The 71,817-nt window shown below is 45.4% G+C and overlaps 4 protein-coding genes across 9 annotated transcripts; all 4 read right to left on the bottom strand.

Annotated features, from left to right (window-relative positions):
- Nucleotides 1–9,853: 9,853 nt before the first annotated feature.
- On the bottom strand, nt 9,854–22,191 carry fbxl4 (F-box and leucine-rich repeat protein 4). 2 transcript variants are annotated; one of them, XM_084472253.1, is made up of 10 exons: nt 22,103–22,191; nt 20,938–21,237; nt 20,526–20,887; nt 19,049–19,400; nt 17,859–18,103; nt 16,979–17,192; nt 14,763–14,834; nt 14,357–14,481; nt 12,771–12,958; nt 9,854–12,289 (listed from the first exon to the last, which is right to left on the bottom strand). In XM_084472253.1, the coding sequence occupies exons 2-10, from the start codon at nt 21,070–21,072 to the stop codon at nt 12,126–12,128; spliced, it is 1,857 nt and encodes a 618-aa protein (XP_084328379.1). In that variant the 5' UTR covers nt 21,073–21,237; nt 22,103–22,191; the 3' UTR covers nt 9,854–12,125. The 2 variants fall into 2 exon arrangements, with proteins under 2 accessions (XP_084328379.1, XP_084328378.1); XM_084472252.1 differs by having other exon boundaries at nt 21,884–22,179.
- Nucleotides 22,192–39,422: 17,231 nt separating this feature from the next.
- On the bottom strand, nt 39,423–49,105 carry faxcb (failed axon connections homolog, metaxin like GST domain containing b; the record flags this gene model as incomplete). The annotated part of the gene is made up of 6 exons (XM_084472146.1): nt 39,423–39,760; nt 40,372–40,488; nt 41,448–41,665; nt 44,881–45,077; nt 45,774–45,909; nt 48,840–49,105. The coding sequence occupies 6 exons, from the start codon at nt 49,103–49,105 to the stop codon at nt 39,423–39,425; spliced, it is 1,272 nt and encodes a 423-aa protein (XP_084328272.1).
- A 795-nt stretch (nt 49,106–49,900) lies between these two features.
- coq3 (coenzyme Q3 methyltransferase) lies at nt 49,901–54,936 on the bottom strand. The gene is made up of 6 exons (XM_084472387.1): nt 54,699–54,936; nt 54,350–54,487; nt 53,426–53,525; nt 52,159–52,413; nt 51,254–51,413; nt 49,901–50,719 (listed from the first exon to the last, which is right to left on the bottom strand). Exons 1-6 carry the CDS (start codon nt 54,881–54,883, stop codon nt 50,562–50,564), a joined length of 996 nt encoding a protein of 331 aa, XP_084328513.1. The 5' UTR covers nt 54,884–54,936; the 3' UTR covers nt 49,901–50,561.
- A 307-nt stretch (nt 54,937–55,243) lies between these two features.
- On the bottom strand, nt 55,244–63,060 carry pnisr (PNN-interacting serine/arginine-rich protein). Of its 5 annotated transcripts, none has more exons than XM_084471717.1 (12): nt 62,944–63,060; nt 62,333–62,444; nt 62,011–62,196; nt 61,160–61,455; nt 60,587–60,749; nt 60,285–60,475; nt 59,873–60,022; nt 58,561–58,660; nt 57,864–57,917; nt 57,349–57,540; nt 56,137–57,220; nt 55,244–55,649 (listed from the first exon to the last, which is right to left on the bottom strand). In XM_084471717.1, the coding sequence occupies exons 2-12, from the start codon at nt 62,418–62,420 to the stop codon at nt 55,616–55,618; spliced, it is 2,538 nt and encodes an 845-aa protein (XP_084327843.1). In that variant the 5' UTR covers nt 62,421–62,444; nt 62,944–63,060; the 3' UTR covers nt 55,244–55,615. The 5 variants fall into 5 exon arrangements, with proteins under 5 accessions (XP_084327843.1, XP_084327844.1, XP_084327846.1 ...); XM_084471718.1 differs by having other exon boundaries at nt 60,285–60,472; XM_084471720.1 differs by having other exon boundaries at nt 61,160–61,398.
- Nucleotides 63,061–71,817: the final 8,757 nt, after the last annotated feature.

Below are 71,817 nucleotides of genomic sequence, written 5' to 3'. Positions count from 1 at the left end.
CGCAGTTTCAAGGTGTAGCCCTTTTGTGTGAAATTATACTTGACAAAAGGGGGGATCCTGGTTTAAAAAAAACTAGTATTGAGATTCTTAGCTGAATGGTTTACATTCACGACTTTTATAGTGTATAGCAGTACAGTGCATTTCCCTGAGTCACTATTGACATCATATGCCATTTCGTGTGTAGCTGTGAGGTGTGTGTATGGCCGTCAGAAGAGTCAAAAGAGCTGCATTGGACTAAAGTTACCAGCAGCAGCAGCAGTAGTAGGCCTATAGGCTGCGTCCCAAACAAGCAGCTGAGGTTGAGCATCGCCTGAGCAACGTGAGGGGGGTCGATTCCATCTGTCAGTTCACATCGAAATTCACTCATGCTTTGGCAGGTTATTTTTTGACAGTTAAGTTTGGGTTACACTTTTATTTTGTATGCAAAGAGGTTCACGATTTAGTTCAATAAAATAACTGTATTATTATTATTATTATTATTATTATTATTATTATTATTATTATTATTATTATTATTATTAGGCCATTTCAATGCAGATCCTTGCGTTCAACACGTTCGGTAAAAGGAGAACGGTCGGTGTTTTGTGTTTTGTTGGATATTTTTGGACACCCCACCACTGCGGCTCTGAACACAAAAGGCTGCCAGCGCTCAGCTCCACGCAGCAGTGAGCTGGCTCCCAGAAAAGGCTCCCTGGCTATGGATTATCTGGCACTTTTCTCCTGTACGGGATTTGCTACACAAGTCACCGAGGCTCACAGCAAATTTTTGATCCACTTTTGTAAATATTGTATAACTTTAATAGTCATGACTTCATCCCTTTTTTTTGTTTTTATTCTTCCACTGGGGCACTTTTTTGATGTTTTCCAAACAGAACGGGCTATAGGTTTTGTTTTTATTTGCCTTACTACCTTTACATTCCCTATTCTTAATTGCAGTGGTGTCATTTATCTTCGAATGTAAGGCATTGCAGTGATATAAATTCAAAATATTTTGTTTTTAATTGTTTGGACCCTAATGTTTTGTCTATTGGTTGTTTCTGATTGTCCGTATAATCCCACGGTTTTGTTTAGATCCAAATATAGCCCGTATATTAAGGATTAAATGATAAGTAACTGTTTCTTGTGTTCAGACAATTGTCCATAAAATAATGATTTTAAAGGAGATAGCCTATTTACAATCTCGGTAGAACAAACTCTTTATAATGTTCCCAAACACAAATCCGCTTTCCAAACAACAACATCCAAATTTGTATTATTATTATAATAATAATTATTATTTGTATTATTATATAAGCACATCATTGTTTTGTTTTTGCTTTTAATTGTTTTATTGTTTCTGACCACCATCTTGCATTACAATTCTAGCTATTTTGTTCATATTGGTGTATTTTGCTATTTTGGGTGAGAAAAATGTTCAAAGCTTATTAATTTTATTTTATTTTTTGTTATTGAGATTGTAATTTATTCTATGATGACTTTTATAGATGACACAAAATACGATATATAAATGACACCAAGAAGGCTTATTAAGCGGGGATGACTTATTTTTTATTTCAGGCTCTTTCCACAGCCTACACCGTCACAGCTAAATGTGTATATACATTTTTTTTCTGATAACCAGCTTGTTCTTAGTAGCTTTCTTTTGTGTTATGCAAACAGATACCCAGGGACGCAAAACTATCTTTTTGGTTTGGAGTCAGCCTTCTTATGGTTTAAAATAAAAGAACAAGAGAAGCAGGCCTCAACGTAATCACGAGCAAGACAATATCCCATCAGTAGCTTTAATGAATCATCCAACTTATTAATTTAAGTTATGGGCTACACCTGTAGCAATTCGATGCAGATTAGTTTTTTTTCCTTATTTCTGTTTCTCCAGTGTGGTTTGGGGTCATATTATCAGACTTGGGGGTATAGGCCTAGATGAAGCGCGCAAAAGTGATATTATAAATATGTTTAGGTATTTTATCGCTTTCCACATGAACGAATGACTTGCACATTTTTAAATAACGGGGGTTAATATTAAAATGCTTTTTTCCAATGTCAAGACTAACTGTATTTTTATTTAGCAAGTAGCCTATAGCAATGCTAAATATGTTTTGGTCTATGTTATATGCCTATTTTGGTTCGGCAATTTAATGAAAATAATGTTAAAATCGCCACGTTGAGTGCACTGAAATACTAACATCTGTTTTAAGGACACACATTTATGCCACATCACTGTTTTATTTGTGTTGTCAGGTGGTAGCTTATATTTGGGAGCATTTGTTGAGACTACAGCTTAACGGCGCACACACCGTCCAACAACAACCACAACAACCACATCTCGCTGTGTTTTATTATTACTGCGCGTCGTTTCCCGGGTCACAAAGTCCCCGGGATGGCGCGAAAAACTCTGCTCTGGTCACGTTCCGCTGGAGGTCAATAAATCCATGCGGGCTGGAGTATTTATCTACCGTCTGTAATACTATGGCTGCACTGGCCACGTCCGTGGTTCCAGGGAGTGAAATATGGGGTTGGGGGTGGTTCATTCTTGGACAGCAGATTTCTGACTTTTATTATACTATTGATCAAAAATAATCCACAAAATCCCATGCATTTCACGCTGCGGTGTTGGTGTTGGTTTTGTACGCTCACGCGCGCCCACCATGTTCGACTAATACGACGGCTTTTGACGAACTGCCTATAATATCCGATCCAGCTGAACCGTTGTAGTAGCCTACTTAGCAATGTGTCGAAGTAATCTGGCATTTGTGATGAGTTTCATGGTCAGGTTAGGCCTATGTGGTGTTCGCATGTTCTTTGCCATGGGGGTTTAGGCTATAGGGGTTTAGGCCACTGTCGTCCCAGCTTGACTAACAGACCCCATGTGTTTGAAGCCCATGGTCACTGTTTGAGGATCTAAGTTTTCGAATTAGGGTTGTGGGTTTTAAAAACGATATTGACGAGCTGCTGCTCCATTGGATACGACCCTACTGCAACAAACCATATCTAGGGAACTCTGTCCTCGCGGTATTGGAATTCACCCCGTCCGGGGAGGGGGGGAGGGAGGGCTGCTGATCGCTTATTGATTGTATTTCAAGTCGTTCAAGCCTGCTGATGAATCGGGTCAAAACTGATAAAACACTTGCCAAAGGCTTCGAAAAACAAGAACGCCATTCAATTAATCCCCATATCACAATGCCAAGCCCGCCATTGAAAAAATATATATATTTTACAAGCATGGTTTCCAAACAACAGCAGGTCTACCATGGCCTATGCCACATAGATCCACAGGCCTGCTGTTGGGCACTATGGTTATTTTGGGCTCGCTGACGGACCTCGGATCACTGGCGGCCCACTGAGTGTTCCTCTCTGTATCGTTTGACACTGCCATTTTGATGCCTGGCGTCCCCAAAACGCCCACCTCTGATCTCTGAAGAAGGCTCTGTGGAGAGCGGCGGGACCCCATCATCCAGAGCGGGTCCCCGCGCCTTTCATCCGCTCACGCGCAGACGCAATTAATACCGCGTCACGTTAATTACACCTGGCTTTTTATTTAGGAGACTTGAAATTTCCCATTAGGATCTTGCGCGAAAAATATTGTCATGCTGGCCTGGAGTTGAGTTGGCGGATAACTGGTACTCTAGTGCCATCTAGCGAGACCGTGATGATTCATGCGTGTCTTCGACGGATCTCTGTTGGCCAACAACAATCATTTGGGATTTATTTGATTCCCCCCGAATTAGACAATATGACTATGAAAGTGGCATGGCGATGGGTAGACTTTCCATTTCAATATAATTTCAATACTCTGCGTATCATTCACAAAAGTTCACATTACACAGACCTCATTACATGATCTCGCTACAGGCTATTATTAATTAAAGTCTATTCATTTAACATTAATGAATATAACGGGGTTGCCTTGCCGAGTCATTCTCTAAGGAATGCACCATGAGAGCTTCGGCCGGGACACGCACTAACTTATGGGGTTGTTGTTCTCTCCCAGACAATCCCTTTAGTTTGAACGCTCTCCTTTATATGACTCCCGAAACATCAGCTATCCAGACAAGACATGACGGAGAAGGTGCTGGTGCTTGTGAAGTCGGAGGCATAAAAGAGGGCCTCTCCGTCTCTACTCCCCGAACGGTCCGCGGGAGGAGGACCTACATCACAGAGCAGTCGCACGATCTGGGTGTCAGCGGCAGCTGTTTGAAGTGTCTTTTACAGACTGATCTCTATCAGGTGAGCTCACCATCAGATTATTGTGGATTACTGCCTCCCCTCCATGTCCCTATACCCGGTCTGCATTAAGAATGAGGAGGGTCTATATGCTCTTAAGACACTCTTTTTTTCTTCATGGAAGAAACACATGAACAATTACTTTTTTAAATTGTTTGTTTTTGTTTTGTTTTCTACAATATAGATATAAATCGGTCCCAGAAATAAAATAACATGGGTTTAAAAGTATCATTACACATCACGTTGGAAATCATTTCCTTCCTAAGGCAATGCCACAAAATGTAAACTATTTAGTTTAACCTTGTAGTTACATCTACATTTTTAACAACATAGATAAATGAAGTTGAAACCATTTTAGTAACATGCATTCCAGAGGGAAAGAAAAAGTAAAACTGTCATTTGAAGTGATTGATTTAGCAGGAAATTGATTGCAACAGGTTCAAATTAATTAGGGTAATTAATGCTTCTATAACTAAATCAATCACAACGGACCCTTTCTCGACGTTCGCAGTGAATTCCCCCACTAATCGTTAGAAATGGCTTTTCTAGAGTAACCTCTTTTCTAACGACGGGAAAGTCACTCACTCACCTATCCACGTCCTTGTTTGCCCACACACCAACCCAGCCACAGAGGTACAAACACCCCCGCCCCACCCACACCCCCTCCTCCACCCTCTAATTTGCAGGCGGCTAACAGTGATGTCGACTCAGGCTGAAAACGCAATTCCACCGTTTGACATTGTTGTTCTTCAGCCTCCGTCAGAAACATCACAGCTAATTAGCCTATGCACACTTAAGTACACAAATGCGCGTGTGCATTCATTTGTAAACGAGTTATTGTTTAATTATAACTTTGCGTGAACTTTGCTGATCAGCGGGGCGAATCGTGTCTCCCCTTCAGTGCATAATTATTTAAGCTAATTGCTCAGCCTGTTTGTGAAACATGCCTTTGCCTCTGCAGGGCCATCTTTACCATGGGCCTCTGAACAGCTCACTGCGATCTTATAGACTCTATAATATAGAGGATGGAACGTTTTGGATGCACAACCAATGTTGCAGCTCACACAGTGAGACCATGGCATGGTAAAATAGGAACAGGATGTCCTTCTCTGATTTGATTTAACTTTATGTGATTGGTTGGTTTATCATCCTTAATGATCTTCTTCAGTACAAACACAACAGGCCTCACTTATTCCAGAAGGCAGACTTGTAGGCTGCATCCCAGTGCATTGAGGTGCAGATGACCCCTAAGGTCAATTTGGTCATCTAGTAGCGTTTCAAGACAACAACAATGTAACATAAACAATCATTAGACTGATTTAAATGATTTCCTACTACTAGATTACCATTTTTGGTCAAAGCCAAAGGAAACCTCTTTTGTGTTTTGTGTTTTGTGTGTGTGTATGTATGTGTGTGTGTGTGTGTGTGTGTGTGTGTGTGTGTGTGTGTGTCTGTGCGTGTGTGTGTAGAATCATACTTGCGTCTGTGTGTGTGTGTGTGTGTGTGTGTGTGTGTGTGTGAGTGTAAGGGATGAGAGGTGAGCTATATCTTTGCCATGGCGTTCTCCAATAACACACCACAAAAATGGTGTGGAATGAGCAGCGAAAACACATAAAAGTCAACAAGGGTGTCTCCGTACGCTGGAGCGGGTGTGCCAGGGAAACCGGAGAAGATGCACCTCGCCGCCACATAATGACGGGTGTCATGGCGGTGAGGCCTGCCCCCGGGCCGGGCTGAGGGCTGTCTTGTGCCCGTCTGGGCTAGGACGAGATCTTGGCAACAGACGGGGGGGGGCCGTGTCCCGTCACGTTCCTCAGCCACAGTGGAATCCTGCTGATCCTGGAGGAGCTGAAGGGCCTCACGCACCGCAGCCTCTTCAAGACGAGCACAGGGCCCCCCCCCTCCCCCGCTCTCTAACAGGGAGGGACGCTGTGTGTGTGTGTTTGTGTGTGTATGTGTGTTAGATGTTGAGGTGTGACTGGCCCCTAAGAATGTGTGTGTGTGTGCGTGTGTGTGTGTGTGTGTGTGTGTGTGTGTGTGTGTGTGTGTGTGTGTGTGTGTGTGTGCGTGCGTGCGTGTGTGTGCGTGTGCGTGTGTGTGTGTGTGTGCGTGTGTGTGTGTGTGTGTGTGTGTGTGTGTGTTCTCTATAAGAATGTGATGTGTAGGTTAGGTGCTAGCTCCTAGGAATCCACCAGCTCCCTCGGGAAGCCTTCCTGGTGTGTCTGTAGAGGATGAAGACAAGCTGGACCACGATGCCAAACTAGTCTCCTCGCCATACTCATCATATAATGTTGACATCATTGGTTTGGGTCGCACGACATGCAGATGGATAGTGTGAGACTTCAGTTCTAGGGTTTCTGTGGGTGGGGTTTGGGCTTTGGTTTTCAGTGCTAGTGTTGGTGGTAGGGTTAGGTTTCTTGTGGGTTGGGCTTTAGGGTTTGGTTTAGGTTCTAGGGTTAGGGTTAAGGGTTCTCGTCTGGGTTTGGGGGGTTGGTTTCTCGGCTCTAGGGTTGGGGTCAGAGTTTTCTATTGTTGGGAATAGAGGTTTTTGTTTTCAGTTCTAAGATTGAGGTTAGGTTTTTGTTTCATAGTGAGGATTAGGGTTTGGTTTCAGGGTTAGGTAAAGGGTTTGGTTTCAGGGTTAGGGTTGGAATTCAGATAGGTTTAGGTTTAGTTTTATTTTTGATTTGTTTTTTTGCCTTAATATTAGGGTATTTTTTCACCCACTCTTTTATCTTTTTGTTCTTGTTCCTGCCATCTTTTTTCTCAAACTCTTATTTCTTGATTTTCCATTAATGTCTGTATATTTTGTCCTCTCCATCTTATTTCTTTCGCCCTTTGGTCTCGATTTTCTCGATAACTCATCTCTCCATCTTTTTTCTAATTTTTTCGTTTTCTCTCACTCTTTTTTCATAGATTTTATTAATTTCTCATTCTCTCAATCTTTTTTCACTCACCCATTTTCCTTTTTTATTTTCTTCTCTCCATAATTTGTCTCTTGTTTTCTTCTTTACTCTCCATAAATTTCACCCCACAATTCTTCTTTTATTTTTTCCTTCACCATTTTTTTGCTCTCACTATTCTTTCTTGATTCTTCGTACTGTCCATTTTGCAAGATTTTCTTGATTTCTCATTCTCTCCATTATTTTTCTCATACATCAAAGCTTTTTGCTCCCTCTTTATTTGGTATATTTTCTCCTCCATATTTTGTTTTGATTTCTCTCTCCCTTTTTTTATTTGGTTGCCTCCATAAATAGTTAGATGTTGTAGATTTTATCCATTATGTTGCCCTCTCTGACTTCTAGATGTCTTGTTTTCTGTTTTATTTATCTCCCTCTTTTTTATATTTTTTATCCTGTCCATCTTTTCTTTCTCTCTTTTATTTTCAAAATGTTCTCTTATAGATTTCTTCATTATGTTCTTCATACATTTTCTGTCACTGTTTGATATACATTTTATAGATTTCCCATCCTCCAATTTCTTTCTCTCACATTACATTTGTACTCTCCACAATTTTGCCTCACTCTCCCCTCGTTATCTCCATCTTTTTTCTCCCACTCTTTGTCTCGGTTTTCTCTATTTTTTCTACATTTATCGTTCTTTCCATCTTCTTCTCTCGCATTTTTCAAGATTTCTTGTCCTCCATAATCTTTCTCACTGTTTTTATTCGCAATTTCTTGCTCTCACAATTCACTATTTTTTCATGAATTTGTCTCTAATTCTTTCTTACTTTTGTTTATTTTCTCAACTTTCTTATTCTCTCTGTCTGGAACCAAATGCTAAGATTGAAACCAATCCTAACACTATCCCTGAAACCGAAAAACCAAATCCTGTAACCTGACCCATAGAAACCACTAACCCTAACTCTTTAACAGAAAATGAACCATAAAACCAAAGTGATAGAACCCTAACACCAAACCCTAGAACCAAAATCCAAACACTCAGAGGAATCCCTAACACCAAACCAAAGAACCAAACACAAAACCTGAAGAGCAAACCCTAACCCTAACACCAAACCCTAGAACCAAAACAAAACCGTAAGAGTAAACCCGTACCCTAATACAAAACCTGAGTACCAAAAACACAACCTTACGAAGAAACCCTAACCCTAATACGAACCCTAGAACCGATAGACAAACTCATACCTCACCCGTAGAAAACCCAACCCTGAAACTTAATCAAAAGAGGAAATCCAAACCCTACAACCAAAAACCAAGCCTCACCCAAATAGGTAAGCCTAACTCTAAAACCAAACCTTACTACCAGAAACCATACCTTGATCGAGCCTTAAGGGTTCCTATGGGTTTCATTTAAGGATTTTGTTCTCAGTCATAAGGGTTTGTATCAGGGATACGGTTTCCTATGGGTTGTGTTTTCAATTCCAGGATTTTTAAGGGGATTGGAGTTTGGTTTTAGGTGTTGTTTTTATGGTTAGGTTATATACTGTCCCCAGACGATGAAACCCAATCCCCAGGACACCCTGAGGTTCCCAGGGTACTGAAGAACAACCGGGGGACGAATTGCCTGGTCGGCGACAGTAGATCGGCTCTTGCTCCTTCCACAGTGTGACTCCTCTACGTCTCAGAGGGAGTGTGGGTATTCCATACAGCTCTCTGGCTCGTGGTTCTCCATCTTCATTCTAAACACCCGTCTTCATCATGCTAATCAGCACTGTGTGTCATCACAATAAGGAGCTGGGATTGGTCTCTTCTAAACAGATCAGTTCCAAAATCAGTTATAGGGCTTATTTTAAGGTAGCGCAATCCCCACACACACACATACAAAAAAACCCCGACATAGTAGAAATAAAGAAATAAAGAAAACAAACCATGTATAATCTGGTTGATTAATGGGTCAGAGACAACATTTCCATCTGTAGCCTACCGTACACATTCCAACACATTCATCACACCCTGTAAGGTCCTGAAATAATACTAATAATACAAAATAAAAACTAATTGCAGTTGTGCTCCCTCCTGGTGGATATATATGGGCTTCATACATAAGGATGATGGGTGGGAAAGCCAGCGCCTGTGCAGAGCCAGGGAAAGCCTCCATGAATCACGTTGTTCGAAGGCCCCGGTTGTACCACCGCAGCCCGCCTTGGTGGCAGAGAGAAGCAATCATCAGGGAGCAAGTCCAAATGAATACTTCAGCCGAGGCTGCCTCGTTCTCCGTCATTAGGGCACATTACAGGGCCACAATATACATCATTAAACCAGGCATAAACAATTAATTAAAACGCCGTTAAGGAAGACAAGCCAACGCCACGTCTCCCTGCGGTATTAATAGGCAGTAAAACGGCGGAGGGTTAAAGCAAAAGGGATAATTCCGCTACACGCTCCTTCTAGTTACTCATGCGGACCATAAAGGCTTCCCTGCATTGGTCTGGGGTCTGGAGACGGTTCACTCTGTGGAGCATAATCACATGAGCTCTGGCTAAATACACCGAGCCTATTAACAAGCTACTTGTGTGTGATATGCACTTAACCTTTAGGACAATGTTTTGAGGAACATCAGCATGCAAATCAATTAAATCAATGCATTTGTTAAGTAAGAGTCCTTGTAATCAAGTCCAGTGGAATCATTTGGCATGAGAGTAGAGAATTAGACACAGACAAAAGAAGCAGAATCAGTCTTCGGCCTTGCATTTATTTAAAATCTGGCAACATTGAAGCACCCATAATTCTTCAGAACTGTGGCACAACCTTTGTACTTCAGAAGCCATCTTCTCAGTTCAAGCATTTCAAGCTAAAACAATACAGCATTGACATTGCAGTAAGGCTCATAACTAGGTATCCTGCAGATGGCCCACCCCTAATCCCACAACAGAATTATAACAAACCATATTCATGGCAATCAAAATAAATGGCAACGTGAAATTAAATATTTTTTAACACATATATTGCCCGGCCAGAACAGAATTATTTTTAATAGGGTCTATGTTACCAAATAAAGCAATATTAGTGGTTGACACTCAACCAAATCAAACTCCTTCAGCAATATTCTTTAGAAAACCTAATTGGAAAAAAAAATTGTCCAAACTGAAGACATTCCACCTAAAATTCAAGAAACATACAATACCATTTACATGGCCATGTTTTCTTTTTTTAAATCGATAACATAAAAAATGCCAAAGGTGGACTCCTACACAGCCACAACTTTAAAGGACAAAGTATTAAAAGAGAGGGGTACAAAGATATGTTGCATATTAATTACGATGGCCATGAGCAAGGCCTATAAATATAGCTGTGGTGCTTAGGCCAAGGTTTATCTGATTACTTTGGTTGAACGGCATGAAAGCAAAGCACCTCACCTTACAACAATCAATAACACACAGACATTCCACCACATTCACCCTGAAACATAAGGCACAAGTACAATTCCCATTCTACCTAGCAGGTGCTCAAAAGCAAAATTCAAGTATTCAAAGTATTTGCAAAAGTTTTTTTCCTCTAGCACTTTCGCACTGCAAATGCGGCATAATATTATTACAAGATCAATAAATAACCATGGACAACATTTTTTTGTTTTGTTTTGTTTTTTTACGATGGTACAATTACTGTAGTTTACACCAACAGTTAGTGACGTCACTCTTCATCTTTCAGCTACATCAGCGCTAACAACAGATAGAACTAAGAATTGATCCATGGAGGATTTTGTTGAGCTAAATCAACAGCAGTTCTACTGAATCTGATAGCCACCACGACGTGACTCCGGATATCAGCCTCTGCTCTGCTGGTTCCCGGGAGAAAACTAAATGTAGGCTGTGTAAAAAATAAATACAAATGAAACACTAACCCTGAGAATCAGGACAATTATAAAGATTTAATATTTACACTTAAGTGTGAAGCTCACAGTCTGCTGCTTAACACATTTTTGCAGTCACCAGTTGGCCATTTCCACATAGGAGGGCAGCCTGTGAGTACAACAACAAGCAAGCTTGGATGGTCCACTGCTGATGGCATGGGGCCAAACCTGCAGAGTTAGAACCCAGGCTTGTGAAGACTCCAGTCGTGTTCTCCTGCACTGCTCTTCAGGCGGACAGGTGTAATAGATTTCAACCAAGCACAACCAAATGTTGAATGAGGCAAATGCAGGTATCCCAGTTTGTTCAATCCAATATAGTGACTGGAATGTGTTTGATAGGACACTGGTCACTACAGTTGATCAATCGTTTTCCAAGAGATGCCACTGATGCGTGGAGAAGAGACTGATGTGCCAGACATACATTTCAAAATAAAAGGTATGCTAGACTTCTAAAATCCTTGCATAGAACTGAACTCGCAAACAATTTAAGAGGTTATGTGTAGCAACAAGCCCCGATTACGTAATGTATGCACAAATAATTGCCAACGTTCTCACATTAATCACTCGTCGTCATCATTATAATCATGGTCACATCATTGATCAACCTTCTTATCAAAGGCCCACAGAGTCTGGCCCGTGTTTCCACAGGAGGCTTCCAATAAAATTAAACAGAACATTTACTTAAAACCTGACTTGGGGTTAACAAGGCATTGCTTCAAGCCATGTGCAGTTTGGCAAAAAAAAGAGCTGACAATTCAAGTGAAATCAAGCAGATTTGCAGCCTTCCCCCCTGATTTAAAACGCAAATCTGTCCAATCCAATAGTTCTATGACTCTGAAAGGGTGGAGGGGAGGGGCGGGGTCTGACAGCCGGTTCAGTTCAGCTGCCTCCTCCACTCTTAACCCGCTGATCACGGATAACGTCTCAAACCCCTGCCAGGAGTGAACCTCTCCTCCAATATCTAACACAACCTGTGACGTCTTGATGAAATCCTTTGTTCGCTATCTGGCTAGCCAGCAGTCACCGCCCCCGGCCTCCGTCTCTGCGTGGCCAGTGTGCAGAGCGAGAGAGGGAGGGAGGGAGGGAGCCAGGGGTTATTGTGTGAAGCTCTTCTTGATGGCGACTTTAGGGAAGAGGGCGGAGAGCTCCTGGACAATGCGGTTGTCCAGCTGGGAGCAGAAGGACACGTCCAGCAGCAGCAGTCTGGGACATGACTGCAGCAGCTTCTTCAGGGCCTGTGGACTCACCATCCTGGTGCCTGGACCAGCCACACAGGATTATGAAGAGAGAGAGAGAGACAGAGATGGAGAGACAGAGACGGACCGAGACAGAAACAGAGACAGAGAGGTAAAGAGGGATAGAGACAGACAGACATACAGAGACAGACAAGAGAGAAAGACAGAGGGAGATAGAGATAGATACATACAGAGAGACAGACAGAAACGGAGAGAGAGACAGAGACAGACAGTCCGACAGGGAGTGACAGAGACAGACACAGAGACAGCGAGAGGGACAGACAGACAGACATACAGAGAGAGAGAGACAGACAGACCAACAGAGAGAGAGAGAGAGAGAGAGAGAGAGAGAGAGAGAGAGACAGAGACCATGAAGCTAACGATAATGCCCACGGTGGTCCTGTGTCGCTCCCTTGGCTGGAGCGCATCATTAAAACCGTTCACAACGTATACACCCATTGGTTACTGGAGGCGTGGAGTACACAGCACATGTCTACAGCCTACCCAGGATGTCGAGGTGCTGCAGCGAGGGACAGTTGGCGGCCAGCTCCTCCAGGTCTGCGTCACACACAGTGCGGTTGGCAGTGAGGAAGAGCTTGCGCAGGCGGGGCAGTTTGCGCGCCAGGTGCTGGAAGCATCCGGAGCTGCTCTGAAGCGTGGGGCACCAGCCCAGGTCCAGCTCCTCCAGCGTCCTGACGGCAGATGGGGGAAAGCCTCTAGTTTTACAGATAATTAAGGCTGAAAAAATAGTGGCTTGGGTGGTCCGACTCTTGGGTGTTCCGAATCCCCATTTTTACTGACCAAAACACATAAAGAATAATAATAGTACTATTTATAACAACAACACTAATAATAATAATAATAATAATAAAAGCAACTGTTCTGCCATAAATGGTTATTTTATCTGATGTCACCCTGGGGTGTTAACCTGGGTCTGTGGGCCCCAGTCCTGGGGGGGGGTCTTTTGGGGTATTTTAGGCCCTACATTACAGGCTCTGTGCCAAGCCGTGGTGAGCCGTGGTGCTCTGAGGAGTATTCCATCAAAGTCGCTAACGAAAGCGGCACTTAGATGATTAAGCCCGGTTAGAACTAGAGCCAACTTCCACTTGAGGCTTAAGCCGTTCCATCAACGCAGTTCAGGTTCAGCTCAGGTTAGTTCAAGCCAGGCTAACGTTATCGAGATATGTAACCAGCCCATAACCGTGAAGGTCGAATCATGGATCAAATGTCCTAAAAGGACCGAGCAGGATCTTTTCCAGCAGCGAACAGAAGCTGCTTGTGGAGGTCTATGAGGAGTACAAGCATAATAACTCAAAAAGGGAACACCGTAACCATTAATAGAAACAGGGAGGCTGCCTGGCAAAAAAATCGGCGATCTGTTGAATGCATAAGTAGTATTAAGCGTAACATATTTTTATTGAATATTGACCATGGCTTTGAAAGCAGGGAGATAGTCTCGAGTTAACGTGTCAGACTTGCACCCGGTCGTCCGGGGTTCTATCCCCACGCAATTAATAATATAGGAAGGATTACTAGAGAAATCAAAGAACTTTTCATGCCATTTATTTTCCATTTCTTTGAATATTCTTAATTAGGGAATTAATAAAATTAATAAAGGGAATTACAAAATGAAGCCAACACCAAGAATACTATGACATACTCTGGACGCAAACTCGGGTTGTCCGTATCACAGGGCAAGTGCTGGACAATTCACCCAGCCGCTGATTCCTGATTATGCGATAATACATAGATTTGTGTAAAAATGTGTTGAAAAAATAGCCACAGTAACAATAGATAGCAATTCATTGAATTATTTCATTTGCATCATTTAATCTTAGACCCTTAGTGAAAATATATATATATATATACACATATAACATGCTCCCGACCAGGTTAATTTGGTCGGATAAATGACCATGGTTACTTAGCGGGGATTCCCTTAAGTCACGTTTATGGAACACAACTCTAGCTGAAAGAAGCCTGGCTAAGCGAAATAAGCCCGGCTTTACACTTGGTTGATGGAATACCCCTCTGGTTTTGAGTGAGTGAGTGACAGACAGAGCCCAGAGAGACCGGTGAATAAGCCCCACCTGCAGCCGGAGACCAGCTCGGCCAGGCCGCGGTCCGTCAGGTTCCGGCAGCGCCACAGGTCCACAGAGCGCAGGGAGTAGCAGCGGGTGCTCAGCATGCTGGCCACCACGTCGTAGTCCTCGATCTGGGGGTTCCCACAGCGTGCGCGCACGCGCACACACACACACACATTAACATGGGCGGTGGTGGGGGCCATGGGAAGATAGGAAAGATACAGTATACAGGTCTATGTAGATTTACACATGGTATGCTTTAGAAGCAAGCTGTCGATGAAATGGAGCTCTGCTTTCTAAAGCTTTGCAATTTTGTACAGGCGAAAGAGGGGGGAGAGGGAGCGAGCGAGAGAGAGAGAAATAAATACAATGAACTTAAAAAATTTGTGTGTGTGCGTTTGTGTGAACCCACCCTTACACAGCTGCCCAGGTTGAGGTGTCTCAGCTCCGTACAGAAGGTCAGAATGTTCAGTATGGCAGTTTGCTGCAGTATACAAACAAAGCAAGAAGACAAGAAAGGGAAAAACAGGGAAGTTTGGTTGGAGAGTGTTGATCGAAGCAAGCATTTCAATCCCTGGTGTATTGGGATAAATGTCAAATTTTTTTTATATATAGAATTGAAAAAAGGCTTATCCATGGAGACATGTTTATGTATGTATGTAAAGTTAAATCAGGAAGACGACATTCCCCTTCTAGTTATCATCGCTCTATGTTGAGTTCTTAATTCCCATGCAGTCATCAGATTCCCCTCACTCTCATCCCTCAAACAATCAGGACCTCATGCATTAACAGGAGCGCAATTACACGCAAATGGCCAGTGTTTATATCTCTCAATCATGCGTGACGCTTCTCTGTTGTTTCATTGAGTCTCGTTGCAGCCCTCCTCCAGCCCCTTCACGTCCGAGACTGAGCTCCACCTGTCTATGGAGAAAGAGATGGTGTCCTCCACAACCAAGGACCTCCATCCATAGTCACACCACCACCAGCGTCTGGACACCATCATTCATCTCCTAGCATACTTCATGGATCCTGGACCCTGAAGAATAATTTGATGGTGTCCAATGTCTAAATGTTTTGTCAATGGATGTTGTTGTTTGTTTTAAATACTAGTCTCTCATGATTGAAATACAAATATGAGGAATGTAGCTAATAATTGAGCATGGAGCAATTATTTTGCCATTGATAATTTCAAGCATGAAATGGTCAAGCGACCAGGAGAAAGTATTTCCTTCATGAACCACGTTGGGCATTTCTAATTAATCAAAATCATAATCATTCATTTTCATTCAATCTGCTAATCGATTTATCGTTGCAACACTTATAAACACACACATTCCCTGCATCCAAACGTCAATGTCAACAAACTAAATTGCATGGAAAAGCTCCGGGTCTCCCCATCAGTTTACATTGAATAACGAGCCAACAACCTATTCCTTCTCCCACAAGCCTTTCTACCCAGAGGACTGTTGCTATTGTTCTCCTCCTGCTCACACACTCAGCAGAGCCAGGGACCTCTTCACCGGCTGTGTGATAAGAAGAAAGAGGGATTCAGCACGCAACTGCAGACACATGCGCCTCTAATGCAGGCGCAAGGTGTCAGGCCTGACGCTCCTCAGTGAAAGCTGCCTGTTGTGCGTGTGTGTGTGCGCGCGTGTGTGTGTGGGCAAGTGGCACACGCACCTGTGTTTGGGGTCTGTGTCTGGCATCTCGCAAAGAGCTGCACTGCTGCACGCAAGCTATTTAATTAGAGGGGTGACAGGCTAACGACAGCTGAGGTGTCAGGGCATCCGTACATGCACGTGTACACACACACAGAAATAAACACATACTAATTCACAAAGACAGAAAAATACGCATTTATACACACATATACTTGTGTGTATACCCACACACACACACACACAGAATAAAACACACACGCGCACACACACACATAAATAAACCCACTTTCATGCACACATACACAGAAATAAATACACTTACTGTACACACACACACACACACACACACACACACACACACACACACACACACACACACACACACACACACACACACACACACACACACACACACACACACACACACACACACACACACGCGCGCGCCTAGCTGTCGGTCTCAGAAAACAACAACTCCGAGCACGCTCCTTCAGCTCCAGTGCAGAAACCCTACACTACCCCTCCTCTCCTCCTCCACCCCACAACCCAAAACACGACGAACACACTGCTGAGAAATGCTGAGGTGGTGAAGATGAAAAACTTAAAAGGGACGGCTGTTTTCAGTCGTTTTTTTTTCTGTACGGGCATGACTGGACGTGAAGATGGTAACGCTGGCTCCCCGGAACAACAGGTTACCATGGCTTTGTTACAAATAACATCATAGGCTTCGCAGCCCAGTGTGTGCTCCTACAGTGTTAGCCACGACGGCTACCTCCATCTCAGTGTGAGCTCCTACAGTGCTAGCCACAGCGGCTAGTTCCATCTCAGTGTGAGCTATAATAAGGTGCGCCGCGTGGGTTACTTCTATCTCAGCGTGTGCTCCTACAGTGTTAGCCACGGCTACCGCCATCTCAGTGTGTGTTAGCCATGACGGCTACCTCCATCTATTACAAGGCGAGCGTGTTACCTCTATCTTGGTGCGATATAGCACCAGGCGACGTAGGCGTGTCAGCTTGGAGATGTGGGTGAAGGCCTGGGGGTGGAGCCGGTCGCACGAAGAGAGGTTGAGCTCCTGCAGCCCCGGACAGGTCTGGGAGATGACCTCCAGGCAGGCCTCCGTCAGGAAGTGGCAGCAGGACAGCTCCAGAGACACCAGGCTGGGGCCACACGCCTTCATGAAGCTGTAGGGCGGAGGTAGGGTAGAGAGAGAGAGAGAGTGAGAGTCTTCCACTGATAGAGGGTAGGTGTTGTCAATGCAATCACGTGAAAGTGATTTAAGCCTTTGCTTTTGGGGTTTGGGACAAAGGCTTAGTGGACTGTTAGGGGTTGAGGGAAAATATTGACTTACGTAAGAATCACGATTTTTATCTATCATTAACTAACATCTAACATTACTGCAATCAGTTGATGTAACCTTTTCAAACATTTCAACATAATCTTAGACATACTTTACTCTGCTTTCAAGCCATCATCTGCCACACTGCCACTACAATTACCTTAGTTTACACCATAAGTAAACATGAACACCATTAGTAAATAATAACAAGAACATTAGTTCTTAATTGACTGTTAGCTATTGCTTATTACTGCATAAACAAATGTTCATTCATGGTTAATTCAAGGATAATTACTATTTCCTGTACCCTTATTGTAAAGTGTTAACAAAACATTTTAAATAAAAGAATACAGTGTGCGAGTGTGACTGTGTGTCTCTCAGTGTGACTGTGTGTTTACATCCCCCTTCCAAAAGACAACATTTAGGGACATATCCCCCCCCGCCCACCCACCCACTCCAAGGTGACACCCCTTCACGGTGTGCATCACTATGACAACGCCCTGTCTCTGACCTGGTGAAGCCAGATGGGGTGAGGGCCCCGCGGTTCCCCGTCCAGGAGAGGTTGAGGCGCTGGAGGAGGGAGCAGCGGCTCTGCAGGTGGCCCAGCGAGGCGTCACTCAGACGGGCCCAGTAGGGCTGCAGGCTCAGCTGGGTGTACTGGAGCGGGTCGCAGCAGTGCTGGTGCAGCAGCTTACAGCTCTGGGCCAGACGGCAGAGGTCCCGTAGGGTCAGGTGGCTCAGTATCAGCTGGATCAGCTAGGGGGCCGCGTGTGTGTGTGCGTATGTGTGTGTGTTTGTGTGGGAGGGCGAGGAAAAGGTAGAAAAGAAAATGGAACAAAAAAATTTAAACGGGTAAGTGACATACAAGGACAATGCAGGGGAACCACACAAGAACATGTAAGGGCATCACAAGCACTGATGAAAGTGTGATTAACAAGACTACTTAATTCTGCAGTCATTTTAAGTGCTTGGAGCAGGCTGAACACTGGGCCAAACTCTGCTAGACACAGAGTGCTGAAATATAGACAAACCATGAGTATCTGCCAGTGAATCACAAAATCTTTTTCCCCCAAGAAGTCTACTATTGGGGTTTATTCAATTTAAAAGTAAGCGTGTCGACACTACATGTTAAGGAACGACGTCTTTGAACCTTTTTTAACAAAAACAATAAGACGGCAAAGAGGTGCGTGTGTGTGTATGAGTGGTACTGTAGCAGATAAACAACATGTGTTGCTCAACTCCATATCCGCTGACAGATAATAGCTGTATTGGGTTTCGAAACCAACACAGCCGTGACAAATAGTGCTAATGTCAGTGGTTTGAAGAGGAGACAATATGGATAATATCAAGAGACCTGCTAAGGAGGGGTGTGTGTTTGAGTGTGGGAAAAGGGTGTGTGGGTGAGGGGTTTGTGTGTGCGTGTGTACGTGTGCACGTGTGTGTGTGTGTGCGGGTTGTGGGTTCCGACAACCCCAGGTTGTCTTCAAGGCAGAATAATGACTCTCTGCTCGCTCAAACGATCAAATGTCAAGAGCTGGCACAAGCCTGCGTGTCTGTGTGCGCGCATCAACACCTGGATGTGTGTGTGTGTGTGTGTGTGTGTGTGTGTGTGTGTGTGTGTGTGTGTGTGTGTGTGTGTGTGTGTGTGACGGTCTGAAAACCCTCTCAACGAGGCTCATCTGGCAGCTTGTCTGCGATCACCTCGTACGGGAGTCGGTCGAAGTGGCCGTTGCCCGCGTTGTGCGGTTTCCCGTCGTCGTCTCCGTCACCGCCGCCCTGCCCGAAGGCGGCCGCCATGTCGGCCAGCTCCTCGTCGCTGTCGCTGAGGTCGCCCACGCCGATGACGGGCATCTTGTAGAGAGGCAGGATGGGCCGCTCCCGCAGGCCTCGCAGGATGACGGCGTCCAGCTCCGTGTAGTACTGCTGCAGGGAGCTGTTGATCTCCAGCCGCAGCAGGTTGGTGGGGAAGCTGATCTGCTTGATGGCCGGCGAGAACTGGCGCGCCTGCGGGGTCAGAACCTTGGTGGGCTCCGCCGACCACAGCACCTCCCACCTGGGGCGGCCGGCCGGGGGGGAAGGGGTAGAGAGAGCGAGAGGCGCTGGTCAAGCAAGACGGGGCTTTGTGGATGGGGCGTGGGCGGCGTGGTCATGGGTGATACGTGTTGTAATGAACGCTTGGTAAGTCACGGTTGGTGTACAATGAGGTCGGGAGTGCTTTGGCCCGGGGCCCTCAAACGCCTTCCATGTCTTTTGATTCCCTTGGTATCATCGATACTATAATACATTTTCTGTATGGTCTACAAAACAGTTAGTGTCTTGTTATAAAACAATAACAAACTAGGAGAAAAACAAATATTCCAACCCCTCTAAAGACAACTACTGCCCTGAAAGCATTGCAAGCCACGAGTGATTATGTTAACCATGACACATCCATCCCAATCAATAGACTGTTAGCACACAGTTCAGTTTCTTTGAGGTATGTCGATTAAACCAGTTATTGTGTACAGCATGATGCATAGCATCTCCAAAGACCCATTTTTGCACCAAAATGCCTGTGCTCTTTCATTGGCTTGTATAACCTTGGTACCTATCTAGGAATGTTCCTTAATAGCAAATGAAAAAAGGAAAAAAAGATGCATAAATTGAAACACCCTAATGAAAGCAGCTTCATGTGACTTTTCAAATATGTGCATGTGTGGTTGCCATAGTAATGGAAAATCTAATTCTGTCCATTTTTATTTTTCAGATTTTCAGATTTTTTTACTGGCATAATCAGATCCCTATTGCAGATTTTAAATGGAAAACAAATTCAGAAGACTGTCTACAGTAACTTACATGTTGGATTATATAGTTTGGATGAAAAAACAGAATGGTTATTTCAAGCCAAACCCACTAGGTTGAATTAGTAGCTTTCTTCTGTGTAGCACAGCACGTCGCTCTTAAATTAGGCATTTGCAGGGGTGGTGGTGATGACAGTAGGAAAAATAAAAAACAAAATGCAGACATGGAAAATAGGATCGTTAGCCAGCCTTAGAAACGAATTCCAAAGCCTTCTGAGCCGTCTCCATGGCAACGATACAGCCAGATCTTAAAGCCGAATCTCATTCTAACTGGATGGAGATGCGCTGCATAAAAACGTAAGCCTACGATCCTACATGCGCGCTTCCCCCGTCGTTACCTGACATCGGCAGGAGTGTTCTGGGAGAAAGGGTTCAGGTTGCAGGCCTGGATCTGCACGATGGCGCCCGGGTAGTAGGTCTCCAGCACCTCCACGGCCATGGGGTACACAGGCTCCTCAAAGGCCAGCTCGATGTAGTCCTGGCTGTGGAAGCCCCGGGGCGTGCGTCGGTAGCGCGGCGGCGCGCTGGCACACTGCTCCCACCAGGTCCCATAGGCCCGGAACACGGCCGTCTGGGTGAAGTCCCCCGAGCTGGGGTACACGTTGGGTACCCCGGCCAGGTTCCACATGGTGTACGACATGCTGTTCTCGCTGCCGTAGTGCGAGCTGAAGTCCAGCACCTCCTTGGCGTACTGCTCCACCTCCAGGCTGACGGGCTGAAGTCCAGCACCTCCTTGGCGTACTGCTCCACCTCCAGGCTGACGGGCAGTGCGGTACGCTGGCCCGACTCCACCGCCCGCCGGCTGTTGAGCGCCTCTCCCCGCGTACCGCTCCTGGAGCGCCGCCGCAGACATATATAGTAGAACATGCTCAGCAGGGTTAGCATAGGGAACACCGGGCCTGGGTGGCAGTGTCTGGGATGAGGTGGAGGGGGGGGAAACACGAGGCTAGCAGGGGAAGGAGGCAGACACCTTCCCCCTACGGGAAGCAGGCTGGCTCAAATTGTCAGTGCCTACGAGGCGCGGGCTACAGGCCCGACGGCATGCATGACCTGTTGGTTAGACAGAGACGGACACCTACATTAGTAAGAAGGGTAAGATGGCAATGCCTCGGTTTTCCTCAAAAGACAAAGAGTTACAGAAGAAGAAGTTCCTCCTATTATTCCCAACACCTTCAGACAACTCATGAAATGGTTTCCATCAAGGCAACATTAAACCAGATCAACCAAGGTTAAAAAAGATAGAGAAATGACGATGATGCAATGATGATGAAAGTAGGAAGGTTTGGCTGTAACTTGTGGACCAAAAAATATGCAATTCAGTGCTATGAAGATGATTAATTTCAAACCTGTCCAGATTATACCACCATGAAGGAGGCCTGAGTGACCAAACAACTCGGAATTTGGAATGTGTGTCTTATGTTTGGTTGTTAAAGCGGTATGCCAACATATTTGCAATAGGAAGGCTGGGTTTGCAGCACTTCCTGTATGCCTACAACACCTGTAGGGGCAGTTCAGTCTACTAAGGTGACATAGGGAATTGAATCAACCTAGAAACACAAATAATTCCAAACTGGACTTTACACTTGCAAACAACAATCAGCACAACACGCTACTGGGCTGTCACCAGGTGGTGGAACCTGTTCCTCTCACAACAGCGTATTCTTATAAGGATTGTCAGATTATGAAGGGCACTTACATCAGTACAGTACAAACAGGTGCTAGTTGACACGCACTACACTAGACCTTTGTGAGAAAATCTGTGGTGTCACATCAACACTAACAGGACCCCCGCTGAGCTGTCATAACACACGACCACAACCTGAGCAGTTAGCATAGCTACGGAAAGCTAGCACTAGCAATACTCCACCACACGAAATATATGAAGAACATTTATGGTAAACAGAGATCAACGTGCCCAATCACAGAAAGAATCTCTTTTTTTCGTTCGTCGAATATTTTAACCATGGAAACTTAGTCTGGTTGTTCGGCCGGGTTCCACCGTTCTGTTCTCCGACACAGCAAAACATCAACATCCGGTGCAAGCGCAAAGGCTTGTGGGATTGGTAGTTCATATTGTTACTTCACCATCCTAACCTTTTCTACTTCATTTGTTAACTGGTGGATCGCAAACCGACGCTTCCCTTTTCTGAAGTGCCATTTGAGGATCAAGCTTGTACTTTTATTACTGGAAGAGTGAAGGGCTTTTGTTTTCGAAAGCATCCTTTTGGGTTAGTAAATAATTAATTGAATTAGCACCTTAAAAGCAATGACACACACACACACACACACACACACACACACACACACACACACACACACACACACACACACACACACACACACACACACACACACACATTGTGGATGACATGATAAAGATAATTAGAACCTTCTAGAATGTCTCTCCTCTCAAACATGGGTCCTTGTGACCATGAGCTACTGTTATTTTATGCTTTGTAAAGCATTTTGGTTGCAATACTATCATACCCGAGAGAGAATTAAATATGGATTGATTAAAAAAGATAAATATTTTTTCCTTGATCCAGGTTTAGAGATTTGTGGCTGAGGTAAGCCAGTAAAAATAAAGAATCTCACATTATAAGAATCCCAAACATACACACACACTCTAACACACACACAAACACCGACATACCAGTCACACACACACGCTCGCGCGCGCAAGCACGCAAGCACGCACACACACACACACACAAACACACACACACACACACACACACAGACACACACCCTGACACACACACCCACGCACTCACACACCGACACACAGACACACACACACCCTTACACACATACTCACACTTTGACACACCCTGACACACACACACACACACACATACACTCATACACTGACAAACACACACACACACACACACACACACACACGCGCGCGCACACACACACACACACACACACGTGTATGAAAAACAACTTGGCGAGATCCAGAGTTAACGAGACAGAATGATGTAAATTCGGTGGGCCAGTGGGCATGCACGGTGATTGACAGCCCAAGCCACTACAGTCAGCTACTGCAGGCATCAGTGAGCCGCGCTCCTGCCTACTGTCAGAGTTCTGTTCCGGTCCACTGTGCCACACACAGATATGCACATGGAGGAGCACACTCAAATGCAAATGTGAACGGACACACACACAATTCATGCACACAGTCATGTATTCGCTCCGAAATCACTCGCTCACCCGCTCACTCACTCACTCACTCCAGCTTTCAAAAGACAGTAAAATAATATATGTGCTTAGTCTCTCTGCCTAGGAGGATAGTTGAGGAGAGGGTAGCTGGAGAGAGAATGTTTTCTGTTCAACAAACTGTCCACAAACTCCCCAGTGTGTTGCTCTTCCTGTACACACAGCAGCAACAGCACATTCAAATCACACAGGGGGGAGCGTTGCCTTGGAGGCTTTGCAAAAAAAAATACCCAGGGGTACCTGCCTATATAGTTTTCCTTTACATTAAAGATGCGACAGTGCAGCTTGCGTCTTTCGCTGCCGTCCAATTTCGGTGGATAGGAGGACAACCAGAAACACTTAACACTGTGTGTTGTCACTGTTATGGGGGTGTATTTACTCTGCTCCAAGGAGCAGCTCTTCGTAGAGGTCATGGAGTCACCGGGAGGAGCCAGGGCTTTTAAATGGATCCCCATATGTCCGGGCACAGTATAATTTACCGCAACAAGGCATGTCGCTGTAACTCACCGTAAAGCCAAGCCGTGGTCAAAGTGACACTGCGACATGGTTAAGTGGCTCCGCTGTTATAAGCGTGACTTCCAGGTGGTGGGAAAAATTATTATTCCTGATGCGACTGCACGCTTCTGACAGTCTTAACAAATGTGCACATGTCACCCTGCTAGGATGAACAGGGGAAGTATTGGAGAGAGATCATAAAGGGGTGAACATGGGAGAGACTTTAGAAAGTGGTGGTGTGTGTGCGCTACTGAAAAATAAAGTGTATATAAATAAAGAGACAAATAAAACCACAGCCACTACCTTCAAGTGGATCAGTGCTAACATCATGATAATTAATATTGTTAATACAATCTAAGCTTAAAAGATGCTTCTGCAGCCTGCATTTAGTTTACTGAGATTTTATTTATTTGGATTACAAATAAATGGAACAACTCAATATAAAGACGACATTGTGGAAGCACCCATGGTGAACAATATTAATAATAAATGGAATGACATTAACCTATACACTCCATCAAAGTCATTGTGGTGATTGCCTTTCACCTCAAGGGCCAGTATCCCAGTTCATCATCGTCTCTCGTCTCCAGAACTCCAATCAATATCCTCAATGTTTCTCTAGTATTTTATTTCACCTATCCAACATGTGTCGCATGGCATTTGGAATGGGTTGAATGCACCACGACAAACTTTTTCTGGCTTATTAGTCAAACGACAGAATCTGCAAATATAATTAGTGGTGCGAGGAAACACGGAGCAGGAGAGAGAAATAGTGGGGAGAGAGAGGCTGTCGACTCCTTCTGCCATTGTTTTTCTGCTCCGCGTCCTCCAACTGAACTTCACTCGTCCGCCGTTTAATTGGTTGCAGGAAATCGTCGGTGATGAGGAGTCATGACCTTGATCTCTCCACTGATAAATGTTTTTTTTTTTTATCAGCAACATGCAAATATGTTGCATTGGAACCAGTGTGGAAAGTGTGCGTGTGTGTGTGTGTGTGTGTGTGTGTGTGTGTGTGTGTGTGTGTGTGTGTGTGTGTGTGTGTGGATAAGGGGAGTGGGGCTGGTGTAAGTAAACAGATACAGATTGTCTCATTTTTATTGTGTGTTTAGTGGCTGATTAGGGCTGTAATTAAATACAGTGTTGGTGAGTTCAGAGGCGCACAGAGGAGACGTTGACCCTGTGACTTCTACTGTAAGCCTGAGATCATTGGAACAAAGAGTGGAGATACACGCCCTCACTGATAAAGAGAGCGCACACCCACAGGCGGTGAACCACCTTTATCGCTGCAGGCCCTGTCCTTAATCCAGCCTTCACCTTGAAGTGAAATATGACCAGAGTTATGAGTAGGAACTAAGAACTAAGCCAAAAAATTAATATTAGCTCAGTGTCATAATGGCTAAAAGCTGCAGGGGCAGAGAAAGAAGAAACAAAACTAAGAAAATCATAGCATTAATTAAACCATGCAATAGTCTTTGCATGTCTTATATAGGCAGATATATCACATACCCAAGCACAGTGGGATCTACGTTCAAAACATATACCAGTAGTAAACATGAGTGGTATCAAACTACCTTCAAAACCACTGGAACACTCACACCATTTTTAGATCAACTTTCTTTTTAAATCAAAGGCACTTCATTTAGAAGAGCACCCCCCCTCCCCCTGCTCCCCCCCCCCCCCCCCCCCCCCCCCCCACCCACCCACTTCCCCATCTCCCTCGACCAATCGAATCATTACCACGTCTTTGTAGAGTCGACTTTGTAGAGTTTCCTCCCGGTGGAACGTGGTGGATAATCCCCTGCCTCTAAAGTAAATCCCGAAAAAAAGTAAAAGAAAAAAAAGTAAGCCGAGCTGTGAGGCAGCACCTGGGAGTACGTTCTGGTGAGATCTTGCAGATCTGACGCGTCTGAGGAGGGGGGAGGGGGCGGGTGGGGGGGGGGGGGGGGGGGGGGGGGGGACACTTTCAGCGGCCAAGGTCCCTGTGATGTCCCCGACCCATGCGGAGATGTCGCAGTGGGCGCCGTTGACAGTCTCTGACTCAAAGGGCATGCAGTGAAGCCCTGGCACGCACGCACACACACACACACACACACACACACACACACACACACACACACACACAAACGCACAGCAGGCTCGTCCCAAAGAGCTGTACTCAATATAAAGTTCAATAACTTCTGAGCACCGCAGAGTGGGGCCGTGGGGGGTCCGTGTATCGCCTCGGAGCGCGGGGCCGCCGCCGGGGCGAGACCGACGGTTTAAAGTGGCTAATGACTGTTTTGGAGGAAATAACGATGCATAAAAATTGGTTGGTGTGGAAGTGACACGTACCCCTCCACACCGCGTGACGAGACAATGGGGAGGATGATACGGCCGAACCCCGGGTTCATGCGCTTCAGAGTCGTTTCCATACGTATCATCATGCCTCGTTGAGAGCGGCGTGTGTTTAGCACGAGAAGGGAGGGGGGGGAATCACAACAGCGACCAAACAACGGAATCCCATTTAGCTCATGCTTCTACCGAGGCCTCTGAGGGATATTTTACATGCAAACTCCCTACGCCTACTGACCCCCCCCCCCACACACACACACATACACACACACACACACACACACACACCACACACACACACACACACACACACATACACCACACACACACACACACACACACACACACACACACACACACACACACACACACACACACACCCTTTATTCCCCTACCCTCTTATCCTCTCTCCAGCCCATTGCCGCCAACAATACCCTTCTTGCCCGACCGCCACCCCCGCCGGCGGCACACACGCACATGCACACACACACACACACACACATTACCCCCAACCCGCTCTCTCAACAGGCTTCTGTGGAATTTATTCAAATATTTTGACATTTCGCCTCCCCTCACTTCCCGAGCAGAAATGATTTGTGACAGCTGGAGATGGGCTCGGTCGAAGCTTCCTCAACAACCTGGTCCCCCCCTCGCCCCCCTCTCTCCCCCCCCCCAACCCCTCCTCCCCCCCGTCTTTGTGTCCTTTCTTTTACAAAGGCTGATTTTCTCTCTTTTTGAATTTTGACCCCCCCCCTCCCCCCCCCCCTTTCTCTCTCTCTCTCTCACACACACACACACACACACACACACACAGACACACATCTACCTACTCACACACATAAACACGTACACACACACTCTGTGTTCATTCACCACTGCTCCTCCTGTCAGTTGCTTCAAGCCATTTCTCCATCGCTTTTTTTCAACACGTCTATGCAGTGTGACGGACACAAACACACACACACACGGTATGACAGACAGACAGACAGAAACGCACACACACACACACACACACACACACACACACACACACACACACACAGTGTGATGGACAAAGTAGGTGCCAGGCGTTCAGTTTGTTGACATTCTGTGTTTGCTGCCTCACTCCCCCTGAGACAGTGAACACAGTGGAGTTATCCTTGTATTTATGTGTATTTGTTTTGAAGACAAAATATAACGTTTCGATCAAATCATATTGAATATGACATGAACTTGTGGTGGATATCACGGTGTACAGTATATACGCGTGAATGAATATGAACGATAAGGAGCAAAAGCCTCAAATCGAACAGCATAATCCTTGCAGCCCCGTGTGGAAATTCCAGTCAAACTGTCAAACCAAGCATCAGAATGGTGTAAAAAGTGGAGTGGAGCGTCTGGCCGCCTTGAAGGAGAGCAGGAGCCGTGTGGAAAGTACCCAGGCTGTGTACTGACAACAAAGCCTCCATTTGAATAATGCTGCTCATTAGTTGGGGGACAGGGCCTGTTCAGGTTGGCGCCTGTCCCTGGTCAATTTGCACCGCCATGATAGACAAACACACACGTACTCAACGGCAAGGTTGCCATCCATCACGTTGCTGAGAGAGAGGGAGAGGTGTGGAGCTCCAAGACAAATGCTTCTTTCCCTTTTTTCTATTGCTATTTTTTTTCACTCTGCAATGATTGGACTATTTTTTTTCTCCACAGTGCCACTGCAGCATCCAAAAAAGAGCAAAACCGGTGCCAGCACTAGCAAAGTTTACAAGCTGCTTCGGGGCAAGGACAAGTATTTCCTATTCAATAGGATCTTTCCTCCTACTCTGGCAAGCTGAGCAGCCCACACTGGAGGATTTCACAGTGCATGAGGCTGACTCTGTTCAATTACAAGCGAGACCTTGGAGGTGCCAGGCACCAGCATGACCCGCTGTGCCACGGGTGCATGTGTGTGTGTGTGTGTGTGTGTGTGTGTGTGTGTGTGTGTGTGTGTATGTGTGCCTATGTGCATGCATGCACGCGTTTGTGTGTGTGTGTGTGTGTGTGTGTGTGTGTGTGTGTGTATGTGTGTGTGTGTGTGTGTGTGTGTGTGTGTGTGTGTGTGATCTGTGTCTATGTGCGTGCATGCACGCGTTTGTGTGCATGTGAGTTTGTGTGTGTGTGTGTGTGTGTGTGTGTGTGTGTGTGTGTGTGTGACAGAGGCATGAGAGAGAAGCAGACAGCAAATGAACAGAGCAAACTGTGGAATCTAAGTCTCATATGTGCTTCAATAAATGTGAAAGAATGCAAATGTTAACAATTAACTGAAAACAATGGATGGGTTACATAAAGTAAAGTTTGGATTCTTGCTCTTTTTCTCATAGCAGAAAATATTATAGTAATATCAAAAAATAACCAACAAATTTCCAGAGCTGGCCTTACTGCACAGACAGGTGTAAAGACAGTACTTATACTGCAGGTCATGGTGATGAAGTTCACCTTTAAAAGGATCTACCACTCTGAAACCCCCTTTTTTTGACCCATCCGGGAGCCTGTGAACACCCGGAGCCGCAGTGCAGCGCCCGGGGAGAAGGTGGGGGTTTCCAGGTGCCTTGCGGTTCCCTTTCTTTCACTTCAAATTAGATTCGACCAATCCTGTTGCTTTGGGTGTGGATATGTGGCCCGAAATAAACTGAATGGGGCTGGCGATGGAAACAATGACCATAGAACCACAACAAACTTGATATGGCTGAGTATTACATTTATCCACAGGAGGACTGATTACTAAAATGACAGCGTTGTCGTATCCTGCTTTGGCCAACAGAGAACACAAACTGGACCAGCACTAGTAAACTCAACTTAAAGTTTCCCATCGCTGGTGGGAAGACTTCCTGTCCGGACACCAATTCCCTTAGACAAAGTGTCTGTAGAGGTTCAAAATCAAACATGTGTAGTAGACATGTGTAGTGGCTACTGTAGAAATAGATTGTGAAAATGTACCTTGCCACTTGCGAAAACGTTTCTCTGCGGAAGAAGAGCATAGGCCTATTTGTTTATTTAACAAAACAGGAAACAAAACACTGTGCAACTTTGCCCCTCGCATTTCCTGGTTTCTGGCACTGATTACCTTGATTCAAATAAATGAATTGATAAACGCAACAGTATCCAATTCAGTGTGTTCCCTCTTTGTGACCAACAAGAAGACTAATGGTGAGCCTTAAAGTGAATGTAGGTGTATGTACATGAATGACCCCACTCATAAGGATGTGGACTGAAAGACAAACCACAGGCATGGATGGCAGACATGATAAAGAGAATAAAACAGTGTATTCTGGCAGCTGATAAAGCCCTGCAGGAAGCTCCTACTATAGCCGTGAACACAAAGAGAAAATCATTGGTTTGCCAAGGACAGCCAGAGCTAATAAGTGTGTAACACGATAGAAAGGAGAATTAGTTCATAGCTGTCATCTTGTTGATGAAGAGGCAATCAAAATCAAAGTGAATCATTCTACATTTTGGAATTCAAACGGGCCATGCTTCAATATGACGAATCAGGCAGTGTGCTGCATGTTGATTGATTCCATCCATGAAAACCTAATAGATTTAGCCCTCTGTGAATTTGGCTCTCATTAACCTCGCAGCATTTTCATATGAGAATGTATTGGAGCCATTTTATCCTGCTCTCAAAGGCAATTCACTGGGTGATAAATCCTTTGCCTTATCTGGCTGCAGGTGACAGCACAGCAGAGTGCTGACTGGGGTGCAAACACACACACACACACACACACACACACACACACACACACACACACACACACACACACACACACACACTCATTAATACACACACAACCCGCCATACACACACACACACACACACACACACACACACACACACACTCACACACACACACACACACACACACACACACACACACACTCATGAATACACACGCAACCAGCCATACACACACACACACACACACACACACACACACACACACACACACACACACACACACACATACCAGCACACCGGCAGGTGAATAACTCCATGCATGAAGTTTTGCATAAACACACACACATCCACACACAAACACATCCACACACACACACAATTATACACACAAGCAATGCTTTCTGCCTGACTGCATTCACCTGTGGGCTTCTGTGGCACCTTCCAGAATGTTCTTTGTTGAAGGGACCGCATGGTGACCTGTGAGCAGGAGAATGTGAAGCGGAGAAACCTTGAGATGTGACCGGAACCACAGACACACTCATGGACCCGGACAACTTGGTGCCAAAGAAAATCCTCTCCTCTCTGCACCCCCCCACCCCCCCCACCCCCCCACCCCCCCCCCACACACACACACACACACACACACTCACCCCGCACTCCCTCACCCCCTCCCTCGCCCTCTCACCAAAAAAATAAGTATAGAGAAGAAGAAGAAGAAGAAGAAGAAGAAGAAGAAGAAAAATGAATTCAATTACACACCCGAAACCCACTGCCGGCCCTCAGGGAGTGATATCACTGCCATTTAAAATTCTGATTACTCACAAAACCAATAACATTTTGACTCCTTGGTAATGGACCAGTAGATTAGAAAATTTAGATTACATTTAACTGCCTGTAGATTCTCATTAAACCGCCACCAACTAGTTAGAAACAATAGGTAATTAAGAGTGTAATGAAGCGTGCTAGCGTTAGCGCACGCCGGCTATGCTACTCTGCTGGGACCCAGCCTTACTTTGCACTTATCCTGCAGCGACGCCACACCACCGTCTCATTTGGGCGATGGCAACGTATTTAATTAGATTAATGAATTTTGGTCGTGTCTCCGAGGGGATGGCTGGGTTCCTGGCGGTGACAGTCTAACAACAGATTATGTATTGGAGGGTGGGGATGGGGGAGAGGCCCCCCCAGGCAGGCAGCGCAAGTCCCTCGATGGAGGAGCCGCCACGCAACATGTGACGGCTAGGGTGTAAACCCATCTCTCCGGTTTACTCCCGCTTAATTGTCAGATTCCAGTAGGAAAACAGGCGAACGTTGTGCGTATGCTTAAAATAAGATAAACAAAAGAAGAAGGAGGAGAAAAAAAACGCCGCAGAAGGAAACTCAAGAGAATTCGATTTTTGTTCCCGTGTGAGGCTTATTGAATAATTCCTGATTGATGGTGACAAAGGAGGAACACGAGCACAGACAAGAAAACCTATAGTGATAGATGAGAGGGAGACCCTGTTCGGGTTGCTGCTGGCCTCTGTGGCCACTGCCGCGGCTAGGCTAATGGATGTGTAAGTTAGGAAATGGATGATAGGGAGCCGTGCCTCCGAGGCGGCGTATAGACCAGCCCAATAGAATAAACATGCATCTTTTTTAATAGGCTGTTTAATTTTAAATGTCTTGAAAAACATCCAGATTACATCCAGGGGCCACTTGTGTCATCGACAAGTCCATATTATAATGGTGTTGTGAATTTAACTATTTGTGTTAAAAATTATTATATTTCGATTTCAAAACTGTATCAAATATGCTAGCCTACATTAAAATTGATAGTTTTTTTAAATTTTACATCACATGCATTACTATAATTATGCGCCATCAATGAACAATAATTCTTAAAAAGGTATTTGTTTATTTTCTGATTGTCAGCCCCAGTTCATGGCTTACATGTTCTAGATGTGGGGTTTAGAAGGGGTTTTAGTTATTGTTTATGTCACTAAAACACAGATGCATGTGTGTAGGACTACAAGCGTTGAATATTGTGTTGACATTATATTAACTCCCATGACGCTGTCCCGAGAGTAAATTCCATACATAATCAGTTAATTAAGCAGCAACACATTTTAATTTACTTACCCAGTTCAGGGGTTCATATTTAGGATTAGATATGTTGGTTGTTGTTTTCACAGCATAGGCCTATTATCCATAGTGCACACATGCACATCTTGCACAACGTGAGAATTCACTATTTCTGAGTGCTGAACTAAGCAATACGCTCTCTCCTTATCTCTTAATTTATGGATATTGGATATTAAGTATGGTGAGCTAAGGTGCTTTGGGTTACGGTTAGACTGCTTGCTGAAAGCCTCCTCCTGTAGGATGACATGGCTCCACCATGGAAGTACCAGAATCATAATCAATCACTTCAATTGTATGTACTCAATCGATGAGGTGAGGCAACAAGACGAGATGAGGCAATATAATACAAAAAAAAGATCAATACTGACGAACACCGCTGGCCAGATTTCCAGTTGGACAGATTTCCTGCCTAATGATATCGAGCGCTAACCAAGTGTAAATATGTTGTCAGACTATGAAGAGACTCATTGTGTATATTATCACCAAATGACACCTGGAGAGAGGTGCTTTCGTGCGGCCCTAACCGACACAAACACCCAGCCCTAGAACGCCGAAGTTGGTCAACATTCCACATTAGGAACCTTTCCTCCGAGGGCAACGGAACAGCAGACCACGGCTGACAGGCGCGGACCGCCCTGTGCACTGCTGTGTTTGATGGGGCAACCTGTAAGCACCTCCAGGCCCCCCCTCACCCTGTGAGGAACCCAATGCGCTTTCAAACATGAAACGAGTCGTTTGGTAGAATCACATCGCCCTCCACAGGAATGGGCTGCAACATGAGGGACAGAACGGCGCTAATTGCTAAATTTTTAGTTGGTGTAAACTTTAATGGTCTGAAACGTAACGGCTTCTTCACACATCTCACACAATGTTAGACATTCACACCAGAACTGCGAAACACAGACGGTGTGCCGAGGGGAATTAAGTACCTGTGCAGCGAGAGTGCTACACAACAACACGCACACGTATATGTGTCTTCCACTACTGTAGGCCCACAAGACTGTTTGTAAACAGTCATATTCAATTTAAAGTCAAACTGACGGACCACAGAGGAGCAAGGGAGAGCGAGTATATTGATTTGTAAGAGAGACAGAGTGAGAGAGGGAAACACACAAACACACACACACACACACACACACACACACACACACACATGTACACACAGAGACAGAGAGCGGGAGAGAAAGAGAGAGAGATAGAGAGAAGCAGAGAGAGATGGAGAGAGGAAGAGAGAGAGAGAGAGAGAGGGAGAGAGAGGGAGAGAAGCAGAGAGAGAGAGAAGCAGAGAGATAGAAAGACGGAAGCATAGAACGCGAGAGAGAGAGCGAGAGAGAGAGAAGCAGGTGGCCCAGTACAGATAGTCATACAGACTGGGGGCTTGGAGGCTTCTCAGAAGGACAGGGCCTTGTATTGTTTCACCCGTGTGCACGGTCACACGGCGCGGTGCCGTTCCCCAAAGAGCTCGGGTCTTATGGCGTCGGTGTTCCCCGGTCCTCATCCCAGCCCTGGCTTATTGTCAACGGCTGTTTTTTAATTTCTCAAACGCAATCAAGTGTGACACAAACTGTTTACCTAGCGTGTCTGCCATCAGAAAGAGAAAGGGGATGGGGGAGGCAGGAGGGGGGTAAGGAGAGGGGAAGAGGGGAGGGGAAAGCAGACACGCGAGCCAGGATCTCGGCACAAAATAATCCTCCGTAATACCAGGAGTTTAAAGAGGCTTTGCCAATATCCCCCCTGCTCTTACGAAAAAGGATGGGAGATGATGAGAAAAAAAAAACATCAGAGGAAAGCTGCTAAATTCGCCCATAGTCTCGTTTGGGATTGCTAATCATTGTTTTGAGAGCACAACAATACAGGGGTATTAGGGCATAATCGTCTGAAGATAACATCCCCAAGAAAAAGAGGGAATGTAAAAGGGGGGAAAGAGAGGGGAGAAGCGCATGGGTGAGGAGATAATGTGCAGAAGGGCAGTGGTGATAGGACAGGTCCCCCCCCCCCCCCCCACCCCTAAACACAGGAGCCAAAGCCCAACTTTATGAACATCTGGGACAATCATCGCAACACTTATGAAGGTTGGGGTGAAGACATGGCATTTGATGAAACAGAACTAATATGAATCATTGTAGACAATATTGATATGAAATAAACGTGTTGAATGAGTAGGCATGGTCACAACCCCGCCCATCTCTTCTGGCACATGCACACATGTGCATGCACACACACACACGCACACACATGCATACATGCACACACACACACACACACACACACACACACACACACACATGCACACACACAGGCCCACGCTCGCCATAGCCTATATCACGTTGTCCTCCTCCGTCACCTCCACCTGCTCTATGGTAACACAAATGTAGCGTGCAGAACGTTTGATTTGTGTATAATCCGCTGGGTGGACGGATCGTCACGAAGCCCATGACACTGTATCCAAGTCACAGCCAACACCTGGTACCTGGAGCCGCCGCTGCCGCCGTACAACAGTCCTGGTGCCTGACAGTGGGCTAGGATTGTTCAGTTTGTCTCAAAGTTAGACGCAATATAATCATTTTAATATATGTATCCCTTTTTAATTAGCAAGACTGTGTGTGTGTGTGTGTGTGTGTGTAGGTGGACTATTAACATTAGTTTGAACACTGTGTGCAAGTTCGTACCAATTTCTGTGTGTCTGTGTGTTTGTGTGTGTGTGTGTGTGTGTGTCTGTATGTGTGTGTGTGTGTGTGTGTGTGTGTGTGTGTGTGTGTGTGTGTGTGTGTGTGTCTTTGAGTTCCATGCAAGTTGTTCTTTGTGTGAGTGTGTGTGTGTGTGTGTGTGTGTGAGTGTTGTCATGTTGCTGATGTGTATGTGGGGGGGGGGGTGGTAGAGGCGATGGTGTAGTGGTGCAACTGTGTGTGTCCTGGGGCACACTGTGGCGGCAGAAGGTTGGTTAGGGGGGTAAGGGGTTTTGAAGCAGCTGCCCTGGAAGGGGGGAGAGAGAGAGAGAGAGAGAGAGAGAGAGAGAGAGAGAGGCAGAGAGAGGTGGGTACCCGGGGCCCCCCGTACCGCACGGCGGGGAGGCAGATGGACCAGCGTGGGCCGTTGCCAGAGGGGCTGGGGAGGGCCAGGAGGCTGCGGGGGTGTCTGTTGGACCAGGGGGAGTCAGTCATGGTGGGCAGGGGGGGGGTCTGGGTGGTCAACAGAGCTTGAACACAAAGTAGAAACTAAAGATTATTACAAATATGGACACTCGTGCCAAATACAATGAGACGAGACAGTGGACGAATGCGAGCGATGTTTACACATCTGTAAACATTTGACAAAAATCGTTTTTTGATATATTTAAAATGGAACAGCTCTGGCCACTCTGTTGCTTTGTTTGTGTGTGATCGGTGTTTCGGATAATTGTGTGCAAAAAAATTGCAATAAAAAATATATATATTCTGATCTTTGACAGGAACAGGAAATAGATTCCAGAGCTATATATCCCTCCACCAGATGAGTTTGGAAACACATACAAGTTCAGCCTGCAAGTTTTGTCCGTGTGCGGCATGTTGTGGAGCTGGCTTAGTAGGAGGCAGGCAGCGGCTCCTGGTGGCTTTCAGAGAGCCACAGATGCTCCGCTGTTTGTGTGTTGACTTGCTGTAATTTGTTTGCTCTAATTTGTTGTGGCGCGCCAGGGGGAATTCCCGTTTTAATTTTGCGCTGTGTGTTTACCCCTCTTTGTGGATCGCTGATCTGTTAAGCGAAGAAGGAGAGCATAGAGCAGAGGGAGGGCGAAAGGGAGAGAGAGAGAGAGAGAGAGAGAGAGAGAGTGAAGGGAGTGAGAGAAAAAAAGAGAGTGAGGCAGAGAGAGAAGAGTGAGAGAGTAGAGAGTAAAGGAAAAGAAAGAGAGAAAGAGCGATTTGGTGTGTCATTGGGAGAGTCTAACGTTAGAAAACAACAGGAATAGTGCAGATTGTTTTAGGCTCTGGCAGAGACTCGGGGCCCAGAGGCCTTGCTCGCAGCCAACACCTGCTCCTTCCCCCCCCCGGGAGCCCGTTTCCTGATCCCTAGTCCCCCCTGTCTCGCCTTCCTAGCCCACTGCCAAGGCCGGCATGCTCTGCCTCCTCTCCCATCCTCTCTCTCTCTCTTTCTCACCCTGAGTTCTGGTGCTGCTTTCACCATCCACCAGTGTTCCTCCTATTGTATGTATCACACACACACACACACACACACACACACACACACACACACACACACACACACACACACACACACACACACACACACACACACACACACACACACACCTATTCCTCCCCCTCTGTTGGCTGATGTCCAACCACTCCTCCTCTTCGGACCAACTCCAAGTCCTGGGCCTTTCCTGCCCTCTCCCTTGTCTCTCGCTTATCTTTGAACCCCTGCTCAACCTCCCTCTCACCCACCAACACACACACACACACACACACACACACACACACACACACACACACACACACACACACACACACACGTGGACCCAAACGCACACAGACACATTTTCTTTTCTTCATTCTGCTAGCACTTCCAGCACTTCTTGCTGCAGAAATCCTCCTCCTCCTCCTCTCTGGTCTCCTCTCTCCCCATCAGCAGCTCCGCTCCCCTGGGCTGTGCTGAGCTGTAATCAGCATGCCTCCACACCTGGATGACTGACTACGACTCGTTAAGTCTGATTGAAAACACACGGGCGCTCGCACACACGTATGCATGCATTCACACATAAAAATCAACACTTCAGCACCGACTTGCGCCATTTAAAGTACAGTCGCAGCTAGTAGAACAGCCCAAAATGTGTGATTTGTAGTAAATACAAAAAACAAAACATACAAAAAAAAGTGTGTGTTCCATAGAGTGTTAAGTGTGTGTATGCATTCTGCAAAGCAAGCACAATGATACCACCCACACTTTGGAAGTGAAGATGATAAGTTTTTGCCCACCCCCTTAATCAGACTGTACTCAACTCCTCCTCATAGTTATCTTAGCCATGTAAACTGTTTCTAACCACTCAGTGGTCTTAAATTGTAGCCGTTTACACATTTGTTGTCTGGTACTTATGTTGTTGTCCGTCTCACGCCTTTGCACCGTCACCTTTTAGTTCCTTCGGGGGAAAATAAAGTTAGTGTAATTGAAATGATTAACCTCCATAAAGAGAAACAGATTTCAGCAGAGCGGGTTAAAATTGTCACAGCTATTCTTTATTTAAACTGTCAAGAGTATTTCTGGTCATCTGTTCGATTGATGACAGGATGTATCCGCACAGGTAGCAGGGTTTCCTTCGTCACATCCACATACGGTATTGTACAGTCTACTCACACCTATTTACATAGAACCCCAGCACAACTAACACGGCCCTCGTGTCACGTCCACACTGTGGTAGTCCTCTGTAAATATGGCTTGATAAAGCAGTCCACTCCGAGTCCCCTTCGGGCTGCGGTACAAATCAATTGCGATAAGGATAAAGCTGCACATTCCAGTGCTGGAGGGGAAGAGCAGCGGTTTGTTCATGAAGATGTTCCGGGTGTCTCTCAACTGTCCTGACCACGCTGGAGCGGCTGGGTCAAACGGTGAGTCCACCATCAGGAGACCCGCTGGTGGTTTGTTTCACCCATCAATGTTTCATGCTCAACACTCATTCATTTATTAATTACCTCCATATTCAGTGTCAGATTTCGTCCTGTGTGTTCAACAGTTCAATGATGGCTACCAAATGACAAATCCCGCAAGGAAACGGGAAGCGAGCCAGCCAACCAGAGAGCAGCAAAAACACCTGCTATAATGTTTGGTCCATTGTATCACTACAGATTATTTTAACCCTCAGAAATAGGTGTTCAAAACAAGTGCATCGAAAGTAACGATTAATTTGGTTCCCAATTTCCCCACTCTAATTGATTAAAAGGCTTTGTGGATTTACTTGATGATAAACGTGGAAACGCTACTATCAAACACCGCAATGAAGACACACACAATTTACTAACATAGTACAACCGCAAAACAATCGTCATTATTGTGAACCAAATCCACTTTTGCAAACCATCACAACATAATAGTACCATAATGAAAGTGATATTCTCAATAGTGCAAAAATAATATCCCTGTTAAAGGGTCATTAAAGGAACATACAGTAGCCTACTAGTACAAATGAAACTTTGACACAGGTTAAAAAAATAATGATTATTTGGAATTTATATTAAATAAAATTGGATCTAAAACCAGTTTTACATTGCATTTCGGTAACCAGACACAATCACTCTCATTCTCTCACACACACACACACACACACACACATCACAATAAACTATAACTTAAGACTTAGGGATATCGAATTGCCTTAGCCATATCGAATTGCATAAACATATTCCTAAGACAGACATGCAGGCTGCCAAGGCCTCTGTGGCATATGACCTTGAAGGGACACCATATCGCCATCTCGTGGTCATATTTAGTACTAGTACTTTTTCTGCTTTTCCAGCATTGACCAGCCTGCATCTCTGTCCGTCCAAACTCCTACATTATATTTATATATGCTATTTTTTGTTTTGTTTTTGACAAATCAAGTTGCCAGAGGAAGTTTTAAAAGGCTGTTGCTATTCACTGTAGAGATTTCCCCCTACATCATGACACAACACAGTTAAACCATCGGCCCGTCACCAGACCAGAGACTCCATCATGAAGCCAGTTTGGTCGCTCCAGAGCCCTGGGAGGACAGGGGTCGGCACATGGATGTTGATTGGCAGCCGTCACAGGAGTACCTTTCATATGATAGGCTGGAATGGGGTTGTTCGCCGCACGCTCCACGGTTCTGTTGCGTCGTTCCACACCCAGAGGACACAACCGCACGTCTGTTGCTCTTCTCTACTGTGTCCACATAATGAGCCACATACCCCCACAACCCCTCTTCAACACGCACCTTACCGTTCCTCCTCCACCCCCTGCTCTAGTATTCTACCACGACACAAATAAGGCCTAAGAGAAGCCGCCACAGGGTCGGCTGTGGCGTGAGGAATGGGACGAGCCGCAGCGTAGCATGAGGAGAACGGGACTCGGTTCATACGCTCTGCATACAACCAAGCTAAAGGACGGTTCTCCCCGTGCCCCCCCCCCCCCCCCCCCCCCCCACCCCAGAACCAGTGCACACGCTGACCTCAGGAGGGTATTAGGGTATTGTCAAGAGCGAGGTTCCCTTTCCCCCAAGTCTATGTGTTTCTCGCCGGCCTCCTGAAGATCAAGAAAAAAAATAACAATAATAATAACCGGACGGCGTTGGGCAGACCCTTCGTCTCAGACGTCTCTCTCTCTCTCTCTCTCTCTCTCTCTCTCTCTCTCTCTCTCTCTCTCTCTCTCTCTCTCTCTCTCGTCTCGTTCAGACGTCCGGCCCGTCTGCCATCGTCGCGGTCTTCAGCTGCGCGTCGTTGTCGGAGCCCGTGCCCACGTCCGAGTCGAACAGCGAGCGGTCCGAGCCCGGGGAGTGCGTGTGCGTCCCGGAGCGGCTGCCCCCACTGCCGTCACTGTCCTCCAGCGTGTCGGTGCGGGAGAACAGGCCGAAATCCAGCAGACCCGAGGGGGACGGGCCCCTGCTGGTGCTGCCGCTGCTGTCCTCGCTCTCGCCTTGGAAGAACAGGTCCTCGGCGTCCACGAACCACTCGGGCCAGAAGCGACGCCGCATGCGCTCGCAGAATAGCGCCAGGTTGATGAGCTCGCCTGCGGACCGCACAGGACGGGGGGGGGAACCAGAGGCTTAGAGGGTCTTTCTGTCAGAACCACAGCCAGGGCTGGGAGCCACATCTCTTGCCTTTGTGTTAGAACATTTGCTTGTAGACATACATAGACACGCACAGAAGGAGGAAAGTGGAAAGACGGGAAAGTGTATCGTTTTCAGTGTTTTGACTCCCAGCCAATAGGGTTATATGGTTCAAACCCGGACCTGCTCCTTAATGTCCTTTGGATTCAAGCTATCATCGTTTATGTATATATATTTTTTTGTTTCTTCAGCACAATTCTGTTAGCCAATATTACTAGTACTAGTAGCGATAAGCGTGTATTTCTACACCTTCTTATGAACTTTGCCTAAGAAGGCACACAATATATATACACCACAACAAATTCTATCTATCAGAAACACTGCAATGCAGTAGTGTCACACTGCCATCTAGTGGATATAAAAGGTAAAGGCCAGCATTGAAGAGATAAATTCTACTACGATAGGGCTATAAAGGGCTTTAAAGTGCTGATAGGTGTGAATGAAATAGATAAATAGATCATGCAACGTGCTACACAGATATTCAGATGAGCTGCAGGCGTGTAGGACTGACCTTTGATGAGCTGCTCTGGTCGTGTACCCGGTAGCGTCCACATAGCCTGGGCTAGGTGCCCGAACACAGTAGCATCCAACGTTGACATCTTAGGGCCCATGAAGTACTTCTTGTCTCCTAGGGGATAACAGAGGAAAATAACAATAACAAGGTATTGATTTGCTGTTCTCAAACCAGACCATTGAGAGAAGTACGGAGACACCCCAGGAACACAGTACTATTCCACATTCTACTCATTAAGTACTAAAGTTCATAGACGATTGCTTTGGAACATAAGAGTGGAAAATGTATAATATAAATCCCCTTAAAATGGAAATACTTTCGTATTGTGCTAGTGTGTCTTCATTTACCCTCTATATGCCTCAATGGTCACTTGCTAGATAGAGCAGGGTCAATAGCCAACATGTTATACCATAGACCAAGACTCACACTCACTACATGATAGGATGAGATGCATAGACAACTAGAGCAACTAGCAAAAGTACAATAACTTATTTGTTTTACCATAGTTGATATCTAAAATCCATGACATTGTCTTTGTAGTCTTTGAGTTATCCATCAACTAGTTTATACATCCACAATCTGGAAGGGCGTCTTCTGACTTTCTTTTTGGAACGGCACAACAGAAGATCAGTTATAGTAGTGCTCTGTTGTGGATACTAATGTTGCTGCTGACAGGGAAAGTGTTCTGCCTGTGAGAACGTTTCCCCTTCATAACTGGCCGCCATCTGTTCCGATGGCAGCAATGGATCAATTACAAAAACAGTGTTGTGCCTCACGGCGTCTGGCTTGTTGCATCCATCTTGCTTTATTACTTGGTTATCTTTATGCATTTGCTATACCGACATTAGTTGCTTTTATTGTCCTCTATGTCCTATTTATTGTCCTCGCGCATACACACTCCTGTAAAAAGCTTACATAGTAAAAAACCTTAACTATGCAAGCTCTTATGCACGTGCACGTGCATACACACACACACACACACACACACAACTCCATATGAAAAAATCCAAACTATATAATCTCTCGTGCACACACACACACACACACATACACACGGTTCCCTCTCTGTTTACCCAGCAGGGTGGCCAGGGTCCTCATGTCCTTCTCCATCAGGGCGTAGACCTCCTCCTGGGAGAAGCGTCCGATCCCGTGGCCGTACATCTCCCTGCGCACCACGCTGCCGTTCAGCTGGCTCAGCAGCCAGCGCAGCGTGTCGCTGAGTGGGCCGCTCATGGCCAGCAGCTCCCGGGTCTGCTCCACGTTGTCCACCCACTGGCAGTAGGCGATGGTCCTGTAGACACACACACACAAACACACACTACTGTAAAACTCTCATGCACACACACACATACACACACTACTGTAAAACGTTCATGCACTCTCTCACACACACACACACACACACACACACACACACACACACACACACACACATATAGATGTTCCCCAGGGTAGGACATTATCTATAACAAGGCTTTTATTGTCCATTAAGGATGTTGGCAGGTAGCTTAGGTTCAGGGAGCAAAACATGCAACCCAAATCCTAGATCCTTTTGACTGAAGAGTGGAACTGGAGTGTGTGGACACAGTGTACACAGTGGATGTTTACATAGATACAGACACAGACCAAATTTGAAGATTTAGAGCTGAATTTAAAATGAATCCCAGTTCACCCCAGTTTAGGCATTTTGAAAACACACACACACGCGCGCACACACTCACACACACATAATTTCTTCCGATAAATAGATGACAGTATAGATTTACGGATTCTCTGACTGTTACTTGTCACTTTGCAAAGGAAATCAAACCACACAGGTCATTTTCAGTTCCCGTCTGTTTACAGGATGAAAGCAGCCGACAGTTAATTATCATACACACTGTAAAAGCTGGCCCTATGACCACATCATATTGGAAAATTAGGCTGTGCTCCCTTTATTACTCCCAAAGAAGGCTCACATGACCCGTGCCCTTCCTACAAAGTATTCACTGCCTTGCTCTGTTTTGCAGTAGCTATTAATGGAAGGAGACACACAGGAAGTCTAGTGGAGAGAACGAGACAACAGACTGAGGACGTCCAGCTCAGCCGATCCTATTGGACATCTGATCAATAAAAAGCCTTCTTCTGGCCTCTCACCACCAACACACAAAGCTATTCATCGTCTACACTTCCTCCATTCCTTCACCCGCGGAGAACACCATGCTCTTAAGGGCCTCATGGAACGGCCAGGATGGCTGTGTGTCATGTACACAAACACAGAACTCTCTTCGCTAGCCCAGGGTATTAGCAGATTAAATTGGATGGGCCGGTTGTTCGTTCCTAGGGGAAATTAAGGAGAGTAGTGAATAGATGTTTAAGATAACATATCAATGATTAATAGTGAGATACAGTTGAAGAACACGACACTTAACGAGATTTAAAACAAGTTTAAAAAAAGTTATAAAGAGTAGTAAACGACAACAACAACAACACAGTGCAGAGCTTCTAGAAAGGTAAATAGGAAATATCATGAGAGGGTTTTAACTCCAGAGGTCAGCGTTAAAAAAAATGCAAGATCCAAAGTAAAATACTGTTCTGTGTGGGATCTGCCCTAGCACACATCGCTCATGATTCATTTCTCTCTGCCTTTGTGTTATTAGAGGAATCAGAGCAGTGGAGTTTTCCCCTCTGGCCAAAACCTTACTCTGCTGAATCACTTGACCACTTATATAAAGAGCATCTGGTCTCAGTCTCTGGGCAGAACCATTATTCCTGTTGTTTACAGTCACCACCATGGTCTGTTTGTACTTTAAGGTGAAGGAAAGACCTCCTTCCTTTGTAATCTTGGATCCAACATGCACTCCAATGTGTTTGTATAAATGTGTGTGTACACACACACACACACACACACACACACATACACAAACATAAGCATGCACATACACACACATACACACACACACACACACACACACACACACACAAATCTACAGAGAGACACATGCCCGCATGCACACACACACACACACACACACACACACACACACACACACACACAGAACAGAAGGCCAAGTCACACCACGCTAATCCGTTTCCTATTCTCCTGGGACCCTCCTTGGTTGTCGTCATGGCAACATCAATCAAACTAATTGACAGCTGCATGGAGCGAGAGTGGATGATGTCATTGCGCTGTAGATCTCATTGACCTGCAGTCATGGCCAGGCCGAGATCAAGATGCCAGCCAGTTGACCTTCCACATTTCCTCAGCGGTCCTAAACATAGCCCAGGGCAGCTCATTGCTACAGGGGTCAGACGAACAGTATGGAATGCATAGATTATTTCCCTGTGCTCTAAGACCAAGGCAGTACGTCTTTCTTCTTGGCCATGACAGACAGACAGACAGAAAGAGACAAGGGGAAGGAAGAGCAGCAGATAAGGCCCCTATAAGGCTTCTGTATATATCATCACATATTTGAACCCTAGCAAGTCACATTGCTGTTGGCCGAGATCCAACAACTAAAGGTTTGACAGCATTTTTCTGACTCAAGGCAAGGTGAACCGAGGGGATATTTGTTTGTTGGATTGGAGTCGGATGGAAAAGTGTTGGGAGCAGGGCAGGCTTTGGAGTGATGAATGGTGCTTTTAGGTAATGGAAAACACCACGGGTCTCTGTGGGAGACGGCAGAGTGCTCCACCACAGCTCCCTAGCACCAACAGCTCTGCTCCAGTGTGTGACTCATCACCCGGGAAGGCTGATGGGGGAAGGATACTACGGCTGCCAAAGCAGTAGGAACCCTATAGAAAACAATGGAGTAATAGCCCTCACAACGATTTGTACAGTCATTGATTGGATTTGTTTAGATTATGTGTGATAAATCAACAATATCTTTGTATCACAATCCAGATAGTTTCAAAGCAGCAGGATTAAGCAAATAGCTAATGGCCACTAAGATTAGATGAGTTAATTACTTAAATGTGTAGCTATTCTATAACAGAACAGAAAACGCAAAACCTCAAATGCAATTATGGAAATGAAAACTGTGAATGTAATTCATAATGAATTATAATAAACTGCTTCAAGACCTGTGCGTACAACACATTTGGTAACTATTGTACTCCTAACCATCCCTGGAAGGAAGGATCCCTGATAGGGTCCATGATAATCATGGTCTTGCCCTTTAGAGTGCTTAGGGTTGTGTTGTATGGATCAGTCCACATCTATGTTATCAAGTAAAGTCTCATTGAGGTTATGAACCACTTTTTCCAGAGAGAGCTGGCCAAAAATAAGCCTTCAACAACGTACAACAAGGTAACAACCGAAAATAAAGCGGACAGGAAACACATACGCACACATCAGCTCTTTACAGTCCGCTGAATAGAATACTTCAAACATTAAGTACACAGGCATTGATCCATACTGTTGAGCTTCACATCCTTAAATGGGTTCCTGTGAAGCCCTTGGCAACCGTGAGTGTGATTAAGGGCTACACATTCAACAGACCCGAGTGGGCAGTGACTCCCACTCACCAGTGGAGATGCTCCTCCACCATCTTGCTGATGGCCCGTGACACGGCCTGCTCCTCCGCAGTGAGGTTCTTGTTCAGGTTGATGCCCAGCTTCTCCTCCAGGAAGTCCACCATGAACTCTGACCCCGACACCTGCTGGTGGTTGTACTCTATCCAGGGCATCTTGCCCTGCGGCGACAGCTTCCCGTCAAAGTAGTTCTGGGATGGAGAAAAGACGACAGTGGGTAAAGGTGATGTGTGAGTGGCCCCGTTGTAACCCCCGCCGCCCTGATCCAGCTGGAGGATAAGCCGCTGATGGGAGTGCTTGAAGGAGAGCAAAGAGTGCTGTCCCTCCATTTCCGAAAAAGGACAATTAGATTCAAGAGTCTTGGCTCTTGGTCAATATTTCACTCAGAGGAACTCAATCGAACGTTGTGGGACTTGTGTTTTCTTTAACTTTCCTGTTCAGCGGAAGAACTACGTGTTCTTTCGTTGAACTTTAACATTCAAGCGCACCCTTTGCTACAAGAAGCATTTATTTAAAACAGGGCTAGGAGGAATCGTAACCGCAGCACAATATATGTGTCTCAGAACTGAACTTTGACATATCGATGTTTGTGTGCATGGATATGTGTGTATGTCGTTGCACTGCTGGTTTGGTTCGCATGTGGCTCCTGGCTGTCGGGACGACTGGCTTCATCTCTTCACGCGGCTTGTGTGTGTGTGTGTGTGTGTGTGTGTGTGTGTGTGTGTGTGTGTGTGTGTGTGTGTGTGTGTGTGTGTGTGTGTGTGTGTGTGTGTCTGTGTATGTGTGTGTGTGTGTGGAATGTGTGACATGTCATTTCTATATCTTTTAAAAAGTATAAAAGTATAGTAAGTAGTAAAGTACGTTTTTAGAGTTGTCAGTGTGGGTACCTGGTAGGGCAGGTCGGCCATGCGCAGAAACGTCTCCATCTTGAGGCAGAATGGTGAGAGGCTGGGAACGCCGTTCTTTGGGCGGGAGAACTGGTGGAGGATGATGGCGTCCTTTGAGTCCAACTGCTGCTCCTTCCTACAACCCACGAGATGGGTAGGTCCAAAGGTGATGAGAGGGGGCAAGTGAGAGAGAGATAAATGGTTCATGGCAGGATATATACACATATTTACATTGTTGCGTCAACGCCGCCGCCATATTGGAAAGGACAAGACTGGCCTGTAAACAAATACAAGTAAATGGGGGGGGGGGGGGGGGGGGGGGAAGCACTGTAACTTTTACCTTTCTCGCGGTTACAGCAACGCTCGATCCAAAAGGTATGTCTATGGTTCACAGCAACAATAGACTCTTTATGCAGAGGTGTCATCGGTGGATATAAACAGCTGTCACTCATAAGACTCGTTATGGGTCTGCTGCTTTTATGTTGGCCTGTGGTCCATGGTCAATGTGTGAATTCTTGAGTCTACCCGGGCAGCTTAAAGGAGCGGACCAGTAATAGTTTGATGAGTGACAGCTGTCCAGATGACACCTCTGCAAAAACTGTCTATTTGTTACTCTACCATCATTCATTGGTTGCGATGTCAAAATGCATTATGCTGAAATGATTTCCTCTGATGCATAAAACCGGCACAATAAGACCGTGGTCAGCACTCATCTTTATACTAGGCTGTGGCTGGGACGTAAAAACAATAGACCGTTCAATACAGTATGTGGTGGTTGTAGTGGGGGGGGTGTGCATAGCATAGCAATACTATGCTATGCACACCCCCCCCACTACAACCAGTATCACCTGTATCCAATTCACAGTCCCCCTCTGCCAATAGTGTGTGTGTGTGTGTGTGTGTGAGTGCATATGTGTGTGTGTGCGTGTATGTACGTGAGTGTGTGTGCGTGCGTGAGTGTGCGTGTGTATTGTCACGCTTTTCGGTGAAGAGAGATATAAATATAAAAATGAATTGGTTTCATTTTACAGCAGGCACCACCGGCCCACAGTGACGAATGTGGTACGTTGCCCCTGCTGCCAGTGCCACGGCATCCCTTGTGGAGCACGTGATGTGAGGGACTACTCCGTCCACAACAACACAAGATATATCGCTGCGTACAAGCTGCAGCCATGACCAACCCAGAGTCTGTCGGAGTGGTGCGTGTTAGTCACGGTTCCCACGAGAGTGCAACACATGCATGACTGGCTCTCATGTGGCCCGTGGACGTACGCGTGACGACGCTAAAGTGCCGGGTTCGGTTTCCTCCAGGAGATGAGTGAAATCCAATGCAGGGGATGAGTTGAAATCCAATGAAATCAACGACTTTGTTGAATGATTATTACTCACATTTTTGGGGGATTCCCCCAAAATGTATAGATTGATTTAATAAGCCTTAACTTTTGCCTTAACAATATGTTAGCATTGAAGCTCAGTGGATCTTCCTATTGTCACGGGTCTGTTTCTAGATAATCACATCAAATACAGTGGAGCTGAACAGGGACCAGGTCTGTATTTATGTCATGCAGACCCCCATTTTGAAATTAGCCTTTTTTTTTCTCGGTGCAACGTCACACATTAAATCATGAAAATAATGTGCAGACCCATAAATAGAGTAACTGGATACAGGACCACGTCACGTGTCGCTGTCCACTGCATTGTGGTGCTGAAAATATGGTTGTACATACTGTTCAGAATATGGTGCCCGACCGTACAGAACAAATAGTAGGCTAGTTCTACAGATATTCCCCAGACCTATGGAAAAAAGGGTAGTCTAAATATAAAAGCCGATTCCTCCAATGTCCACTTATCACATGGCCATCACTGTGGGTGACGGTGGGCTGTTGTGCCAACGACAGCAGCTGCCACGTGATCCAGCAATATTCCCGCAGGACTACACAAATGTCAACGTGAACAGAGTGGATTCTGAATTGTAGCGTTATCCCGGTTTACCGGTATCTTACTTCCTATGAGCTGTCTAAGTCCCCGGAGCCTAATAAAAACATTCGGAGAATAACAATAACAACAACGAAGACAAGGGGAATAAATATGGAGTTCTGGCGAATAATTGAACAAAGCAACATCCGAAACACAAACGGATATTTCATTATCGGAGGCGCCTCTCGCCGCTAAACCCAGGTGATTGAGAGTCTCTCTCTCTCTCTCTCTCTCTCTCTCTCTCTCTCTCTCTCTCTCTCTCTCTCTCTCTCTCTCTCTCTCTCTCTCTCTCTCTCTCTCTCTCTCTCTCTCTCTCTAATAACGCTCGTTTGGAGCATCCAGTTCAGGCGTTCCACCGTGAGACGAGAACGCCTGGGAACGAAGTAACACGAATACAGGATGTAAAGGATACACCATGGAGGAGACACACACAGCTGGACAACCGGATGCACTTGCGTAACACCTAAAATAATCCTTCTATTTCTAGTCTCAAGCACGCTTCTTACATTAACGTCATACAAATACTGAATGAATGAACACTGCAAGACAGAGGGAAAGACAGACAGACACACACACACACACACACACACACACACACACACACACACACACACACACACACACACACACACAGAGAGACAGACAGACAGACACACACACACACAAAAAAAAAAGTCGAGTGGAGCATATTATTTACGCTTGGCGGCCACGGGACCGGCAGACGCGCGATGCATCATTTTATTGATTTCATTATTTTTGCTATCATCAACCGAACAGTCTCTCCTTGTTGGAGAGGTTGGACGCACCCTACCCTAAACAACTAGCATAATAAGCATAACATCGGATCAAATTAATTGAATAGGCAGGTGGATGATAATAATAATCATCAGCCTATTAATAATAATACATGAAATGGTTGGCAAACCCGCACTAGACCTCCGAGCCATCGCGGTTGTTTACCGTGAACACTATGTTCAGCAAGTAGAAACATAACACAGGCCTACGGCAGATAGCGATTTTAATGCAACAACCTTATGAACAACCCCAGTCAGGCCCATGGAAAGCGATCGCTTCCAGACAGCAGCCTACCTGATGGCCAGCAGCTCGTGCAGCAGGTAAGCCGCAGCGGCCAGTAGGGCTCCCCCGGTGATGTACAGCGTCTTCTTCCACCAGGAGTCCGAAGCCAGTACAGACATGATACCCCCGTAATCCTGCAAAGGGAACGCGACGATGTAGCCATATAACGACTGGCGCTCATCGGAGCCACACAGCCCGAGAGGCAGGCTATGATTTCGGCCGATTTCCACCACACACGGTCGGGAAGAGGCGAAGCTAGCAGCAGCCAAGTAGTACATTCTCCCCTCCTCTCAGCGATACGCTCCGACTTCCTCCGTCCCACAATCCCTCTTCGACCTCATCAAAACGTCTCATAATAAGAGGTAGGGCGGCATTGCGATGTTTTGGTTATTGTCAAAGAAAGAACCGAAAAAGGAAGCATCTCTCTCCCCGTTCCAGTCGGTGCCCGCACCCTGGCCGGATCCTCCGCAGGCTCGTGGGCCTGCCTGGGTCTTTGTCTGCTCCAATAGGAACGAGTGGTGCTACCCCGCCCTTACCGTTGATGAGTTCTGCTCACTCTCACTGATGGATGAGCAAGAAACATTCAATGGAAACGCCCAGGACAGCTATATAAGGGGGGCAGTTATAAGAACATTTTAAGGCACTAATTCGCATATATTTTAATTGTTAAAATAATAACCATTGATCCAAACTATGATTGATTAAATACATACTTTATCAATAATAGCCTTTAATTTCTTTATTTACTAATTTTAAGACTAGTTTATTACATACCTAATGAGCAGGTAAGTTTAATAAAGATGTTATATAAGGGGAGTTGAACCAACCAACTAGAACCACCAAGTGCTTGAGTCTCGCAGAAAATAAACTGCAGACATCACTGACTCAGCTTCTCAGATTTGATCCTTAAATAATCCTTTGTGTGCAAAATAGAACAGCATTTTCCGAGGCCTTTGAAAGTCACTCCTGGGACAGTGGGGGAACTGTTAGAGTAGAGAAGACCATTCAATTCAGATTAACTGAAGAAAGAATTTGCTATTTAAGAATGAGACCGAGAGATGGTTCAAACGTGACATATGTTCTGCCAGGGGCTGGTTTGGCTTATGCAATTCTTGCATAAGACCGAGGAGAAGACCATCTCACACATTAATACATTTGTGTGCTCATTTGAATTGAACTTGAGAATTTGACACAGGAAAGTAAGCTATTTTGTAACAAAATGTCATTCAATGATTTGAACAAATGAATGGAGGGACTTTATAATTCACAACAGGGACTTCATCAAATGCATAGTGATACTCCCGTTCTCTGAACAGCAAACAACACCCTGAAGTTATGGATGACATACACTGCATTTGTTTGGTCCACAACATGAGCGGACAAAAAAAAAGTGAAAATAATCAGCAGCACAGGACAACAGATGGAAATACCCCCACCAAATAGCAATGCATGCACCAGCCTCAAACTAAGCACACACCTGCAAGGACATCCTTAGCACGTTTACCACAGGATTAAATGACTCGTACAATTCTCCACACCTCTTTTGTTTACCTCGACATCAACCGACTTGTTTCCTTATTAGCGTCCTAGCGTAACAAACACAGATGCAACCTGTGATGCAGTGTCGTTTCATCACGTCTTTATTTGTTCCCGGCACTTGACGTGTGCCAAAGTTAGAGAAACGCCGGCCTCATTCAGTGGCTGACCTCCACGTGACTTCGTTCACGCCCTCGTTCAGGCCTGTCCCTCCGGCTCCGCGTGGCTGTGCGGCGGCTCCTCGGCCGCCTTGACGGCGTGCAGTGCGTAGTTTATCTCCGTGTTGTCGCTCCAGCACCAGCTCCCTGTCACCGGGTTGTACAGCATCCCCCGGACAGACTGCACAGAGAAGCCGTCTGAGGAGGAGGAAGTAGGAGCAAGAGAGGAAAAAGGAGGAATAGCAAGAGGAGAAGGAGTGGGAGCAGAAGGAGGAGAGGGAGTCACAGAGTCACTTTTCAACAAAGCAAATTGGAGGCTTTGCTGCTTATGGAGTGTAATTTAGGATTCAGGCATTTCCTGGAGCACATTTTGAAGAAATGCTTTCCCTATATAACAAACAAAGTCTTACCCTAATCAAAATCCAATACTAACTTCACTATGGACCTAAAGTAAACTATATTCAATATAATAACCTGAACATTATGTGTAGGTGATATTTTAGTGTTTAGTTATGACATACCTAGAGATCAATTGCGGTTCTGATAGTTGGTGTAAAACGACAATGTGGTCAGTATGGTGGCTTTGTAAGAGGTTTCTGTTCGTTAACTCTGACAGAACTGTGAAGGTGTGAAAATAAACCCTCTGCAAAGCACTAACACCACCGGAGATTGATGAAGAGAGACTCTCTCGCGTGCGTGCGTGCGTGCGTGCATGCGTGTGCACAAACGTACGGGGCTCTAGCAGACGTTCCAGGTCTGCAGGGCTGATGAACTTGTCCCAGTCGTGGGTCCCCTGGGGCACGATGCGCAGAATCTGCTCGGCAGCCACGATGGCCAGAGCATACGACAGGTTGGTCTTGTTGATGGTGGTGATAAAGAGGGAGCCGCCTGGCTGCACGCACACACACACACACACACACACACGAGTGGCTCAAAATAGTATTTCCCCCTGTGTTTTCTGTAATAATTTTACTAACTTTATTATTTTTCTTTTATCATGTAGAAAATCCCTTTTAGTACAGAGGATCCAGGCCTTTCAGCAGAATCTGCATCCTGTGCCTAAGAGTGGAAGAAAGACCTGTGGCAAACAGCCTGGCTCCATCGGCTGCCAGGACTTACGGTTCACCGGGAGACAGCTAAACCATAGCGTGTGGGATGAGAGTGAGTAAGTTATATTTTAAAGTGGAAGGAGGAAGAACAAATAGAGAGCAGGAAGTAGTGCCTCTACCGTTATGCTCCTATAACACACTGCTAATGTCCCACTGGGAGAGATCTAACAAATTTTTTTTTTTTTAAAAGCTAGACTCAAAAGACATGAATCCCTGTGTTTGCCTTAATAAACGCAGGGTTGTGGATTAGGGCATGCCGGTGTCTTCCCATCAACTCATTTGTCCCTGCGACTCACTGACTCAGGAGATTAGCCTTCTGCGCAGTGCTGAGAGGAACACACACACAATAGAGTCGGCATGATGTTCCACTAGTCCAGGCATGGAGACAATAAATGAGGCTTACGCATTGCTGCCTGGCCCGGCGTCCACAACCTCACAGCCCCAGCCCAAGCCCCCAAAACTCTTCCACCAAACACAAGCGCAGCCAAAAAGGGGATTCCAAAAAAACACGTCACACGTTGAACCTACCTTGATCAAGTGACCGCAGCAGAACGCAAACGTTTCCAGGTCGGCCAGGTGTTCTACCACCTCAGACGCCACCACCGCATCAAATGGGCCTTCCCCCGTCTCCTCCTCGGACCCCAGCAGCTCCTCCACGGTGCACGCCCGGTAGCGGAGCCGTCCCCCGAGCTCGGGGTCGCAGGACGAGTGGAGCCGGGCTGTGCTGATGCTGATCTCCACGGGGTCCACCCCCAGCACGTGACCTCCCAGACGGGCCAGGGGCTGGTGGGAGCATGGGTCACAGGGTAGAACTCTGGCAATGGGTTATGCGAGGGAGAATGGCCTCCAAAACAGTTGTACCCACCTGCGCGCTCAGATATGTAACCCTATTTCATGCAACGGCTATTTAAATGTACATTTCAATTTAGCTCTCCGCATGTCATGCCCTTTCCAACCCCCACAGTTGTTAGCCCTAAACACACCCCTATGTTAGCAAGAACACATTTGCGTGCTTGTCAGCACCCTCTGCTGGACACTCTGGGAAACAACCAGGCACGTGTGTTGCCTGAGCAAGATGCCTGCTTGCCTAAGGGCCAGACATCTCTCAGCCGCTGATTCCTACAGATGGGAATGACAGTCACAAAATAATTCCAAGGGACATACTCCCGTGGTTAAAATGGTTAAAATGTGTGTTTGTGGGAACACATGAGCCTGGCATGTGTCAAAAAAATATACATGGCTGTGTGTGTGCGTGTGTGTACAAATGTTATACTCTGTGACAGTGTCATGTTCTATCTACGGGACCTGATTTTGTCTGCACAAATAACGCCATGCTGCTGGTATGTCTTTACATCCGATGAGATCCAAGTGGAGACTTGTGTCCTTGTTTGCGAACCCTCAACACCAACAAACAGATCCAAAAATACAAATTACTACGGCTGTCTTTTCCACCAAACCACAACCAGTCAAAGCCAAACCGAAACCTAGAATTGGGCTGACATCTAAACATACTTATTAGGCACCGGTAGCACATGGGCAAAGACGACTATTAGAGAGAGGTTTCACAGGGCCCCAGCCGGGGACGACAGGCGAGATGTGATTTGAAAGGTGGCAATGCACAGGATTGGTCAAGGGCTCAGCGAGAGACTGAACAGTTAGATCCGTCTCATTCGCACCACCTGCCTCCGTGTTCAGCCAACCGTTTTCCCTCACCAGGCTCTGAAGCTCGCTCGTGTGCTGTTACTTTTGTTGTGAAGGTTTTTTTTGACCCCCACCGACACACACACTCACCTACCTCAGTGAGCAGCCCACCTCCACAGCCCACGTCCAGTATCTTGAGTCCTCCTAGGGGTCTTCCCGGCTGACATTCTCTGTGTAGGCTCATCAGATTGTCCCTGAACACAAGGGGACATGACATCAATGCGTTTGCAAAGTCAAGCCAGGCTAACAGGGACGCTCTACATATGAGACACTATATGCAGAGAGGATCTCCAGTCCGCAAAAACAGAGCTGCCATGCTCCTTTTGATGTCATCGTTGAGCCCCACGAATCGGCCAGCCAGTCAGAACCACTGACAAATGTACCCCCCAGCCATGTTATAGCATCATCCTTCCATCTCAGATATCTATTTTCCTACACTTCGCTACTCTGTTCTTCAGTCCCATGTTTCACTGTGTATTTTCCCCTTCTGCCGCTATAAACTGGAGAACAGACAGGAATCTGTGATGTATGGTTCTGTTACCAATTACATCTGCACCCGCTGAATAACATTTCCCAACAATATTTTAATACTGGTACTTTGAAGGCAAACCTTGGATAAGACTATATGGGAGGATTTCGTTGAAGCGGCTTCAGCAGCTGTGGTGCTCGCCCACTGCCTCTGGGCACAGTCATATCTGACATGTCAACTATATGCAGACACACAGTGGCACAATATTTCACCCTGTCACCATGGAGACTCATCATCTCCCAGAAAAGTGTGGGGGATGGTGGGGCCGGGGGCAGGCATGGCTAGTTCGTGTATAGAAAAACTAAAATGCAAGGGCTATATTATATATATGCATTTTCCTTTTCCTTTTCTATGCATTGAACTACTATGACGCTTGTTTACTTAACACCTTTTCTGAACAATGACCCTCTTTACAGCGTTTGGTTAATGGTTTAAGGAGCGACCCCTCAATTAAGAAAGCATTGACTAGTTGCTCTACTTAAAACACACCTTATGAAAGGTACGCGAAGGTCATTCATGGAATGGAGAGCGGCAAATTCTCCTTGCTCATCCCACCACTTGCTGGCCAGAGCCTGGAACCGCCTCACCTCCTCTGGGTCCACGGTAGTGTGGGAGGCTGACTGAGAACTACAGTGACAGATGAAATTGGGCAAATTATTACGTTTAGGAAATTTAGAAAGCACATTAGAATCTCTAACATTGCAGCAAAGTAAAGTGGCATCAATTATAATCCAAGCTGAACGAAGAGTCTGGTGTTGACTAACACCACTTAGATTAGAAATAAGTGTGAAAGGGCAGACACGGACAGAAAGGTCCAGCATACCCACATGAAATGTACCTCATCTGACAGAGCAGGACAGACCGATCCGAACCCACACAAGTCGTCCTCTGTTGTTTACGGTGTTTACAAGCACTTGACCAACTAAATGGACAACTAGCCGGCGAACGTTGGACGACACTCGAAACATTTGGGTTATGGGAATAAAACCCAAGTAAAATCCGACCAAACTTCTTTGAGTACATTTCCACTGGATATTTAAAATGTTTTGGGATTTGTTTGGAGTCAATGTGACCGAATCCGACGATACAGTCCGGGTGGAAACACGGATCACGTCGTAATAGTTCCTACTTCCTGAAAGCTTTTTTTGTCGATCACCAGCATCACTATTAGAACATTGACATATAGTTTTATAAATCACGAAAAAATATTCGAAAATGAGAATTTTCAACATAAATATCAGTTCGATTTAAACTCGGAAGTGCAGGTGAACTTTCCTATAGTTAAAAATCTTCCACTCCTGTGCAATTAACAAAAACGAGTTTGTGCAATCAGTTCAATCAAACAGATCAAAGGCAAATGATCAAATAAGCAGTGAGACAAGACAACGGACAATCAGTTTTATTGGACAATTAATTACATTAATGTTCAGAAAAGGTTAATCCTCTTATGGTTTTAAAACAATACAGCTGTAAGAGTATTTCAAGTCCACTTAAGTTTTAAGCTTTGCATCAGGATACAAGCAAAAATACCCAAGCATCCAAAATGTCCTTCTCTTTGTGCAGTCAGCATTTTAAAAACAATGTATTTACAAAGAACTGAACGGTATGGTATGTGAGTGGGTGGGGAGGAAGGGGCAAGCAGAGAGTTCACCTACACCGTTGCCTCTATAATGAGACAGGCCTGCTCAAAGCACGGAATAAAAAAACTAAAACAAAACCGAAATATTAAAGTGCACAGATCAAGCGGTACACTTATTAACGCCTGTTCCTGCGTGAGGGGGACGTTGACCTGAAAGATAAGATAAAATAACAAGACAGGTTGTTAGTAATGCACTGTTTACCCCACATAAATGCACTCACTCACACACACACACACACTGACAAAAGACAACCCAAACCACCTCGCATTTACTTAATGTGGTAGCATACAAAAATGCTAGAGCATAAATACAATTGTTTCCATACACTCCTAAATTTCCAATCAGAAAATAATCGGTCAAGTATGTAAAGTAAAGTGCCTTTCAGCTGCTCGTATTCTTAAGAAGAAAATTATTCTCCACAATTATAGTTTATAAAAAAAAAACAATTACATTTCCAAAGTATGGTCAAATTAATCTCTGCCCATAATGAAGTCATCTTGTAGTACTTATAATATAATTTTTATTTCTAATTTGTCGTTCAAAATGATTGGTTGATATGTTGTCAGTAAAATCACAGTCAAACTGACAAAATGAAAACATACAATAGAAGAATTTGAGAGAAAAAACGAATACTACCTTGATCGTGACTTAGACTTGTGTTTGCGGCTTGCCTTCTTACCAGACTTGTGCGATTTTTCCGTTGACCTTGAACGACTACGTTTCGATTTTTTGGATTTCTTTTCCTTGCTAACCTCAGGAGTGGGGGACTTGCTCGATTCCGAGTCCGAGTGCCTCTTGCTAGATTTTGCAGAGCCTTTCTTGTTTCCCTTGCTATCCTGCCGAGAGTGTTTGTCATCTGCGTGAGAATCGCTCTCCTTCCTTTTCTTAGATTTCCCATTCTCCTCTGCACCCTTTTCCCTCTCCTTCTCCTTAGCCTTGGGCTTATCTTTCTTCCTATCGGACTCCTTCTCCTTCTCCTTCTTCCGTTTGTCTTTCTCATGGCTACGACTCCTGTCCTTCCTCCTCTCCCTGTCCTTGCTTGAAGCCTTCTTATGTTTGCTGCGGCTGTGGCTACTCTCCCTGTGCTCCCTGCTCCTCTTTCTCTCCCTGTCCTTCTCCTTCTCCTTCTCCCGCTCCCGGCTACGGCTCTCCCTTGCCCTGGACTTCTCCTTCTCCTTCTCCCGATCCCGGGAACGGCTCCTGCGACCCCTGCGCTCGCGGGAGGCGCTGCGCTCGCTCTTGGCGCGGCGGCCCGAACGCTCGGCGCTGCTCCTTCTCCGCTCCCTGGCCTTGTTGGCGCGCTCCTCGTGGCGCCGGGGCGGGCTGCGGCTGGGCCGGTGTGCCCGGCGGGAAGAGGAGCGACTACGCCTCCTCTTCCGGCGCGGCGACGACGACCTGGATGAGGTGCGTGAGGACGGCGAGGAGGAGGAGGATGAGGACGAGGATGAAGAGCGACTGCTGGAGCGGCTGGAGCTGCTCCGGGAGCTGCTGCTGCGGCCGTTGGCGGGGGACTTGCCGCCGCCGCCGCCGCTGCCCCGGCCAGAGCGCTCCTTCCCGCCGTGGCCCTGCGGCCGGGCCTCGCTGCCCTCCCTCTCGCTACGAGACCTACGCCTCTCCCCTGAAGACTCCGCCTCCCTCACCTCCTGCTTGTGTAAAACCTCTGACTGACCCTCGCCATATTCCCCCCTTTCTCTGCTCAGTCTCTCCTTTGCCGCCTCATCTGGAAGAAAACAAAAATGAAATAAGACGTTACAACTCATGCGCTTCAATGTCGGGGTGCTGTGTGTCCAAAAAAACTAAAGGCTAGCGAAAAAGCACAGGAAGCGGTCGGCGTGGGTGCATTCTCACCGCGTGCAAGCGACGTCTCCAGCGCCTGCCTGTCCTGGAGCTGCTGCTGGACCTCCCGCTCCTTGCGGTGGAAGGCGTCCTGCTTCTCGCGAATGCGGTGCCGCAGCTCCTCCTCGTCCGTGTCGGAGGACTCCGAGGCCCGCTCGCTGCGCTCGTCCTCACTTTCGTCAGAGCCATAGTCGCCGAGGCCGCCTGCCGTGAACAGAACCCCCCCGAAACTGTTGAAGGCCAGCATGGCACAGCAAGAGCTAGTCTCACAGTCTGTTTCTCACCCCCCCACCCAAAGTCCACTTACACATGAGCTGCATACAACTCTAGCCGAAAGCCAAACATGTTGTTAAAGAGCATGCTGCTAGCAACAGTGGAATAACAGCCGAATATCCCTGAAGTCTAAAGGCAGGCATAAAGTGTAGCTCTTTGCCTCTTTCACCTTATGTATTCCCAACCCCCTTTGTTCTAAATACAGCCATCACCCCCCAACCCACCCACCCACTAGCAGAAAAGGGGATACTCACTCAGACCAGTCAGAGAAGCCAATGCACTTGACTGTGCCAGCTGTTTTGCAGGAGCTTTGATTCACATCAACAACAGGAACAACATGTTAAAACACATAGAGCCACCATTTTCTCAAAGGCAAGAGTCGCTAGAGGAGGGGATGTCAAGATAACGCACTATTCACAAGAGCTGTCGTTGAAAACAAAACAAAGGAAACAAAAATAACAAATGGAGAAAAGAGAGAGAGTTAACAAACAGGCGTCGGCCACACAATCCAAGTCAAACAGTCAGAGGTGGGAGAGAACCACTCTGCACTAATGCACCCACAGATATCCTTCAAGTATCTGTGGGGTTGGATTTCCACAAACATCTGAGGATAAAATAATTGTAGCAATATGACGTGATCCAGACGAAGTAGTACACCAATTTATCCAGACTTTACAGCTAGCTTGCAAAATATCCAATTTACCAAGAGCTGTACTCTCGCCCCACATCCCCAGCTCCATTCGCTTTGGTTCCAACGCATTAGTAGAGAATGGTTTACAATGCATAGCATACTAGTGATACTCCCAAAGGGTTTCATTTTAAAGCATCCTGCTTTAGAGGCAAACATCTATCCATCTTGGGAGAAATCGGAATAGAGAGAGAACGGGTTTCTACAGAACATGTCCCGTTGCCAGGCACAAGTGATGTGAGAGCTAGAAGACGATATAAGACCTTTGGTGGCTTTGCGATGCGTCTCCCTCGCCACCTGCTGGACCTCTTCATTCGTGACCTCCAGAAGGATCTCCGTCAGTAGAGTCTTGGTGATGACCATCTGGTGAAGGGGGTGATGGGAGTCATTAAAAAGACTGGAGTCATCCAGGGGAGAGTGAGCATTGAGGGCTTTGACTTTTGCCCAAAAATCATATTCGAAGTTTGTTTATTAATATTAATATTTGAATATATTCAAATATGCATTATTATAAAACAGCTGGTTTAAATCAAGCGATCTGTTCCTAACTGTTGTATAATGGGCATATACATAACTGCTATGACGTCCAATCAGTTTGGAGAGTCCCGTATCACGCCGCGCCTAACTTTAACTGTTTATTTATTTATAAAAGCAATAGCATAGTTCACTGAAGCCTAAAAATATGTTGATTGATGGAGAGGGTGGAAATTAGGGATGTTAACGACCCCGCGGCTCCAGCAGTTGCGGAGCTCAAAGGGTCTGCGCTTTCCTATTGCAAAGGTTGCGCTCAGAAGCACACCAATAATGCATTTGATGATGATAAACAAAATATCACAGAGCATAGAGCACGATTGTGAACATTTACAATCATGTCAATTCCCAATAGGCAAAATGTGTTGGCGTCGGCCGACCCAATTTTTTAAATTAGGATATTAATGCTGCGCGCCTCCTCTTTGCAACGGAATTTAAGACATGAAATCATTTAATTTGATGTAATTAATTGTTTTTGTAATTTACGCGTTGTCATGCACGCAGGCTGCCACTCTGTCAGCTATGCCCCAATCTTCAACGGCGGCTTGCAGGACGTTAGCCATTTATTCCGCTGTGCCTCTCTGGAATTGAGCGGGTCTACAGGATTGCACTCTGCACAACCCAGTTAGTGAAAAAGTGAACGGCCACGGTCATGTATGACTCCGTAGTCAACGCTGTCGAAGCATCGGTGGTGATGGCAACTTTCTCCTCTAAGCAGGTTTTTTTTTTTCAAAATTGTATCTCTCCGGTCAAATTGTCAGATTGAAATTTGCTAATAATCTGTCTAAATAATAGCCTGCTGACACAGCTCCTCTTATTAAGGCAACCTGGTCTCACAGGAATCCGTGAAATGAGTCGGTCTACGTCCCGTTTACAAAAAATAATGCCCATAATATGTTTGAATATTAAGGGTTGCCTAATATTCGTTCAAATATAATATATTTTTTTTATATTCAAATTATATTCGAATAACAAAGTTCAGAGTCATAGCCCTAGTGAGCATGTGCACAGTGTGGCTCGTCCCTGATAGGGTAAAACACTGACCAGCTGGAAGTCTCTCTCCTCCTCCGTCAACTCCGGCTCACTGTCCTCCTGAGGAGGGGATGGACTTCGGCTGGCAAACTCCTTCCTCATGGAGGACTTCACCTCCTCTTCTTCCTCTGGTTCCTCGCCATTGCCCTCATCGTCGCTGTCCTACCGTATCCAAAACAAAGGAATAGACGCTGTTGTTGCGTATTGAGAAAAATGCCTTCGCTCCTCCAGCGGCGCCCATAGTCATGGTCGGTGATGGAAAATAATTCCTTACACTACTTGAAAGCAATGTAGTTGAGATTCAATGGAGCATGATCAAGAGAAGGCACATCGGTGGCATTAACCGAGCATCTTCAATGAAACAACGGATGTTCCCAACATTAAGTCAAGTAATATAGTATATAAGAAGAAGGAGGTCTCTCACAAATTTGCTCTTGCGTGGTATACGAGGCCCTTCGCCGGCCTCCTCCGGCTCTTCTTCCTCCTCCTCCTTGACCAGTGTAGCACGCTCCTGCTCCATCCGCTCTCGCTCCATCTTCCTCTGCTTCTCCCTGTCCATCTTCTCCAGGCCCTCACGGATCCACGCCGGCAGTGTGCGCCTTTTCACAGCTTCTGCTTTTGTTAAAGACGGGCATCTGATTGTAATGAAACGTCTTTCACAAATCATTTCACGAAGATTTGAATACAAGTAAGACAGCGGGCTGTGCTGTGTATTTTGGGACTAACCCAGTGCTGCTGCGGTCTCTTGTTTGACGGCAAGCTGGATGGGTGACCGTGGCCTCTCTCTGAAGCCAGGGGGTCTGTTGTCTCGCCTATTCTGGGGAGGACCCTGCCAGTAGGGAGAATGGAAGCCTGGAGGAGTGGGACCGAAGGAAGGCGCAGCCCCATGCTGTAGAGAGAAAAGCACACGCTAAAAAATTAAAGGTACATTAGATACACACGCTTCTGCACTACAGTAGCTACGTAGTAGTCGCCATATCCTGAAATATGGGGGTGGGGTTGGGGGTTGTTCCCATAACTTATCACTGGACAAAACTTGCATTTACTATTAAAATGTAAATAACTAATAGAGTAAATAACTAATAAAGAAAGATGATAGCACTTTACCCCACCATGCCGGACTCGTCAACAAGCGAACATTCTCTGCACAGCATCAAGACAGCACTTACTAGAACTGCCCTAGACACCAGTACCCGGCACAGTTTTCAAAACCGGATCCCGCCTTTTTTTTGGCAATACTTAGCAGGCTCACTAAAACCCCAAATGCTTTCAAACGATCCTACCGAGGCTTCTGCATACCTGATAATCAAACTGGTTCATGGCCATGGGGGCCATGGCGTAGCTGTCGGGCTGAGCCCCATACCCATGGCTGTTCTGGGGGTAAACCCCGTGGCGGGCTTCAGAGCTGAATTCCAGGCTGTCCTGGCTGTTGCTGTCCTCGCTGGGGTTCACCACCTCCATCGGCCCCGACCCGGGGGGAATCCACACTTGGTCAGGGGGCGGAGGGGGTGGAGGGGGCTGGCCCTGCATTCCCCATTCTGGGAATGAAGGGCAAGACAGAAGCGGAGGGGTCGGCCTCACTGGCATTCTGGAAACTTTAAGAAATGTATCCAAAGTCAAACGTTATTTAACATAAGCCAAGGTTGCTACCATAACACTCTAATCAACACAACACATACAGATATAAATACTCTTCTTTTCAGTCTCAACCGCTGCCTCAGCCGCAAAACTAGTTAAGACTTCATGTTTTAATTAAAATTCCATGAACATCACCCTTACAGTTTCACTAGAGTGCCTAGGTGCCACACTGGTTATTATGATAAAATAATATATAATAGTCTGTTTATGTTATGGTGTTACCGCTTACCTACACATCATATCTAACCGGCATTTCTCCCTGTCCAACCCACAAAAACAATGGCACTGTCAATCTACCAACTCCGGTTTAAAGACTAGTCCCCTATATTTACTATGATCTATATTGCCACAACAACTGTGTTTTTGGCATATTATGAAAACAAAGTAACCACAGCCGTCTTCTGCTTGTGCCACACATTGTGGACTGTATTGTTATAAGGTCTGGGGAAAACGAATGAATTAAAATAAACATACTAACATAACTTTATATGATGCATCATATGTATTTTTACCAGGTTGCCACATTCTTCCAAATGACTGGTTGCCCGGGAACGGTGGTCCATGGTTGCCCTGTGGGACGGGGTCTATGCCAGGGACCTCCTGTCCATTGGGTTGGATTGTGTTCTGCACTTCGGTTCCCGGTCCCGAATCTTTCTGGGCTATCCATGCTTGTGCCAGGGCTGCCCAATCGACCTGACCTGCACCACAACACAAATGTGGATTTTAGGAGAAATACTGACATACATGTTGCATCATTGTCGATTATATAATGGTTCAAAATGGAAACCCCATGACTATATGACATATCGGACTTATCCTCGGCTATTGGCTTACTTGGATCTTGCTGGTGCTGAAAGGACTGCATCCATTGCTGCTGGCTCAGAGGCCACTGCGGCCACGGCTGTCCTCCCTGATCCCACATCTGTTTTCACGGCGTACTGCTCTCCTGCGTTCGAGGGTTCAGCAGTGGAATCATTATTCAATTATATTTGTATGTATTGAAGACGCATGTAGGATTCAGACAATGCATGCATGTTTTTTTTTAAATGACAATTACCAGGTGAATGATTATTAGCGATTGATAGGGTTTACATTCCAGTCCATAGTGCAAACTACCCGATTCAAATTTAACACGTCTGTTTAATACTCTACTATTTAGGTATATCAGAGAACAATTACCTAACTAAACTTGATATTGTGTGAAACTACGTCCAGCACCAATCCCCCTGGACCAAAAAGAGCTAACATTACGGGTGCTAAGCTAAACAACACCAGTATAAGTGGGAACAAGATTAGCCGTTAGCTTACTATCTAGCGTCTACCTGGTTTTACATCTGAATAGCTTTATATTAGCAATGGTATCCAGGATAGTACGCAATCCTTCATGCATTAGTACCAGGAGGTGGCGATGGCTTTCACGAGTGGCGAGATTGAGCTATTCCTACCTTTTGGAAACTGTTTTTTCTGCACGGGTTAGATTGAAAATCATAGATAGAAAGCAAAATGGCTCCAACGTGGGCCACCGCTGTGACTACCCAATCCGCGCTGAGCTGGAGAAGCTAACGGCTGCGGCCTGCGGGAAGGCGTGGCTGGACGACCAGCCCTGCCTAGAAAGGTCCAGCCCCGCCCACAATACTATTTTAGCATACCTGTTCCGGTTGAGAAGAAGGAAGACTGAAAGTCCATCATGTCGTTGAGTGTTGAATGTTAAAGCCTCATTCACATGTACTGAGGAGTGAAATAAGTTTTATTGCAGATAATTGTTGTTGTTATGAAGCTAAACTGTAGGTTTATTACGGTATATTTTACAGGTCCTGAAGCATAAACTTAAGATGATTCGTCTTCTTGATTCCTGCTCCACCTGTTCCCGTAAATTAATGTTCCGTTAAGTTGTTGTGTTTTGCATGGTGTTATATTATTATTATTTATAATGTTAAGGAGCCATTCAATATTCCTAGTAGAGAATTAGCAACCGTTCAATGTTGCTTCTGCTGTGTTCAAAAAAGCCTTCTGGTGATGTGTTCATTACATTTGTGGCGATCAAGGAAGCACAGCCTGGAGTCATACTATGTACACCTGCTCCACTGTTACTTAAACCAATAATGGAAGCCAATTAATAGGCAATTGATTGTCTGTGCTGATGGACAAGGTGCTATTCAAAATGAAGCATGGAACAGCAAGCTTAAACGGTTTAAAATGTTGCCCACAAAGGTCACGTCACATCACAATCATGTGAGGTCTTTAAATAGTGTATTTCAGCATGCTATCCTTTTGTCTTTTATAGCACCATTGCAACACAGTGTTGCAATGGTGTGAGTATCAGGATCCTGGGCATTTGTTTCAAACAAGGTGATAGAAATGTTGGACTTTTATATGCCTTGTGAAATGTGCTATGCATTGATGTAGTATCAAGAAATGTAATTGTATTAAATGTATTTAAATATAATTGAGTTGTCAATAACTTCTGGCTTTTTTATCAGAATGTTCCAGAACAAGCAGGCAGTGTGGACTGTGGTGTGTTCATGCTAATAGTAAGTGATAAATAAGTGATGGGATTGTGCACCTCAGCATCAAACATAATAACATAAGCAGGTGCCAAGAGAAAAGGATCATTGACATGGTTTATATGTACAGTAACAATACAGTACTGTAGTTGAGTTGATACTGTACCGTTGATACAGTACTGTATCAGCTCTGTTCTATCATATGGAAAGAATGTAAACCGTTTATAATATGGATTACAGTACAAACTATACATGGCACTGGACTGGACCTTTGACTTCACTCAGGTCAGCAATTTAAATCTGAAATTGTTAATGTGTGTACCGTCAAACCCCTAGTTTCTATAGTAAAAGTTGAGGATTTTCACGTGTTAGATGCTTCATGAGAAGCATCTTGCTAACGTCAGCCCTATGACATTTCTACGTAGGAATAGGAAAGACGGATAGAGCCCATAACACAACAGGAGCAGGAGTTGGCAACATCTATTGAGCAGGTATTTGATTTATTAATAATTTATTAATAAATAAATAAAATTAATAAATTTTATTTTGTTTGTTTGCATGTGTTTCTATTTTTGGGAATACAATATTTATTGAATAGCCTACATTCAGTGCTCATTCACTATTTATATTAATGCTGTTTGGCTTAATAACTAACTAACTTAATAACTGGAGATGATGTCTTTCAATAGAATAATCTTATTTGTTTCAGTTGTCATCTTGCCTGTTGGAGATCATATTTGCTGAGGTGGTCCTTCATGATGGAGACAGAGCTTTAATGACCCTGTCCCTGGTGTGTTCCTGCTTCAAAGCAGTGGTGGAAATGGAATACTTCAGGAGTAAATTGCATTTTCTGTGGCTTGACAGTAAGATTACAAAAATGGCTATAGCTATACAGTTATGGTTATATAATGCATGTTTTCCATGTTAAATCAATTTGAGAAATCTTCTTTTTCTCAAAATTGTCTCCAACAGGTGTTGCAAACTGGACGAAGTTCTCAGCAGAAAACAGATCAGACTTTTACCAAATGTACACTACGATACGTTTAGAGAGTGCAGGGTGACATTCAAAAACTGCATACCAGGTATGAAAAATTGTGCACAGAAATGTAATGAGTATGGGCCCCTTTTCCACCGACAGTACAAGCTCAACTCGCCTTGACTCGCCTCGACTTGGCCCGCCTTTTTTTGCGTTTCCATTGCCAAAAAAAGTACTTGGTACTTTTTTTAGTAGCACCTCCGTCGAGGTTCCAAGCGAGCTTAAGTTAAGTTGTGTCCGGCGTGGCTGGAGTCCACGGACCGGCTCCCGAGGGGGACACGGATCAGCGTTTCGCTGTTTCGTGTATGTTCCTTTCCCAGGGCTCGATTTTCGCCTCCATCAACGTTACCATATGACAATAGACACGCAGTTATTATTTTAGTTTATTTCCCATCATAACCTTTCCCGGGAATCAGGAAATAGTCTCCATCAGATTTCCCAGGAATCCCATCCCCCAGGATTAAAACCTAATGACGACCCGCCCACGTTGGAGAGGTTCTTTTCTACGACCCACCCACGTTGAATAGGTACTTTTTTAGATGGAAACACAACGTGCCTGGAACCAAAACAAGTCGTGCCGCACTAAGTCGTGGTGAGTCGAGCTGGTACTGTCGGTGGAATTGCTACCTAACGATGCCAGATGCTTGTTTGTTTTAAAACTTTTGATAGAAGTTGTTGCATAGTGTGTTGACCAAGTACTGGAAAACTCAATTATTCCTATTCCATGGGCATCCATAAGGCAATAATGATGCTCATGCAGTAGTAAAATAAAAATAATAAATATGGATATAAATAATCGAATAACTAATAATTGTAGCCGTTTAAAACTGACACAATTAAACATTGCAATTACAAGTAATAAAACCCAAGAGACACAAAAATAGAACCTTACAGTGAGTATCTCTATGGGTAGAATACTGACCAGAGGACTTCTAGACACCAAGGGTTTCTTCAATGTGATAATCCATAGAAAATAAAGGGGGGCCCTCTAACAAGGACTGTTTTTATTTAGCGACAGGCTGCAGGAAAGGGGAATAGGGGGACTGCAGGGCATCTACTCAGAACTCGCACCCTGGCTTCTGCTCTCAATTCTGTCAGCTCTGTGCAGGGCTTTCACAATAAATGGGCCATGGGTTGGTGGGTGAACATTTATTTATTTTTATTTATAAATAAATGAAAATGCTTGTGTCCATGTTTATGCCACACCAGGCTTTGGCTACAGAACTAATACTTAGTAGGATCACTCATCTATTGTTTTTTTTCTTCTCATGGAATTTGTTGACAAAGTATATATCACTAGATAGACTACTCCACGAACTTGGGATCTGATGCACACCATCTCCTGGGTGTTAAACTGGTTTGGGATTTGATTCATTGTGGCGGCTAACAAGCACTACTCCATCGACATGGTTGTGGGCTTTTACATCACCACCCCACCTCTGGGATGCACCTTACAACATCATCCCTCATGCACACCTGACACTACTGATTCCACTGATATCCACACAAAATTCGCAGATGACACCACTGTGGTGGGCCTGATCAGAGATGAGGATGAAACAGCATATAGGGAGGAGGTTCAACATCTAACTACGTGGTGTAAAAACAATAACCTGGAACTCAACACCAAGAAGACCAAGGAGATCATTGTGGACTTCAGGAGAACCAGGAGCAGGGCACACCCCCCCCCTCCATATCAGCGGTGCTGAGGTGGAGCGTGTGTCTAGCTTTAAGTTCCTTGGGGTCCACATCACAGATAATCTTTCTTGGTCCCTCAACTCCTCCAGTCTGGTGAAGAAGGCGCATCAGCGTCTTCACTTCCTACGGACCCTTAAGAAAGCACAGCTTTGTCCTAGGATTCTATCAGACTTCTACCACTGTACCACTGAGAGCATACTTACAAATTGCATCTCTGTTTGGTACGGTAACTGCAACGTTGCCGACCACAAGGCACTACAAAGAGTAGTGAACTCTGCCCAGAGGACTATTGGCTGTCTACTCCCCCCCCACCCCATCCACAACACATACCATGACCGCTGCTTAAACAAAGCCAAATCCATTGTCAGGGATGACACCCACCCAAACCATGGACTTTTCACCCTTCTCCCATCTGGCAAGCGATACAGGAGCCTGTGCTCCCACACCAGCAGGCACAAGTATAGCTTCTTTCCAGAGGCTGTATCACTGTTGAATAAACCCCCACCCCCCGTCTAGCACTGGACTTTCAAATGGTTACCTGCTTACCTGTTGCATCTCACTTTCTGCAATATTCAACTGTTTACTTATACTGCCTTGCACTGTATAACTGTTTACACTTATTACTGCACTGTCTAGTACTGGACTTTTAAATGACTACCTGCTTATCTGCACTTTTAAATGACTACCTGCTTACCTGCAATGTTTACCTTATTTTGCACTTCTGGTTAGATGTCAACTACATTTTATTGGTTCTGTACTTGTACTCTGCTAGTGACAATAAAGTTGAATCTAATCTAATTAGTTAAATTGATTGCCTTTTGTTAAATAAATTACTGTTCTTAACCCGTTCATGGTGTGTCTCCCACATTTGTCGTGGCTGAAGAGCGAGGTTATGACGGCAGCTGCAGTTTTTTTCTTACCCTAGGTTTTTTTCCCTGCCCATATGTATCTGGATGATGATTTGTCCCATTCCCAAAACTGTTAATCTAGGTATTGAATGAAAAAGGCCTAACACCCTGTGTTATTCTTTACACATCGTTTTTACTATGGATGTTAAATCCACACTGTAAAAAATATAAATGTGCTTTATCCAGTTTATATGATTTTCTGAATCACTACCATGAACAAATAATGACTATACAAGAATAAAGAAAAACACGTTACACCAACGGTTTGACTCACAAATGTAATCAAACATGCATTTGTGAGTAAACTGAACTTGGCATTTGTAGTTCCCAAGCTGTGGCGCCAAATGATTGACACACACGGGGTTTCCCAGATTTGAAGGGGTTCGTTCTGTCAACGTTGACAATCCACAATCCACTCACTTAAATTCAAGACTTTGTGACGTTTGAAACGCTTGGAAATGTAAGTTACTTCGATTTTTGATATTGCATTCTAGTTATCAGGTGATTTTGAATAACCTTGTTAGGTTTCATGAAATACATCTCAACTGAAGTGTTTTTCTGTTAGAAACTGCTTTTGCTAAGTCAGTTAGTGCTAGCATCTCGAGGACGTTGTGGTTGGGATTTAGCCAAATAACATAGTTAAAGAGTTGTTCAAAAGTTTCAGCCATGCAACCAACGATCATTTATTTGTTCACTTAATTTGTTATCGTTGTGCAACCAGGACTCTCGTATCGCAAGTTGTTAAATGAGAACACAATTAGGTGTTTAGCTAGGCTAGTTGCACACGTCTTTTTATGTAGACTAGCCTAGTCAAGGCCTGCGGGACTAGTCCCCTTGGGACTAGTGCCACGATCAGTCGACCGCCCATTTATTTTTGTTCTCCCGTCAAACGGCTCACTGTAATTCACCTCCGTACAAGTCTGTGCGCTGTGCGCGCCGTGCTGGTTAATCTGCTATCCTCTGTCTTCCCCCTCCACCCGCCTTCACTGCTTTGATATGAAAAATGGCCGAGGCAGGTGAGTCTTCCGAATCAAGTCGAGTATTTCAGGCCAACTGGTAAAGGACTGTCACGGCTTTTGATGGGCAAAAATAACCTAACGGACACATTACATTATGAATATAGTCAACTCTGGGTCCAAACCTAACAAACACAACACACCACACATTCAAGAGGGTCAAGATGACCCTCAAGCCCCCTATCAGTCTGCGGAGAACACTCTGCCACAGCTAGATGGCAAGGACACACATATCACACAGAAAGACAACACAACCCAGAGGCTCAAGGACAAGAGAACCCTCGATAACCCACACAAAGTCTAGCACACACACCTGGCTAGGAAAGAACTATAAGTTTCACATGCACCGGATCACGGGGCGCTCTTCTGAATCAGAACCTCCACGGAGGCGAAGCTACAGACGACCTCAGCGCTGTTAGGGGACGTAGAATATTCAATCTCTCACGCTTTATGAATCAGTATTACCTTTGCTACTTTACTCAATAAATCCAAGGCCCTCGTGCTGACAGACTTTATTACTAGGGGTGGACGATATTGATTTTTCGAACCCGATATTGATATCGATAACTTTCTGCTCCTCAAGGTCGATACTGATATCAATAACCGATAATTATTCTTAAAATGTATATTCCTGTAGTTTTGACCTAACCAGATTTATCATGACATGAGCATTACTACTATGAACAAAACAAAGCCAAGACAACAGTTTTGACTCTTCAAATAAAGTGACCATATTTATTTAATAATAAATATACAATTTGAGTCAATCATAAAATTCACAATCCGTCAATGTCATTAACAATGTGTTTCCCTGAACAATGAGTGAACTAAAAAGCAACAGGTATTGTGCTTTGTCAGCAGATAAAACATTTGACGCTATTGAGGATGAGGAGTCACGTGATTTTTGGGGAGGGGAGGGGTTTGAGCCCGTCCGCCATGATGGCATCCACGGCTATCGGTTGCCAGGGGCAACGTTGTCAGAGCGGCATAGAGACAGATGAGGAAATACGCAACATATCCAACATGTAATATTTATATGATATTTTCGGAATGTTGAGTGAAGGGCAATTTCCACCAGAACCGTCACGGAAGCGGCACGGCAATAAAAACGTTCGCCGAAGACATTAGAAACCATTATAGTTGATGTAGGCTATTCCACTGGATACGGCAGCGGCACGGAACCGTCACCAAACCGGCACTACTTTTTTTGAAAGTTGCCGGTTTGCAGCAGCCATTCAGTTTATGATGTTTATGATCTTTATTCATTAATTGCGCCGCAGCCGAACTGATGCGGATATTCTCTGATATTATGTAAGCATAAGCACCGCGGAAACGACAAGGGAAAACGGCTGGTCGTCAAGTGCCATCATTTCTGTGAGCAAGTTAGAGATCGCTTGAGCCCTTGGGTCATCTCTGTCAAACTTCTTTAATTTTGCAAACGCCTCGTCAATAGGTACAAGCCCCGCCGGTTCCTTTGCAGCTGGCTTTGGATTCGCAGCAGCTTTAGCTGTTTGTGTGTCCTCGTAGGCTTTTAACAAACCATCGTAACGGTGGTGACGTATCAGGTGATATTAGGTTGGATGTGTTATAGCTTGTTACCCTTTTCCCTCCTCGTGGAACTTCTGCATTGCATTTGTTACAAATAGCAAGCGAACTGTTTTCGTCCGAAACTGAAAAAGTCCCACACTACCGACGCCATGTTTGTTTACTAAACATGCTGCTTCTGAAAGTTACGTGACTACGTCACAGCCAGGCATGAGAAAGGGAGCGCTGGATTTGTGAAAAACTCCCTCTTCCTAAACCATACGCTATCAGTCGTACCACAGTACTGGCAAAACGGAAGGAGCCTACAGAAATCCACCCACACCGCATTTTAACCAAAAATATATTGTATTATCGGAGCTATCAATAATTTTATCAGGTTTATCGGGATGACGTCATAATTGCTGATATCGGCCCGATAATTATCAGCCCGATAATTATCAGGTCGATAATTATCGGACATCCCTATTTATTACCTCTCCGTCTCATTTTATCTGGTCAAGTAACTAGACAGACTGTTTTTCCCAACACTTTCAAACATAGGCCTATAAACCATAAAGCCTATGGACGCCTCAGGACGGACTAGTCAACGCGCTGCGGCGTCACTCGGGTGTGTGTGTGTGTGTGTGTGTGTGTGTGTGTGTGTGTGTGTGTGTGTGTGTGTGTGTGTGTGTGTGTGTGTGTGTGTGTGTGTGTGTGTGTGTGTGTGTGTGTGTGTGTGTGTGTGTGTGTGTGTGTGTGTGTGTGATTTCAAAGTAACAAACTCAAAGCCGATGCATGCGTCCAAAACTATTAGTTCAAAACCAAATAAACAACAAAAACAGCGTCCCTTATTCGCTTTAAATACTTTATTTACCACGCCGTATTAATTCCCAAGTTTTGAAAAGAAAGTATTTGAAGCGAAAAAGCGACGACACACACGCACGAACACACGTGCACGCACGTTCATTCACGCAAGCAGGCACTACAACCTGTAAATGCTTTTAAAAATGATAATGGCTATAGACAATTTTTGACAGGTTACAAATTCTCCCAATTTACTTACTATTCCTCTGTACATATTTGTTTTTTCCTGCATTTTACAGATTTGTGAGGAGTTTTTCTGTATTACAAACAAAGATCTACTCGGAACATTCAGTGCTGCTGTAGAAAAATATGCGCCCCTACTGCTGAGTTTGTACCGCGCCCGAAAAACAGTTTGGCAAGGATCTGAAGGAGATACTGAGAAAGCTTGATGATGAGGTGTGTGCACAGTACAGTACCAAACAATACTTTTGCCCAGATGAAATTCAATCTGTTGAATTACAATTAGTCTTGCTATTATTAGAGCTATCTTTCTGTTTTTTCTTTTTTTCTTTGAGACCACCAACATCATCAGACGGCAAGGAAGCAGCCATGCAAGGACTTCCTGTGTTCCTGCGTGAAGATCCTAATCTACTTTTCAAGCAGTGTCTTGTAAGTATTAATGGTCATTAATATAAATGTTACAAGCATAGAGATACAATTGTAAAATGAAGATACTGTAATTGAAAATACTAGAAAATCTGAAAGTTTATTTCTGTTTCGCCCTCGGACTGCTTGAGAGAGGGAAGGGAAGTTAATTGCCTGTCTTATA

The sequence above is a fragment of the Micromesistius poutassou genome, assembly GCF_964030765.1.
Source record: "Micromesistius poutassou genome assembly, chromosome: 8".
Taxonomy (NCBI): domain Eukaryota; kingdom Metazoa; phylum Chordata; class Actinopteri; order Gadiformes; family Gadidae; genus Micromesistius; species Micromesistius poutassou.
This window is presented reverse-complemented; position numbering and strand designations above follow the sequence as displayed.

What these genes read in the sequence shown, in the direction of transcription:
- fbxl4 (XM_084472253.1), bottom strand. Translation starts at nt 21,072, where the DNA reads ATGCTAACCCTGCTGAGCATGTTCTACTATATATGTCTGCGGCGGCGC. An exon ending in ACCTGGGCAGCTGTGTAAGG is followed by an intron (nt 14,482 to 14,762) that starts GTGGGTTCACAC and finishes GGGAACCCCCAG; the next exon opens with ATCGAGGACTACGACGTGGT. An exon ending in GAGCTGGTCTCCGGCTGCAG is followed by an intron (nt 12,959 to 14,356) that starts GTGGGGCTTATT and finishes ATCTGCCGTCAG; the next exon opens with GACGCTGGAGGAGCTGGACC.
- coq3 (XM_084472387.1), bottom strand. Translation starts at nt 54,883, where the DNA reads ATGTACTCAAAGAAGTTTGGTCGGATTTTACTTGGGTTTTATTCCCAT. An exon ending in GCTGCGGTCACTTGATCAAG is followed by an intron (nt 51,414 to 52,158) that starts GTAGGTTCAACG and finishes GTGTGCGTGCAG; the next exon opens with CCAGGCGGCTCCCTCTTTAT. An exon ending in GGAACGTCTGCTAGAGCCCC is followed by an intron (nt 50,720 to 51,253) that starts GTACGTTTGTGC and finishes CCTCCTCCTCAG; the next exon opens with ACGGCTTCTCTGTGCAGTCT.
- pnisr (XM_084471717.1), bottom strand. Translation starts at nt 62,420, where the DNA reads ATGTGGGATCAGGGAGGACAGCCGTGGCCGCAGTGGCCTCTGAGCCAG. An exon ending in TCAGCACCAGCAAGATCCAA is followed by an intron (nt 62,197 to 62,332) that starts GTAAGCCAATAG and finishes GTTGTGGTGCAG; the next exon opens with GTCAGGTCGATTGGGCAGCC. An exon ending in AGAGACCGCAGCAGCACTGG is followed by an intron (nt 60,476 to 60,586) that starts GTTAGTCCCAAA and finishes CTTTAACAAAAG; the next exon opens with CAGAAGCTGTGAAAAGGCGC.